We start from the raw sequence: 60,948 nt of genomic DNA on the forward strand, positions 1-60,948 counted from the left end.
TTATTGCTTAGAGATTGGCCGTCACTAACCAATCAAAAATGTGCCCATATTAAAAGACACAGCAACAAAATTCATCATGCCTTTCATATTTTAGCTGTATGAGTGTGAAAGAGGATGGCTGTTTCTGAACAATTAATTCCAATACATCAAACAAGGAAACTGCTCTATTTGTAACTTTTTAGTGTTTGTTTTAATACAGTATACATTATTATTAACACGTTGAGCTTTAAGCTTAAAAGAAAAAAAACAGCAGCAGTAAAATGTGTAAAAGCTCTAACTGCAGATAATCCTCAGAATCTATCCCCTATTTAGTTGTTCCCAAATGAAAATTCGTAAGACATTCATTAGAAGTCTGTATTAAACAGTTACATGCAGCTTCCCTAATGAGAAAAGCAAATTGAATATGTGTAAAATGGTAATCATCTCTTATACTTATAAAACCTTTTAGGCCACTGCTGGGAAAAGTGCTGAGTGAAGAAGAAAAGCAATTCTATTATACACTACCTGTGAATAGTGCTATAGGAGGTGAGGGTATAACAATCATCCACCCACTGTCACAGTTATTGATGTGTTCTTTTTGTTGTTAATAATAAGAATAAAATGAAGGCTAGCTTTTACATTTATTCAGTAATTTACAATGGATACATTGCAGTATAAAAAGAATGAAAAACAAAAGTGTACAAATCTTTTTTACACATTTAAAAGAATATTGATCATGATTAATATCTATAGCATGAAGCAAATTGAGTATTTCAGTATATCACATTATATGGTCATATCAGACTGAAATTTTAAAATGCCAGTAAGGTGAGAAATAAACAGGTCCTTCCTTGCTAAAAGGAAGGTTGAATTGAAAGACCTTCAAGTCAATTGACTGATGGCTGTTAAAAGACTTTCATATGCATATGGGCATGTGTAGAAGGGAGAACAGAAGAAAGAAAGTGGATGGAGAAAATAGCTAAATAAAAAGCTTTTCCAAAGACAAGGGTGGGGGCTTGTTTGCAATTGTTTGATATCCATGAGAGCATGAAATTTTTGTAAAAAAAAAAAAAAAAAAAAAAAAAAAATTTAACAAAAGATCAAAAGCTTAAACAATAGACAATTTTTTTTTTTACCAAGGGTGTCAATATTAGTGGAGGGCACTGTATATCAATCAATCAATCAATCGATCAATCAATGTAATGGGCTCAGTTTAGCATCCAGTCATTTCAGTATAAAACCAGTAGGGGGTGGGGGGATGGTTCCAGCCTGGTTGGAAAAGTCCCTTTTGGCATAGCCCATGACAGAGTACATCCCATCGAGCCATTCCCTATTGGCTTTAATCAGGGAGAATTTTCCCTCCTTCTCGCACCTCAGCTTTTCCCTTTCATAAAGGGCCTCTTGGGCTCTGCTGTATCCACGATAAAGTCTTACGTTCTGTCACGATTGGAGGCGGATGCAAGTGCAGATTAGATTTTATTTTGATACAACCAAAACTCAAAACAGTAGCTATAGAAGTTAAGTTAAGGCAAAGACTAACCGGGAAACAAAAACCATAAACACAGCAAAAGAGCCATTTGCACAGAAAGACAAATGTAAGACAACCAGTGTAATGCAAACTGTGGCTATAAATACTCGTATGAGCTCGTTAACATGAATGAAGTTCAGATGCAAGTGGTCATGTGACATGATGGTGTGGTGCAGTGGCTGCTGGGAACTGTAGTCCAAAGTTCCTTTTCTGCTATTACATGAAAGGTGTCTTGTTTGCCACCCTAGAAGACATGAACTCCATCTAATTTGAAAAAGCATGTTGAGGTTTTACTAATTTTACTAATTTGTTAACAGTAACTGGCTTTATTTATGCATGTTTTCAAGGCCATGGTATTAGCGATGAAAACAGGCCTTGGTTAGACTGGCTTTGATTCAGTACCTAACATAAATTAGCTAGGCAGTGAATGAAATTCTAACTAATGCTAAATGTTGATTATTCACACGATATATTCTGATTAATTTATTTGCAAAGTACATAGCATTAGTCATGTGTATGACCAGAAAAATTAGAGATCATCTAACAGAATTAGGTGAAATTTGTTTTTCACATGACAACACGGCATTACTTTAATTTCATCAGTTAAAACAATTACTTTTTACTTAAGAAAGTAACTTTTAAAATAAAAACAAAAACACAATTTCACATTTTGGTTGTATACTTCCAGGTTTAATTTAGTAAGATTTTGACAAATTATCTGTTTTTTAAATTATACTTTCACAGTATAATTAGGCCTATTCAGGACTTGTTTCCACTCCTGATGATCGTTTTTTCAAAACTGAAAAAATGGCCCACTTCATTAAAGAAAGCATGGTGCAATAGATGCTAAAATAGCTAACATCAGCAAACACATTCATGCTGTACTGTATCATTCCCATGCACTTCAGCATCACCACACATGCTCCTGTGCCTCTCACTCTCTCCTTCATGCTCGCTCTTTCTTACATGCAACTTTTGACAGCACATTCATCACCTTCTCTATTTTTAGTGTTTTAATTAGCTGTGAACTTAAATCTGCTGTCACTGGGCCGCTGCTGCTCACAGTGCTCATGTCAAGAGGCGCTCATGCATGAGACCAGAGTGTGCATGTGTGTAAGATGGGGGCACTTTTTCAGAGCCATGTGTACCTGAAGAAAATGTACATATCTATACATGTACATATAACTTGTTAGGTAAAACCTATTATGAATTCGTAAATACGATTCATCCGTAAATTTGTTATCTAATTTGCCTATCTCTGTTCATCCCATGCTATTCGTTTCTATATCACTCCAGCAAGTCTTGTCTCATTATTATTTCTTTTCTCTTTCCCTGTCATCACTCTCTCAAACACTTAAACTCTGATATGTTTTCTCACATGTGCGCCTCACTGAATGCGAGCTGTGATCAGCAGATGCTGAAGATCTATTGCTCTCTACGAGTAGGAGACATGAACTCAACTCAAGCATCCTGCTGTGCTCATGGGCTAAAGAATACCAGAAAGAAAGAAAGAAAGCAATGAAAGAATGAGTAGAGTTTGTTTATGCAGCTGGCATATGTCTTCTTTATTTGACTTAGGCAACTGGGGAGAATTAGATGCAATATGTCAGTCCTGCTGACAGACCAGTGCTTCAGTATGAGGCACTGAAGTGATGTTGGGTAATGTAGTTAATGGAGCTACTGTGCTCAGTGACATTTAGTCCTTTGAAGATCACCAAGTGAGTGGGAAGTGTACTTCTGTGAGCCAAGCACACAACATAACATGGTTCAAGGGGCAATTGTCTTTGCAGTGGCAACTTCAATTTAGACTGCATTTTTAGCTCGCAATAAATCTGAACTGTAATTAAAATGTGGCTAGTGCTTTACTTCCTTTTAGAACCTAAAGGTAATTCCATGGTTTGAAAATGGAGGTCTAGTACCCTAAAATAAGTGATAGGCTCCAGATTCTGAGCAGGGGATGGATGGATGGATGGATGGATGGATGAGGTCTGAATGGTTTTGGTGGACCATAAATGACACAAAGGATGTGCAGTAGCAGAGAAAAAGCCTGCTTCTTGGCAGCAGCAAATGGGTTAAATAGGTACAGAACAATGTTAATTAAGTGAGCTGCAAGTTTTTGAAAAGCCAGGATAATGAAGTCATATCACAGATACCTCTAGGCCATCCTTTTCTACCACCAGGCCAATTGAGTTTTTTTTCTCTCTCAAATATGTGCACAAACATAGGAGTGTTGAGTCTTCAGGCTGAAAGCATGATTCACTCTGCTGGTATAATTAATCTCTACATTAAGCATAATTGGTTGTAGAGTTAGTTAAGCATGAATTGAGGGGCACGCCATTATCTGATAGCAAAGGGGCTAGAGTGTAAATAAGTCATCTTAGTCTAATTGTTCCAGCAATTGCATGATTGTGTTTCCTTTTGTCATTTAGTGTTAAATCTTATAAACACCATATTTGAAAGATTAGCTACAATACATCAAGCTTAACATAAAGAAAAATCACATCACATATAATGTGAGTTGCTCAATCATATAACTGAGATACCTCAGTGATCAGAACAGCAATTACACAGCATCAAAATGTTAACATCTGGGCTCTTTATGTTCGGAACCATTAAAAATCTTTGTATACTTATTTTTATCCAGTCCAGTCAGTCATTTCTGGTCCAACCAACAGGAATAACGGTTAAGCCATTTGTTGCCCAGCATCTTTTGTTAATGGAACTCAAATAGCTTAATACTGGAGAATTAGCCAGACATAAGGTAAATAATAGAATTATTTAGATATGTCTTGCAACATTTAGATTTCACTTTGGTTGTTGTGGTAACTGTTTTGTAAGACAAATTAAAAGTGAAAAGTAAAAATTTATAGTTACTGGCACTCTAAATAAAACATCTTCATTAAAGTCTGGTTGGAGCTAGTTTATACTCAACATTTTCAATCATACTGAATGCTAGTTACACTTGAGAAAATTGATTTTTCAAATTTAATATGATCATGAAGAAAGTACAGACCCCAGAAATTTGTAACAATTTACACAAGCCAACTCATATCAACAGTTCTAATTAGTTAAGAATTAGCCTAGAGCTAGTTTAGCAGCCATAGCAATTCCTAGGACTGAATTTATATGAAATCTAACACCTGTCACTAAAATTCCCATGATTTTGATTCATGAGTCGCATGATGACTCTAGAAGAGAGCTACAACAGGGTTCTAGGTTAGTTAGTGGTCCTAGAGTAGGACTGCTTAAATCAATCAGACTTTGTAATAATACTCAATTGTTCTTCAGACAATCTGTGTAATAAATGGAGCAAGTGGTGGCTCAGTGGTTTAGGCTTGTAGTTACTGATTAGAAGTTTGTGAGTTCAAGCTGCCACTGTTGGATCGTTGAGCAGGGTCTTTAACCCCCTCTGCTCCAGGGTGCGGAATCATTCCTGGCCCTGCTGTCTGACCTGAACTCTCTAACAAGCTGGGAAAAGAATTTCACAGTACTGTATGTGTATATGTGCCTGGAATGTTGAGAGTTCAGATCCCAGCACTACCAAGCTGCCACTGCTGGGCCCTTGAACAAGGCCCTTAACCCTCAACTGCTCAGTTGTACAAATGATTACTTTAAGTTGATCTGGATAAGGGCATCTGCCAAATGCCATAAATGTAAAATGTAACTGTAAATGTGACAATAAAAGACTTCCAACTATATAACTCCTGAAAACAGTATATCCTACAATATAGCCTGCAAAGCTTTACATATCATAATTCCTTACTTGGTTTTACTCCATAATTGCAGTATACAAACAAACAGGTAAACAACCTGTTTGTTTATCTAAAAAAATACAGGTAGGTGGTGCATTCTACTAATTTATTTATTTATTTTAAAAACAGTGTTACATTACATTGATCTAGCTTCTCTGGGATTTTTCTGTACCATTTTGCATCTACCCTGGATGAAGTGTTTCTCTGTGTGTTCAACCGTATGAATGTGGATCCCACAGAAGTGCTAAGATGATGGACCGGTAACAGAAAACCATTAACCTGGAGCACAGTTTCACAGCACTACTTCACAGGCCCGAATAAAAACAAATTACTGCCAAATTTAATATGAATATCTGTAAAAACAGGGTAGCAAGGATGAAGAATTTAGTCATGCAGAGAAATTCCAATAAAATGTTTAAAAAAATAAATAAATAAATAAAATAAAAACAGTGAAAGAAGTTGGGGGGGGGGTGGAGGGGGGCTGTATGACTTAGAGAGGAAAGGGCATAGAGAAAGAGAGTGAGAGAGAGAGAGTGAGAGAGAGAGAGAGAGAGAGAGAGAGAGAGAGAGAGAGAGGTGAAATGAACCAGAAGATATAGTTTGGAATGTAACTAGTGAAACACAACAGCATCAGTTGAGAATTACACTCCACTACACAAACATTATATATACATTGTTTACAATCCTGATCCACCACTTCTTAGACTAACTAATGAGTCATTTGCAAGTTTCTATTTTACATAAACATGATGTGACATAGAAAGGGCTTTAACAAGTATATTACAAATCAATGCTGTGATGTTGACAACATCTAAAAGTAATGTATATTGGACTGATTCAACAAGCAGCAGACAGAAAATAAAAAAAAGAACAAAACAGCCAATCAAGATTTAAACATGTTGAGATAGGTTTACTGTCATTTCAAAAATACATAATATCTCAAATTTTATGTAGGATGTGTTTTTGTGTATTTTATTTATTTATTTATTTATTTATTTATTTATTTATTTTCTGTATATTTGAAGTTGTGGTGTAACAATTTGGAAAACAAAAGGATATTCTCTCCATTTACAGTACATCCTACTGCGAAAAAATTTCACTGTCACGCATGCACATGCTCTCTAGAGGCAGTAGGCACAAATATGTATTTATAGAGATGGTATTTTGGTAACTTAGGATAATAAGTGGCAGGATATATGTGCAGAGTACCTTTATTGTGCTTTCACCAAATAACATTACAATAATCAGCGACTTGAGTCAAACCACAAGCAGAGGAGGTTTGAGAGGACAAATGCATACTGAAATTCAAAATCACAGGCAATGGGTCTAAAAGGTGGCAAAAGGAAACAAAAAAGTGTGCTGGGGGGGGGGGGGGGGGGGGGGGGGCGGACGGGACGGGACTACGGAACACAAATTGATGGAACTACTGTAGATGATAGGATGAAGTATTTCAGTTAAAGACCCAGTATTCGGTTAATTAATGCATAAGGAACTGCGAACAAACAATAAAAAAGGAACAAAGGAATTAGGCACAAATTCAGTAGTAAAAAGGGGTAGGTTGGTTCCCTTGATTGGTTAGAATTATGGTGGTGGTCCACATCATTTACAGAACCTGGAGATATTGGAGGTTTTTCTTGGGCAGATATTTTACTGACATCTGCCAGAATATGTGAACTTCACCAAATATCATTGAGATAGTCCAGAAAAAAAAAATTGTGTGTATGCCATTCAGGGCCAGATGTTCATATGTTCAGTTTAATGAATGTACACTGTGCCTGGAATAGCCTACTACTGTGTTTAAAACTGTGGTTTAAAATTTGCTGTGAAATGGTGAAAATGGTCGACCACCAAAAGCTTGAAACTAACAAGGAAATGCAAGTTCCATAATGAAGATAATTAATTATCTTAATAATTAATAGTTAATAATTAAAGTGCTTATAAATTTAAGACCAATTACTTTTAATGAAAAGACAGCTGTGTACATATACATAACTATTTTTTTTAAATTGTGCAATTCAATTCTGTTCCATTTTTCTTATGGACAATTGTAGCTTTGGTAGCATTTGGAAAATTGGCACAGAAAGTCCTGTTTAATGTGTTGAATTTCTTTGTTAGGTATGAGAAAATTTATCTATACGTTTGTGACTATCTGGCCAGATCTACATCTACATCTACATCTACAAGCAACTCAACTGACAAGCAATATTAAAATACATAATTTCCCTCAATAGTTCTTTCAACTAAACTCATCACATGTAAAAGATTTCAAGGGTAAACCATGCACCTGACACACTACACAGCTCAGAGCAAAACACGTGGTGCTAATATTTACTTGGCTTTGTGAAGTCAACAAATCCACCCACAAAACTGACCACCACTAATTGCTCAAAGTTTACTACATTGAACACAATATGTAATCAGCCACATTCCCCATATCTCCACCATTTTTAACAGTACTTAAATTGCTTCTTTAGGCTTGTACCCCAGTTTCATGACATGTATCAGCACAAATAATGGCCTTTTCATGTCACCCATTCTCAAATGTCTGAAAATGATCTCCTCAGATGCCTATAGGGGGTAAGGCATGTTGAATGACATCTAATGGAAGAAGGCAGCACTTGACCCGTATTTGAGTATGCCTGCACGATCACTTCTTTTACCCAATAGGCCAGCCTGTCTTTAGACACCTGAGCCCCTTTATGGTGCACACCGGTGGCTGGTCAGTGAGTCACTAGCTGACACTCACTTCCAAATAGCGATCAAGAGCCCTCACTGGACACAAAGCTGGCTGGTGCACATTCTCAGCTGCAAAAGCAAATAGATTAATCAGTTTCATTAATATGTTGAATTGCCAATACCTTTGGCAGGAATGCTGGGTTTGGCCACAGTGAGACATGTTTGAACTCCTGTGTGCTGATTGATAATGTGTGCAATTCATAGACTAATCTAGCTTAATAGACAGCTAGTTGCACATGACAAGTGTCTTAGACTTGCTTATCATAAAATCCAGAGCTGGACTGTTTTGCTGAGGTCAGAGCCATTCAACAGCTTTGAGAAAAAGGTTTAATAGTCTATGCTCATCTAAGAATAACCATCAAATAGCATCCAGGGTTGATGCCATGTGATGCCATGTAAACCCTTAAGGTGGACTCTGACTCTTCAAAATATTGCTTCTGGTGTGAGATAAGGAGTTCACACCCAGTATTTCACACCATTGTGAGAAAAGCTTACACTTGCTTGCAATCGGCATGTAGATGGAGCAACTGCAATCATAAAAGTCTATCTTAACCCTTGCAAATATGGGGCCCCGTGACCAGACCCAAAACTTCAGGGTGTGTGGGCTGATGTGCAACAGTGACGTGATCTGGGACAGCAGGTCTGATGGGTAGCATGTATGGAGGGTCCATCAGAAACATTAACAACAGGTGAAACCATGGCCTTTTTGGACAGAATGGGGCTCTCAACACCACTAGTTGCATAGTCTGTCAGAGATGCTGCAGTTTTATTATGAGTCAGTGCTTCCTGTAATAAAGCCCGTGGCATATTAAACAGAAAGTGGGCAGAAATTAGCCCATCTATTTTTCTGGTGTAATATCAAAGCAATCTATTATTTACATTTTACCTGGTCTTTTTCAATAAAAGTAGTGTTCACATTAAATTTCAAACCTGGCCCAATCATAATCTGGACAATGAAGGGGTTTAATTTTTTAAAAAAAAAAAATCTGTCCTTTCATAACACTTGCATAGAAGAATTCAGTCTATTTGTAATGTTTGCACAGGAAATATCACGATTTCTTGTGTGTACATAACAGTTCTTCAATTCATCTGCACACACACAGCTGAGGGCCATGGTGTTTTTTCCTCAGTTCAACACTTATTTCACCACAAAGAACATGAAGTTTACATATTTGTCTTCTTGAATGATGCATATGTTATTTGAAGTGATTGTCACTTCAGTGGGCAGAATGTTTTCATTGATGTTGAGAAAGAATTAATACTCACTTGCAACTGTTGAGAATCCCTAGCGCATGCGGTTTTCTACGATGGGGGTCACTTCTGAATTATAATAAAAGTGGCTCTCACAATGTAAACTTTGAACGCTTATTCCTCTGTCATGGACAGGGTTCCTTAAATCTGGATTGACTGATAATCCAAAATTCTTAAAATAAAGAATTTTAAAGTTGCTAAAATTCAGATAATAACAACAAGGTGGTAATATGTAAAATTTCATGTAATTCAGTGTTAGTGAATCCAACGTTACACAGGTGGACAAATGAACATGTTACATTTGCAACTGGGACAATGCATTGTTTTCAGAATTGTGAGATCGTTTTCTGTTCACTCTTCAAAGTATTTTCTGAAATAAAATCATTCTAACTGAAAAATAACAAATCTAAAAAGACTGTGATTGCTTAGAATGTTACTTTATTTTAGTTACCATCGTGCTGAACAAATGTAATGAACATTATGAACCACGTAATGAAATTTTGTTATTTAGATTTGTTTACAGCATACTCAAATGTGCCCACGTTCTGTAGAATATGTCAATGGCCCATTGACAGGCACATGACGACTGTAAGACAACATATCCATTGGCTGATGTGTCAGCCTGATATGCAGGCAGTCATACATAGGACATTGCACGTCTACACAACTTCCAGAGCTTGCTTGCCCACCTTAACATTGCTTGCAATTTTCTTGACAATCAGCCAACATGAAGACCAGAAAGATGTCTATGGGAGAAAAGCAAGTCATTTTGAAGCTGAGTAAAGAGAGAAAATCTATCAGAGGCATTGCACAAACATTGGGCATAGCCAGTATAACAAATTGAAATGTCCTGACAAAGAAAGAAACCACTGGTGTACTGAGCAACAGACACTGAATGGGTCAGCCAAGGAAAACAACAGCTGATGACAAACATTGTGAGAGCTGTGAAAAAAACAAAACAGCCACAGGGCAAGGGTGAATGTATCATTCCACATTCGAAGAAAACTTTGGAAGCAGAAATATAGAGGCCATACCACAAGATGCAAACCACTCAGTAGTAAGAATCAGAAGACCAGATTGGAATTTACATTTTGTATTTAGTTCATTTGGCAGACACCCTCATCCAGATAAACTTACATACATCTTATTTATACTGAGCAGTTGAGGGTTAAGGGCCTTGCTCAAGAGTGCAGCAGTGGCAACTAGGTGGTGCTGGGATTTGAACTCATGCCCTTCCAGCCAGAAGTCCAATGTCTTAACCATCATGCTACCACTGCCCCTGGCACCTTACAAGTAAATACAGAGATGAGACACAAAAGTTTTGGAACCAAGCTTAACATCTACCAAAGTGATGGAAAGGCCAATGTGTGGAGAAAGAAAGGAACAGCTTATTAGCCAAAACATACAAGTTCATCTGTGAAACATGGTGGACGTAGTGTCATGGCATGGGCTTGCATGGCTGCTTCTGGAACAGGCTCACTAATCTTTATTGATGATGCAACTCATGATGGCAATCTGCCAATTTACAAGGCAATGCATCCAATTTAATCTGGAGGAGCGTTCTTATGCAGTAAGACGTTGACCCAAAACACACTCACAACACAACAAAGGACTTCATCAGGGGGAAAATGTGGAGGTTTTAGACTGGCCAAGTGAATCATCAGACCTTAACCCAATTTAGCAACATTTCAGCTCCTGGAGAGGAGACTGAATGGAGAAAAACCTTGAAAGAAAAAAAAAATTACAACTGAAAGTGGTAAAATCCTGGAAAAGTATCACATAGGAAGAAATCAACAATTTGGTGATGTCAGTGAAGCTTGATGCTGTTATTGCAAGCAAGAATATGCAAATAATATTAACTGTTATTTACTTTAATTTAGACTTCTCAGTTTCTATATTTCACTTGCCTAAAAATGGGGTTGTCCGATACAAAGGTCCTATGTTTTATGTTGTTTAACACATTTAGATGTAAATAGCAGGAAATAAAAGCTGAAATCCTAAACTCTCGTGTCATATCCATCTTTTGATCTCAAACCCAAATGTCTTTGGTATATAGCACAAACAAATTTATTTATTTACTTATGCTGAGAGCTTAGGGAGCACAAGAGTTGGCTAGAGGAACCAGATAAATTACCAGGATGTACCCAGCAGAATTACCAGCTTTTACCAGTTGACAGTTGAGTACCTGCACATAGCAAGGTTGCCTCAAGACATTAAGTGAGTGGAGAGCTCTTTTTGAATAGGCTCAGGCACAGGTGGAGCTGACTGCCACTGATTATAATTAAGACAATGCTCTCTGGCTCCCGCTAATGGCAGAAGAATATCTCTGGTTGCTCTCTGCCTCCCTCTAGTGATGGCATGGGTATGAGCCGGCTGTTCCCTTACAAATATCAAACTATTTTGGCAAAAAATATTTACCTTCCAGCACAATAACAATTGAAAGTACAAATCCAAGTCAACAAAGGAATGGGTTTAGACAAAGAAAAATGGCCCAGTCATAACCCAGATCTACATATTATCAACGTATAATGTGGAATGATTTGAAGAGGGCTGTGCACAGGAGATCCCCTCTCAATTTGATAATTCTGGAACATTATAAAGTTATGTAATTTGATTACAGTTACTGATGTCAATAAAACTACGTTACTTGCATTACAGATTTATTGTTCAGAAAACAATATTAAATAAAATGCATTTTTAAAATGCTACCGTTGCCCTGTTCACCTGAGCCACCACTCACATTTTTCTGTGCAAAATGCACCCGACCACACTCCATTCACTCCCAGTGTAGCCCCTGCATCAAGGCATGGCTCACAATGACATGTTTAAAGCCCGCTGAGCATTCATCCTATTAAATCACAGTGTACACGATTGTGTAACAAACATCAAGAGAAGCATGGGCTTCAGTGGATGTCTGTTACCTCTGTGTCAGCGTTTTCAAAGGACATTTTCACGCAGGCTGCTCTGTTCACTGGAAAGTGCTTGAGTTAAATGAACAAACAATGAGATATTTGATCATGTGATTATATAAAAATTTATTTCCACCAAGACTGAGGAATAATATAGACACTTTGGTAAACATTTCAAAACATACATTTTAATGAAATCTTATGGAAAAGCCTGGCTTCCTGTGTAGTCTGTGCCTGTACAACTGCCTATGAAGAATGGCCATGCCCTGCCCTGATCTGACACAAACCATTTTTTATTTCCTGAGTTTTGCACAGCAGCACATATTCTGGTCCCTAACATTCTGGGCTCTGATCATTGTCTATCTTCCAGCTTCATTGAGGCCTGGCAGAACATACAGCTTGCCATCCTGCCCTTAGATACAAAAGGTTAGGAAAGATCAACAATTCACAAGTTATTAATTTATAATATTATGACATTTGTTACTCTGCATCCACAGCACCCACACTGCTACACACTAACACAAATAATAGACAGTGAATCCGGTCTAAGTACACATGGCGAAAATAGTAATAAGTCCAACACTAGAACTGCTCAAGTTCTCACCAATGTGAGAATAGTAAAGAAGACAAGTATGACATAACACATGGAGTCACAGCCATGGTCAAAGAGAAGACCTTACTGCTAGTACTCAGCAAGGAAACACAGGAATACTCCATTGGTTCTGAAAGAAATCTTTAGTATGGAACAAAAGAGAGTAGCACTATTTCACTATACAATTTAGGATGAAATAAAATGATTTAGTTAATTTATTTACCTATTTATTTTTTCCCATTATTTCCTCTCCTGTCAATTAATCAACAATTTAGTGATTTGTGTACACGTATTCATTGTTATATTATACATTTATACAGCAATAATCATTAATGCTGTAACTTTTATCATACAGTAGTCTCTGTAATACATAATTAGTCTAAAAGGGGACTGATATTAATCTGAATTCATCATGAAATACATAAGCATTTCTACACTTTGTACATTCTTTCTACACTTTGTACATTCACATTTCTATTCTTTGGTAACACACTATGTCTTCACTAAATATTAATAAATCTTTAAACATTCTGACACTTTGGTTTCAAATTGTCTGTCTGAGGTATAGGTACTTCATGCTGTGAAAATCTCTCTCTATGGGGAAAAAAAAATCCTCCACCATGTGCTTTTCATCTGTAGAAGTACTTCCAAATCTAACAAGGACATTGTCCCTTCTTCCACACAATGGTATTTCTTTTAACTTTCAAATCGCTCACTGTCCTTGAATATGTGTAAAATGCTGCTTCTTTTTCACGTGAAAAGACCTCTGTAGATATTTACAGTGGCTACAGCATCAGATAATGACCGAATTAATCTTCAGCATCCAGACTGCAGTGGTTAAGAAAATATGCCTTGCAGGGAAAATTGAAATTGTATAATGTTTTACTCACAAGCATCCAAATTTCTTCAAGTAAAGAAGCATTGGCTGTAAAAAATATAAAAAGAAAAAAAAGAAAAAAGAACAATAATTAGATTGCATTTAGGTAAACACTACATGCATCGTTGTGACAACCATTTCACTGGATGAATTACACACTTAGTATGTATTATTTAAATGTATGGCTATTATATAAGCCCTGTTCTATATCACAAGCACCCTAGGCAGTGTCTAATAAAGTGCCTAGTAAGTATACACAGTGCTTAAATCCCCCACAAATGCTCCTGAAGCTGAAAGACTTGTGCCAGTGCAACATATACTAACATCTAAAACCACTGCTAAGAATGGTCAACCACCCTTTTAAAAAATTGCTCAGCATTGATTCTTTGGTGGTCCTTCACCCTTGATGGATGGGTAAAGGGACTGACAAACTGTGCACTGGGACAGATGGACTAAATGTAAATAACTGTACACCTGCATAATAAACCTATAACTTAGGTGAACCTGATATAATGGCCAAGGAATGTAGCTACAATATAGTTGTATTTAATAAACTGAAAACTACATGCATACATAAGGTGGGACACCTATAATTTGTTATGTTTATTTCTTATTATAAAGAACAAGTCAGCATTGCTATTATTAAACATTAGTGTGCCCTATGTTCTGTAAAGGCTACTCCCTTCACAGTGAAAATGCTGAAGTATTGTAGTGTGTGATCTTTTTACTGCTATTTGGAATGGGCTTGAATGTCATTTTCAATGTCACTTTAATAAGCTGAAGTAATAGTATACATATAGTATGTACATAGGTTAGCAATCTACAATTAATCTAATGATTAGTAATAGGTATAATTATCAATAATCAGGACAATAATCAGTGGGAAAGTGTGGAGTGGTCAACAAGAGAAAAACCTGAAGCAGGAGCATTCTGAGGGGGGAAATGCTTATGTAAAATGCTTCATTAAACCCTCAATACTCAAATGTCAAAAGCAACATGGGAAAAGAATGGTTAAGCACATAAAATTCTGATTCTGAATACGTGCACCCTAACAGCACATAAAATACCATCACTTGTAAAACTATGTCCAGCTCAGCACCAATGCAAACAGATAATTTCCAGTAATTTGGTGTATACAACTAAAACATCCCAGAGTGCATCATATTATTGCTGAAATTTATTAGAAATGCTTTACATGTAAATAGTGTAATATAGTTTATTAATAAGGTATTGCAAACTTTTTCTGTAAAAATTGTTTACAGTAAGGATCAATAAATAAAACTGGAAAATTGTTTGGAAACTAGGGTTGGGGGGGGGGGGGGGGGGGGGGGGTTTGTACAGTTGACAACAGACACTGATGTGTGAACTGTGTGAAAGTAGAGTTGATCCTATGTATTAAAGTTTAAGGACTTTGTCTAACACCCAGATTTATCACCAACTAAAGTGCCAAGGAGATCAATTATCCGTGAATAATTGAAACCAGAACAGAGGGGTGAGAACATACTGTCAGAATGAGAGCAGCTCTGGCAGTGCTGTGGTTGTAAAATTGCAGAGTAAATTAAACAGGAAGGCATTTCAGTGAAGGCTTTTACCATACGTTTACTCAGAGCATAAGCAGGTGGCTGGAAAACTACATAGTGTGAACTTGGGTAAGGTGGGACACCTATAATTTGTTGTGTTTATTTCTTATTATAAAGAACAAGTCAGCATTGCTATTATTGAACATTAGTGTGCCCTATGTTCTGTAAAGGCTGCTCCCTTCACAGTGAAAAAGCTGAAGTATTGCAGTGTGTAATCTTTTTACTGCTATTTGGAATGGGCTTGAATATCATTTTCAATGTCACTTTAATAAACTGAAGTAATGATATTCTACTGTCATAAACAGATGTATACTTACTGTATGTAAACATGTCCAAATAATCCCACTTTTAGTCATGAATGGGTGGACTAAACAGCAAAAACATACCCATGCCATTGCTAGTTTCACTTATATTTACAGTTCAGTAGTTCCATGTCACTCTGTAAAGAAGGCTAATTTGCAGTACATATGCACAAAGTATGTTACCAGAGGAAGCGATTAAAAACACTAAGCATTTACCAGGTTTCAGATGCTTCGTTTCTCTTAGTTTCAGTTTACTACGACATAAAACTGCAAGTTGCTGCATCCTTTTTATTTAAAAAAAAACAAAGAATTTTAGGAGTGAAATGTCCATTTGTTCTCTTAAAAGTCACAATTAAAAATGTCCCTTTAAGTAAATCCTTTTTATTACTTCACTTTGGAAGTAATGAAACAGCTCACCTCTGAAGTATATTCTTCATGAATTCAGAATGAAGCACGCCTCAGAAAGTGAAGTATAGGTTTTGCTACCTTGAATCTAAAATCTATCTGAAATTCAAGGAAGTTTTAATACAACTTGTATTTAATATGGCACTATGTGCTCCCTGGCATTCACATTAGTTTTGGCAAGAAAACCCTGACCTGAATAATTTAAACAAATATAGACTTTCCTAATTCTAATACATGAGTTTCCAACATTACTAGATTTCATCAAGAAAAAAAAATATATATATATATATATATATATATATATATATATATATATATATATATATATATATATATATATTAGCACAGAGAAGGGGAAATGGTTGTTCATGTTTACTGAGAGAATGACGTATACATTTTTTGGTAACGCTGTAACACTTTACTTTAAGGTCCACAAATAAGCATATTTTAAGATATTAACTAATACTTTCAACATGATGAATTAATACATTCACTAATCATTAGTGCATCATATAAACATCCCTGAGTCATATACAGTAATTAAGTATTAACATCTTGTTAACTCATTGTAATGAGTTGTTACCTAGTTGTTAATGACTTTTACGATTAATAAAGGTTATCTACATTTTGAAGGATGTGTTTAGAAACAATGTAGGGTAAACCAAATTATAGGCTATAAGTTCAGCCATTTTGAGACCTTTTTGTATTTTTATTTTTCAGCACCCCCAAATATAAAGTAAACTCTAACATGAGATATAGTATTATAAAATTAAATGAAATATAAAGTGAGGGAAAATAAGTATTTAGACACTTCAAATTTAAACACCTAATGTCTTTTATCATTATACCTACAAATATGAAAGAAAAAAAAACATATGTTTTCATAAGCATAGAAAAATGTGTTTAAAAATGAGGCCGATAAGTAAAAAAGTATTTGTAAAATATGGTGCACTGACTAGCAAAGATGTATAATATTGTGGCTAATGAAGCACAGGGGTCAGCAATGGGGAAGGCCACACAGCAAATACAGAAGGAACATGTTGGTTTAATACTTGCTCAAATCTTGAATATAATAAGGAAGGTCTGGAAAGCTGTTTAAGTGGAAATCTACAGTGCTACAGTGGCATTCAACAGACAAAGGCTGACTACATGCAAATACATGGATGAAGAAATTGGAAAAAACTCTGAAATTTCTGAATTTTAATCAAGTAAAATAGCATGCATTAGCAAGGTTAATACGCTTTGCTTTAATGAACTTGTCAAGATGTCTTATTTTAACTACAAAGCAACATTGTCTTAGTCTGCACATACAGTCAGCATATTACAATGAAAATGTCACTGATATATGTCTTTGTCTAAAACTAAAAGTGCTTGTCACAATAGAGACAGTTATCATAATGTAGCAGATAGATAAACTAAGGACTGGTACATACCTTGAAGGAACATTTGCATGCTTGGACACACTTTGTTCCAATGTGTAAACTACAAACATGTAAGAGGCCAGCTTGGATTTCAGTTAGAGACTCTACATTCATACTGGCATATTTTGTGTTTAAATGTTCCTTACCTACTCAAGGCCACAGTTCTCAGCTAGAGACAAAAACAAAAGCACTGTAAACAGTGCACTAGAGAGAGGACAAAAATACTATTTAGAAAAATATATATTTAAAGCAGCCAAACAGAATAGGCATTTTAGTACCAAAGGTTCTAGAGAACTGGAGAGCTAAAGATAATGACTGACTTTCCCCCTGATCTCCTGATTATAGGCCTGCTGTGTTACTGTCATTTTCAGCTAAGCACCACTGCATAATTTAAAGCAAAATTATTATATGCTAATTAAGTCATTTTAGCTGTGATACTGCCTGCGGCTTGATGTACTGGGTACTAAACCAAACATATAAAGAGCTAACAGTGAGCATTATTTAGATTGTTCAATAAGTTTAGTAACCTTCCAAGAAGCTTAAGTGTCATGGTTCAAGAAATAAAAATGCAGCAACATTGTACAACATTTACAAATATACAATAATATTACAAATTAGAATTCTAATGTATAATATTACAATAATATATTACAAATAAAAATATTCTCACAACACAGCATTCTGCTAACCTAAAACTGTAAGCTGGGTAAACTTCTGTGTAGTCTCTGTTGTGTTGTGTATTGTAAGACATTAAAAATATAATTTACTGTATATACTGTATAGTATACAGGTTAGTATATTTATCCTGTATACTATATAGAGTATTTTACATTTACAAAATTTTAATGTTCAAATAAATTACTGAGAAGAATGCATGTTATGTGTTTATTTCACTGTTTTGGGAAGCATAAACAGTGGAACATAACAGTGTGGAAATACAAGACAAGATTATCTGTGGACAGGTGTGTTAGGACTTAACCAGCTCAGCAAAGTTAAAATATGATGTCTATTCATGAAAGTGATGTCAGAGTATCAGTTATTTTCTTACAGCAAGTACTAGCAGGGTGGAAAGTAATATTGTGGACAGATAGAAAGCCATAAAATGTAGTAACAAAAATGTATAAAACAATATTGTATATTAATACTGTGTATTTCTCATAGAAATACATAAAAGCACACTAAAACAATGGGAGAGATTTAACCAGGGATAGAAAGGCATCACATATAGGATATAGATAAGAATATAAGGAATGTCCTATATTAGGCCTTTTGCCTTCATATACTATAGACTTTATGACAAAAGCCTTGGAAACCTTCTTTTTGTTTCTTTACAGTAGATGCAGACAGATATTATGAAAAGCAAACTCATTCAATTCAGCTAAAGGCCTTGCTGACTGGAATCCAGTGTGTGGGTAGAAATATGGCAAGTCCTCTGGCGGAGGTCCGACAACCCTGTGTCTGGCAACTCCACTTTTTGAAACTTGTGAAAGTACATAAAGTCTTTTTTTTTTTAGTTGGCTCTTCTTTTACTTAACTATAAAGTTCTAAAATGTTATTCTGCACCTTTTGTGTGTCCAAAAAGAGAAAGATTAACATTAAATGTGTCTTACTCTCCTTTTTAAAATGTGAATGTATGTGTAATTGTGTGCTGCATCTCTGGGGTGTGTCTCGAACACCCCCATGTATGGCACTAAACAGAGAGAGCTATGTGACCCAAAGACCCCTTATGCAAATCAATGAGTGTAAGGGGTCCATGATGCTCTGACAGACGACCTCATTGCTGACCTCATCGCTGAACTGGCCTTGAGCAGAAGTTTCACACAGCACAAACTAACTTAGCCATTATATAACAGCAAAACAACTCACTTGCTAAATCATGTGTGACTATGCTCTTAAAATTTTGCTTTCCCAAGCCACCCAAACAAATCAAGTTAAATCATTAGTAGACTGTAGTAAAATAATTCCCTGATGAAACAAATAATCTGAACTTGCAATATTTGTAATGAAATTTATCATGCAAACAAATATTTGAGAGGAACAAAGGTGCACTAAAATAGTGAAGTAAAATGACAATTCTTTAGATAAAATGTTAAGTCTATTTGTATTGCAAATTAAAAAATATAATTTTTTCTTTTATATATATTTTATAGGATTGTATTATGCAATATGCTGAAAAGCGACGTTACTATGGTGATAGATAGCACTGCAAACAAAGTTATGATGGTGATAGATACTACTGTATAATCATAGATGAGGGAGAAGGGAGAAGAGCAATTTATGAGAAAAGACAGAAAGGTGATTAAAATGGATGTGGGCTTATGCTTCATTTCCTTATAGTCAGAAGAAAAATGGCATCTGTTTTGCCAGAAACAGTTATAATTGAAGTTTAGACCAGATTCCATTAGCAGTGACATAGTCTGGCATTCACTGGCAGGCGAAGGTAGTGAATACAGCATAAAAAGTAGATCCTCTTTTAGCTGAGCTAAATACAAGAATAGTGCTGCCATCTTGAAACTTGACTTTACAAGCTGAGCTCACTGATTTGAATTTTAAGTGTCAGATAAGATTTTCTAGTAAAATGATGGCAGTTTGTGCAGTACATGGTTGTAACCCCATATTTCACAGGGTATTGAAAATGTGCCACTTCCATATTACTTTTATGTACTTCAAATCAATGCCCATAAGTGTCGTCACTTTTTTTTTTACACCTCTGCTCCAGATTTTCAAAACGAATCTGTATTTTTCAGACAGGTTTTCTGCCTCCCGAGCAGGTAAGTCTAATTAGCAGTCTGCATGGAAGTAGAGAGTGTTTTGTATCTCATGGTTTAAAATAAAATACCCATCACTTAAAGGCAATTAATTCCTGTTTATTGAAGCTGCACACAATAAATGAACACACAATAAACTTGTAGGTATCTATACAGGAACAAATGAGTAATTCTTCATTAACATCCGTCTTATTCCTATGAAATACTAAGAACTACTACTTAATTACTCAGCAAGTATGTAATTTTACTCAGTAAGTAAAAGTCTTTATTCTAATATTTTGAGATACTGGATTTTTGATTTCCATGAGCTGTAAACTGTAACCATCAAGATTAAAACAAAACAAAAAAAAAGGCTTGAAATACTTCACTTGATGTGTATAATGTTGTGAATTTTTTATATTTCTGGATTGCTTGAGTTAATTCTGATTGAAAATTTCATGTGAATAGCCTAATAGGAAATATATTTATTGAAAAAAAAATGTTGATGCGTCCAAAACTTATTTCCCCCAATGTAAATGCATTCCAGTTTACTGAAACCCTCCACTGCCATGAACACACAGATCTGCATCTTTACCTAAGATAAAAAAGCTATTTAACAAAAAGCCTGACTAAACCAATAGGATTTCAACCTAAACATTATTCTAGATACTTATAAAGAATCTGCACCATTTGATCGAAGTAGATGTGGAGGATGATAATAGACCAACAGGTCACACAGGTAATGTGGATTGGACCATTCAGAGTTTTAGAGGTCATTAGTAGTATTACAATCAATGCAAAACTACAAGACTGCTAAAACTCTAAACAGCATGGTGTATCAGAACATCATTACTGGTGAAATGTATCCCATCATGGCCACAGTCTATCAATGTTGCATATCAGTGTATGTCATTCCACATGAACCAAACAATTCTCTAACATATTCAGTCTATGGGAGCATGCTTCATTAATTATTCTTGGATTGGTGCAGACATGTGCATGTATATATGTGTGTGTGTGTGTGTGTGTGTGTGTGTGTGTGTGTGTGTGTGTTCAATTAGACAGCACTCCAGAGTCATCACAGTATTGCTCAACATCTTTGCTATCAAAGACACATAAATTGGATGTAGCACCATGTTAATGGGAGAAAATATTGCTTGGTATAATTCATTTGCAAAAATTTAATTGGTATATTAAGGTCGTCTAGTCCCCACCGGCAAGTGCATTGGCCCTGATAAGAGATTTTTCATTAAGTTTTCTTGTTTACAATGCAATCAGTTTAGCTGCCTATTGTCATACAGGAGAGGAGGCGAAGACAGCAGGTGGCTGGTGAGACTTGTGCTTTTATAAGCTCAGCTTGGTCACAGATAAACAAGGCCTTTTATTATAAGGTATTTTCTTATCATTTGTGCATACTAACATACTGATTAAGGAACAAGCAGTGTTGGAGTTTGAAAAGATACAGGTTCTGGTTTCATGTTTTAGAGGAAGTCTTAGCTCTCCCAGGTTGATTGATGTCATGAACTGTATATTAGTATGGTATCTGCCAAAGTTTCTCACTCTTTTCAAGTTTTTTTTTTTTTTTTTAAATTACTGAATTTAAGAGTTCAACAATTTAAGCGCTTAAAAGGAAATAGATGTTTCAGAGTTAGTTTTATTGATTTACCCACAGTAAGGCATCAGAGATTCAGTCTCAGAAAAAAAAGAAACAAGCATAACTATTAGTGTTTCTAACAATGTCTGGTAGGGTTTGCACACAAAATATTCTGTATTTTCTCTAAAGAATTGGCACTCTTGGCCTTTAAGTGAAAGTTGGCTTCAATTTATTTTTCACTAAACCTTAATGTATAGTGTTTTAGAATCACCAGCATGTCAGGCTGTGCTTTGGGATTATTCTGCCATCTTGGTAAAGTTAGTTAAAGCAAAATCTGTTTTATTGTGGTTTTGAGAATTGTCATTCTTAAAAGTGAATCAAATGAAATTTGATTGTGAAAATTTGATTGTGGTATTGTGAAAAAAATGCCAAGCAACAGTATATGGATAAAATTAGTTTTAGTAATGGTAGAGTAATGATCTGGATATGCCAGCTTCTCTTAAATTTCCCAGACATGTTCCAGACCTGCTGTTTAGTTTTACATGCTGCCAGTAGCAAACAAGCTTTTTCTTGTGCTTACTACTTTTCTATATGAGAGAGAAGTGCAGCAGCACAACACACATATTAATACCAAATGAGACATGCCTGGTTTCATTTCAAAATCTGAATTTCCAGTAGTATTTTACTACTTGTGCCCATAAAATCCTCCAAAGAAACTCGTCCTACAATACTGGATTGAGTTATTTATAAGAAAGTGACACACACATACATTCAACCAGGATATGTATAGCCCTGGTTTGGGATTTTTTTTTTTTTTTTGCAGAGCCATGGCAAGATACACTGTTCGAGGACAAATCCTATAAATCACCCATAGGCTGAACAGTCTTTATGAAAAGAAAAAAACCCAGCAGCAGCGCAATGCAGAAAATCATATACAGTGGTGCTTGAAAGTTTGTGAACCCTTTAGGATTTTCTTCATTTCTGCTTAAATATGACATAAAACATGATCAGATTATCACACAAGTCATAAAGGTAGATAAAAGAAAGCCCAATTAAAGGAGACCTATTATGCAAAATTCACTTTTACATAGTATTTGAACATATATGGTGTTTAAACATAAATGTGTATTAGAAGTGTGTACACAACCACCATACAATGGTAAAACTACAACACTCCATTTTTTATATTCCCCATAAATCATAAACCGTGTTTCAAAAGGAGTCATTTTAGTTTTCTCTCAAACATGACGTCACGTTGGAACAGGCCCCGCCCACAACTGGTGACGGAGCAGCTACAGTGATAAGAAGAATGTCTCAGCTTCGTAAGCTTTGTAAGTGTTCTTTTATTGGCTGTAAAATATAAATATTAAGCAGGATTTGCAAAAAAATTTAGGTAACACTTTCTATGAAGCTCATGCTTATAATTAATTATAGCCCCATTTATAACTATTTCTAAGTATGTATTTCTGCTCCATAAACACATTTATAACGACCCATAAAAACCTATACTTTGTTATAAGAACAGTTATAGTTACATTTATATTATTGTTATAATTACTTATAAGTGATGCACTTGCTTTTTCAGTGCCCATGCTCATAATACATTATACACCAATTTATAAGTATTAATTAGTCAGTCTTATCGTTCCATTAATGTATTCATATAAATATAGCCTGCATTTTTATAATGTTAGTATATTATAGTTATAATGACTTATTAGTAATACAGATTTATTTCTAGATCCAATAAATTAATTATTTTATATTGTTGGTGATAGTTGTGTTGCCTTATAAATACTTATTGTGAGTTATAACACAATTACTAACCTTTATAAATGCATCATTGATGATAAAGTGAAAGCATAGGCTACAGTTTCCATAATGCAAATGTTAAGAAATCATGAAGATGTGCTTATTATGCATTATAAATGCCTTTAGAATTGTTTATTTGTAAATGCAACTACTGAACAATAATGGTTTTAATAAAGTAATTAAAAAACAGAAATCATATTTATGCAAACAATTTCACTTATTTTTTTAAATGTTACATACCATCAAAACATTGTAACATTGTAATTTTTGAAGTATACTGTCAAATCGGAATATGCATTTCCATACATATGGCTGAGGAGCTATAGCTTTTAACAAGTCAATCTTTCTAGTTTTCAAGAAATGCCTGAGGTGAACAAGTTCATTAAGAACAAGTGTCTGACACACTGTGTCTCAGAAGGTGCTGCCACTGTCAGTTTTCAGTTTTCATCTGGGAGATTGTCTATTTGAAGGCACTGTTGATTCCAGCAGGACATCTCTCAGTAAATGAGGAGAGCTTAAGTATAGCTGTTATTATAACGAAGTATATGTCTTTACGTTTCGTGATAAATGTGTCTATAGAGCAGTAGTATTTGCTTAGAAATAATTATAAATGGGGCTATAATTCATTATAAGCATGGGCTTCATAGAAAGTGTTACCAAATTTTAGTCTAAAGTATGGATCATTACCAACTATTCATGATGCAGCTTTATATCCAGAAGATCCAGCAAGTATGACACTTTATAGTTTGTGAATGTTTGTAAATCGCCTTTATGAATGTGCTTGTTAGCAAATTCCACGGTTAATGTAGCTAAAGGTACCACTGTCTCTGATTGTATTCACGGAGACCAAAACTATGTCATGACCAGAAAACATTTACTGTCTGTATAATTCATAACTGCAACTTTATTATGCACAATACAGTAAGGTGCAGTGGCGCCTGCAGCCGTACAGCTGTACGCACTGTGCGTACCCTGAGAGGGCGCTAATTAATGCAGTTTTTATTTTTTACATATTTTTTTTAATTGATTAATAATCTGTCTGTGTACACTCTGTGCCATAGTGAGAAAGCAAGAGAGAATGAGTTTGTGTTGTAAAGTGTGTATGTGCTTGCATCATGCATGGTGGGGGATGGGTGAAAAGAAATCTATTGGCTACTTTAGTTTTGTTTAATTGGTGCTTTTTCCACAAGCATAAAATGACATTTCAGAAAGTTAATGTTTAAAACAAGGTTCAAAATGAATAAACGCTCTCTAAAATAGCTAAACTTGATTGAGACATTTGCAAAAAGGCTTAAAACTAATGAGGCAAAAATTGCTCCTCTGCCCATGGTGGAGACCGCAGTCTCGTTGGCACGGTTCGGGAACCCCAGGCCCAGTCTCTTTCATTGGATGGTTTGGATCCAGCTGCTAGCTGCCAGCTGCTCAACCTCCTCACATGGAACCGCTACCCTCCAACACCAACCTTCTGTTAGTCCTTGCAGCCCACAGGTACCTGTTAGCTGTTACCCGGTTACAATAACTGACGTATCACATATCAGCCACTGATTCTGTTAATCCCTGATGAGTTTTTCAACGAGACTTTATATCCAAGGTTGAGATACAGCTATTAATGACAGTGCGTTAATGATGCAGCTTCAAAATAAAAGGGAAGATGCAACGTTCGGAAAGATGTGGGATCAAAAGTTGTGAGTTGGCTGCCAAACTTCATTTCAATCCCCCAGTCCCTCACATAGTAACAATGCAGACAAAGCTGTCAAACACACCAACAACAACCACAGAGGAATACTGGTGACAGAATCTGTTTCTTCCCTTCATAGATTACCTCTCATCTGAAGTGAAAGACCGAGATTGCCTGGCACTCCCACGACTGAAAGGCCTGTATTTGTTGCCGGACAAACTGTCAGAATTGTCGGACACAGTGTGGCAGGAGATTAAAAAATGAGTACAGGGTATTAATGCCCAATCTAGATGGTGCTGATGTTGAACTGGAGGTGTGGAGGCAATTTAATGGTACAGCACGCAGCAGCAGTGGCATTTGTGAGGTTTTAAAGAACACGACGGAATTTTTCCCAAATTTACAGCGTGCACTGAAAGTGCTTCTAACTATGCCTGCATCCACAGCCTCTGCAGAGCAGTCTTTTAGTGTATTGAGGTGCCTGAAGAGATATTTACACAACACAATGACAGACTACAGGCTTACTTGACTTGCCCTTATGAACATTCATCCTGAAATTAAAATCAACAGCGAGGAAGTGCTTAAACAATTCGATGCAACCGGGAGGAGGAGAGTAAACTTCAAATAGGTAAGCAAGGTTTCAGAAGTACAGGTTTCAGTACCTCTTCTGGAAAGAAGGCAGGGAGCAGCAGTTTATTTGCATTTAAAGAGACGCACATGAAAACAGCGTTTTTTGCTTTCACCCAAAAAGGGGCATTTACAGCAGGGATGCACCGAAATGAAAATTCTTGGGTGAAGCCAAATATAATGAAAAACTTGGCCGAATACCGAACACGTTTTTCCGCGTTTTTTCCATTTATTTTGCCATCTTTTTTTTACTGTTTTGTCTAGCTTTTCAAAGAAAAAATCAATTACAAAAACTACAATATCAAAATATTTATTTAACACTGAACATTTTTTTTTTCATTCCAGCAGGCATAGGCTACCAACAAGGCACAATATAACTTTAAATAAATAAATTAGTAAAATAAAAATATTTTTATTTGGTCATCTTTGAGCCCCCCTTGAACAGCCTATGTTAGGCCTATAACTGACTGCTGAAAGAATGTAACACTCTGTAGCCTACAACAAAAAAGTGCATTGACAAGAGTGCAAAAAAGTGGATGGACCCACAACAAATGAATAATTGTCCTAGACATATGCCTACTTCTTTAACGGCCATTCTTACATCTTTCTCTGACACTTAAAATGCTTCCACACTGCCGACATGTTTGCTGCAATTAAAGCTTCGCACGTCTCACTCTGGTTGCTAGGCTATTTGGTCGCGTCATCAAACACGTCATTGTTCGGTCAAATTTATTCGGCCTTTTCACTTATGTGGCCGAACACCGAAAGTGCTTTTTTTGCTATTTTCGGCCGAATATTTTCGGTTGCCGAACATTCGGTGCATCCCTAATTTACAGCATGGTATAATAAATGATCTGTGGGGTATTTTGAGCTGAAACTTCACAGATACATTCTGGGGACACCTGAGACTTTTTACATCTTCTTAAAAGAGCCACAATAGGTTTCCTTTAAAGAAATGAGACAAAATATTATACTTTGTCATTGATTTATTGAGGAAAATGATCCAATATTACATATCTGTAAGTGGCAAACATATGTGAACCTTTGCTTTCAGCATCTGGTGTGACCCCCATGTGCAACACTAACTGCAACTAAACATTTCGGGTAACCATTGATCAGTTCTGCACATTGGCTTGAAGGAATTTCAACTTCAACTCTGGGATTTTGGTGGGTTTCCTTATATGAGTTGCTAGCTTCAGGTACTTCCACAACATTTCTATTGAATTAACATCAGGACATTGACTTGGCCATTCCAAAACCAAAACCATTAACCATTCTTTGGTAGAATGATTTGTGTGCTGGTATAATTCAGAATTCATTCTTCCATCAATGATGGCAAGTCGTCCTGACCCAGATGCAGCAAAACAGGCCCAAACCATGATACTACCACCACCATGTTTCATAGATGGGATATGATTCTCATAATGGAATGCAGTATTTTCCTTTCCCCAAATAGAACGCTTCTAATTTAAACCAATAAGTTATATTTTGGCCTCATCTATCCACAAAACATTTATTCAATAGCTTTCTGGCTTGTCCATGTGGTCTTTGAACTGCAGAGGGGCAGCAATGTTCATTTACAGAGCCAGTTTTCTCCTTGCAACCAAGCCATGTACAGCATTGTTGTTCAGCCTTCTCCCGATGGTCGAATCATGAACATTAGCCAACGTGAGAGAGGCCTTTAGTTGCTTAGGAGTTACCCTGGTTTCCTTTGTGACCTGGCAGACTATTGCAAGTCTTGCTCTTGTAGTGATTTCTGTTGGTCGACCACTCCTGCGGAGGGTAACAATGGTCTTGAATTTCCATATTTATGCGGAAATATAGAAAATTCTAAAGGGTTCACAAACTTTCAAGCACCACTAGGTCATGAGCTTTAGTTAATGTTCACATCAAACATCAGAATAGGAAAAACATGATCTCAGTGACTTTGACCGTGATATGGTTGGTGGTTCCAGGTAGGCTGGTTGGAGTATTTCAGAAACTTCTGATCTCATGGGTTCAAAATCATGCAAAAAACAAAAATCATCCAGTGAGTGACAGTTCTGCAGGAAAAAAAAATGCCTTGTTGATGAGAAAGGTCAGAGGAGAATGACGAGGCTGGTTTAAGTAAGATGAGGAGGATACAGTAACTCAAACCACTACTCTTCACAACCGTGGTTAGCAGAAAAGCATCTCAGAATGCAAAACATGTCAAACCTTGAGGATAGTGGACTACAAAAATTGGTCCACACTAGGTTCCACCCCAGTCCACCAAGAACAGGAATCTGAGGCTCAGGTGAATTCATTGGGGACAAACCTTGTAGGTATAAATTTAAGGCCTTTGGATAACACCGATCGCTCTGTGGAAGTCATTTAGAAATCACTATGGAAAACCATAAGGAAATGTTTGGTAGTTAAGGAAGCCAAAAAAAAAAAAAAAAAAAAAGACAAAGGCAATACTGCCATCCAGTGGACAATTATATGCTTGCTATGCTCATATTTATGGTGATCCTTTCAGTCTAAGGGATTTGATATCAAACAGGAGCCTTTCAATTAGTAACCCTGCAAAAAAAAGTATCCCACTTTAACACTGAATGAACATTTGATAAAGTCAGAGACTGAGGCTTAATCTTAAACGTCTTCTTATGGGGTATGTAGTGAACTACATGCTGCTGTCCTGGCTTTAGTCCTGTGGATCTACTGCTCTAAACACAGATCCCTGCGTTCAAAACGTCTCATGAAGAGCTGGATCATGTATTCTGGGAATTTGAAACCTTGAAAGGGGGTTGACAAAATAATGAAAACCTCTACCAATATTAAAGTATCTAATAAGGAGTAAGATAAGCCTTTGTCTACAGAATGCCATGAATCATGTTTCAGTGAAACACTGAATGGACTATTCATCAAGAAGAAAATCTTTGAGTTCTCTGACTGATGAAGGACTTGGATATTTACTTTGAAATCTGCGTTCAAAAACTTTCCATAAATGTTCAATGACATTAAATATGGTGAAAGGAGAAGACGTTGAAAGCAATTGTCATCATTCTGGTCATCATATTCTGGGCCGATTCTAGACATTAGGAGGCCCTAGGCAAAACTTGATTTTTTTTAAGTCAGTTTATTAAATTTAATTAGAAATTACTCATAAAGCCACAATGACTGGAAATTTTAAGGCAGCCAGGATTTATTTTTACAGTAATTTGTTCAGTAATTTATTTACTGTAACACCCCTACCCACTATTTGGGATAACGAACAGTTTTTCCTACTCTGTACAGTAAAAGGGGGGGGTACAAGACAACACTACATTGCTAACAAATCATTACAGATGAACACTTCCTGCACACCACTTCAGTAAATGAACACCAGTGCTTTTATCATTTTTTCCTAGCTGGGTATGGACAGGATTTCCCCCTCCTATTGAACCAATATATACTATAGATATAGTCATATGTATTGCAGTGCAATACCTTAAATATGCACTATATACACAAATCAACTGCTAGAGAAGTGAAAGAGACAAAATACAAAGCAGAAAGAATAGTTAATTTCTTCATAAAAAATTATATGCTTGTTTTTCAATAAATATAACAACAGTATTTATGAGTTGAAAACTAAAATGAAGTATTATGTTAAAGCAGTAATGTAAACATCAGCAGAATTTAGAAGATATACAGACAGTTGAGGTACCTTTTTAATGCTCTAGTGTGTTTGCTCTTTGACTTTGAATACAAACTTCTTTACTTTTACTTTAGTAGTTTGCTAGTCAGTTCCCGACGTAATGTCATTCCATCAATCCATCCATTTTCAATACTGCTTATCCTTCAGGGTCACGAGGAACCTGGAGCCTATCCCAAGGAGAATTGGGCACAAGGCGGGGTACACCTTGGACAGGGTGCCAATCCATCGCAGGGCACAATCACATACGCACTCACACACCCATTCATACACTACAGACACTTTGGACATGCCAATCAGCCTACCATGCATGTCTTTGGACTTGGGGAGGAAACCGGGGTACCCGGAGGAAACCCCCACAGGACAGGGAGAACATGTAAATTCTGCACACACAGGGCCACGGCGGGACTCGAACCCCTAACCCTGGAGGTGTGAGGTGAATGAGCACCATGTGCCACTGCAATGTCCTTGTACGTGCAAATTCAAAGTGTCGGACAGTCTCGACGCATTGACAGTGCTCGTGCTTTTTGGAATAAACCCGCAAATGGTCTGTCCTGAAATGACGCTGATCAACAGAACAAGGCCCAATTTATTTTTAGAATATATTACAATCACTCCAAAATAGATGATGACAACTCACATACCTGCATCACGAGGTACCCTTTCTTTGCGTGCCTGTTTAACCTTTCGCTCAGCAGCCCCTGAAGGATGTGTTTGTTTCTGTAGTCACTGACTTAAAGTCAGTTAGCTGCAGAAAATTTGAATTTTTGTATTTTGTTCATCGTACTCTATCTCTTCATAGATTCAGAGGGTGAGACCCACTTTGAAATGGTGACATTAATTGGTGTCACTACAGGTGAGTGACAATTCATCTATATCCAATGGACAAAGAGCCTAGTCTTCTGCTGCCGTCTTGATTGGTGGACTAGTATATGGTGATGTGAGGGTCTAGGCAATTGCTGAAGGTGTGAGGCGAACATTCTAACCACTAAGCCACCGTGTGCCCTGGACGGACACACACACACACACACACACTTTTTAATTAATGGCATTGATATGAAACAACAGGTTTAAAAATATATATATATACTTTTTTTGTAAGTGAAATAAATTAGTGTTTTAATCCTGACAGCATTAAAACATTAAAATTATATACACATTATAAATATTATTTGAAGCCGATCAGTTAAGGGTTTCATTAGTTATTTTTCTTATACATAAATTTATGCATACTCAGAAACATACGTATGATACAAACTTTTTTCTAAATTTACAAGCTTTTCATGAATACCAAAGTTCTTGTCCTTGTTCATGCTCCTATGACTGATTCACAAATAAATTCATTAGTATTCAGCTTCATAAATGAGGCCCACTGTTGGCAAAGACTGCATTTAACTAGGTGGAATTATAACATGAAAATGCAGTGTAAATGCGTCCTTGATGTCCAATTGGATTATTTAATGTATTCTGAATTGAAACAAAAGCCTTCAGTTCTACTCCAACACTCCATTCTATCTTCACAAAACTTGACTTAGGTGATAATTGGACATTACCTGACAAGAGCTATCAAAGAGTTTTTAAATGTTATTTTTAAAGTGTGCCTGTAACATAAATCAATGATTAAGATAGCATACAAGACATCACAGCTTTTAACATCATGTGACCTCTAGATGTCATTATAGTCAAACAGGAAGTGAAGTCTTCCGGCATGTATGAAATATATTTTGAAATACTTTACATGCACTTCTTTGAAAACCCCTAATGAGTAATAAATGAAAAGAAAATCCTTTTTTAAAAAATAAAATAAAATTATTCCTTCATGAGTAATTAGATACACATAGGAAGTCACAGGAAATGTTCATGAGGCCCAAATTGTTCTAGTGAGAAGAGCATTTCAATTGAACCCGGACATTAAACCAAGTTCTTCAGAACTGGCTACAATCCTGGCAAAGATTTGCTCACAAGATATTTGCAAGTTAGATTCTGTTGCATTCACACATGTAATGAGGGAACTTGCTATGGGTAAAGCATGAAGGGCTTCCACAAAACTGCACACTGCTTGAAGTGTGGGAATAATATCAGTTGTCCTTTCTTTCCTCTCCACTTCTATTCTTTTTACCTTTCCTCTCCACTCATTTCTCCTCTCCCTTTATCGACTACACTACTCTTCTCTCTCTCTTGTACTCTTGCTTATTACATTATCCTTACATTCAGCCTGCATCTCTCTATTGCATGGTGTTAGAGAGATTTATGAAATAATCTCCCTCTCCTCACATGCACAAACATGAGCAAACATTTCTCTCATAGTCTCAAAGCAATAAAAATGGCTGGTGGTATTTCTGTTTTAATAAATCCCCTGGCGACTGTGAAACTGCTTATAAGAAGCAAAAATTACATGCAATCTGTTTGATTTTTTCTCTACCACTTTCTCAGGAAACAACAAAAATTGGTTCACTGAGTAGATTTCTCCCTTCGGATGGCTGTACTTTAAAAAAAAAAAATAATAATAATAAAAATAAATAAATAAAATAAAAACCCTATTTAAAAGATACAGTGTGTAGACACTGGGAAACAGGGCACATAATTGTTTTTTGTCAGACAATCTGTAAGTGTAATTCATAGTAATTCACATTTAGAGCTGTCAGAGTTGTGAAATTTAGAAAACACGTCACAGTCCAGCTCAGATCTGTCCTACAGCATTGTGCCTGAAAGTAGTATGGCCAAAGACCCGTACCAAATTTCCAATACAACTTAAAACAAAGACACAAGCACCATAACAGTGCAAAAAATGTCTTTGAACCGGATGGCTTGTGATAAATCAGTCTCAAAGACACACTGAGTCCCATGAACATCTCAAAGTACAGAGGAGACTTTGTTGTTGTGTGTAGGGCTTGGGAATCAACGTCATGTCCTTCCGGTATTTTGATAGTTAGTTCTTTGCTCACACGCTACAAACACACAGACAGACAGACAGACAGACAGAGAGACAGACAGAGAGAGAGAGAGAGAGAGAGAGAGAGAGAGAGAGAGATATTGCTGTTTATTTATTTTATTTGGTTACTTGTGTGGGCAAGTATCTGTTCTTTTGAGGAATTAAACAATCTGTACAGGATTTCACAAAGGATTTTTTTTGGTGATTGTTGCAGCCAAAAATGATTTTGCTGTGTTTTTTTTTTTTTTTTGTGCTTTTTTTTTTTTTTCCGAAAACTACTTGACTTGCCAAAATTGCAATTGCACAAAGTTGTTTTGCACAGTCTTTCGCACGGATGTTTGTTGGTAAATGAGGCATTTTAGCTGTACTCATGAATCAAAGAGGGCACGTTGTGATGACTTCACATGACGCATCTTGGCCAAAATCTTCGGAAAATTTCAGAATATTGTGGGGTTTGCTTGATTTTGTACTAATTTCTGCGATTGCAAAATCACAAAATCCTGGAGGGACTGATTTTAAAAAATTCCAAGTCACATAAAACCTATATACTGTAGAGTTAACTAATGAATGGGTACAAGAAGCCAAAATGTGATAACACATTTGTTCAAACCAATGTATGTAGCTAAGGTTAGAATTCTCCAAATCAATTTATTTAATGTTTGCACTGAATATTATATATCTGGCACTTCACCTCCCTAGTGTTGACTCCACACAGGAAATCATTCAAATTACAGTAGATTTTTATTTATTTGTTTGTTTTTACCACAGCTGTCATTGTTGCAGCTGTAACAGTTACTCTAATTGAGTAAAAGCTTCCCACCATAATGACTTGAACAATCAGAACACTCAGTTTGTATGAAAACTCATCAGCTAGCTAGGCTGGCTATTTGCTTTGACTGACTAACCCTGACAAAATGGTGGATCACACATAAGACACTGTGTCATGATATTACATTCCTAAACCTAATTACTTGCCTCTCACAGCCTTCAGATTAATCCCTGTGGTGGAGAATGTAGCACAACCCATGTTATAAAATGTTCTTCCACATGTAGCTCACAGTAATATTTAAGAAATTAAAAAATTTTGCTTCGTCAAAATAGAAACAATACAAAAGTTCAAAGTAAAACATGGGGTAGTAGAGGTTGGAAAATATTCTTTTTCTTTTTTCCCTCTGTTCTTTCTAATTTTGTCTGCACATACAGTAAGCAAGCTGCATTTATTTCAGAGTGGTCATTTGATGTGTGAGTAATGTCTGACTACGATCTCATGTACAAAAACAGACAACCAGACAGTTTTCCAGTTCTCTCTCCCTCGCTCTTCTCTCTTTAATGCCATTCAATGGATTGTGTGCTTGGGTTAAAATTGTGATTTCTTTAAGTTCTTAATGAGCCCCTGTGGGAGATTTAATGCACCAAGAGCAGATTCACTTGGCCTGTAGTACTTCATTCTGGAAAAGTGCTCTTTTAAAACATGGTTTAAAAGAAGGAACCATTCATTACATTAAATTTAAATTCACTTAATTAGTAGCTAACCTAGTATCCATTTGTTACAGAGGCAAAACTGAGACCAATATTTTGTGTATTTGGCAATTTTCTTTCACATATTTAATTGAAACATCTGTTCTACTATCCATACAGCACTAAAACATTATGCACTGTTATGTTTAATTTTTCATACAGGTTGAAAAACAGAAAGTGTGATCTTTAAACAATTAGTATAGTCTGACATATGCGGAATACAATGTCAGTTTTGACATAAAACCCTGGAGAAAGATAAGATTTATTATTAAGTTGGACTTATTGTTCCTACACCATAAACCAATCTAGTAGAGGAAAGAGAGGAGGAGGAGGGAAAAAAATAGTATTATTAAACCAAGCCTTCTGAATTCATGCCAAAGGTTTGATACTGCCTTTTAAATATTTGTCAAGAACACCTAGAAAAAAACAATTCTGTGATGACACCGTGTTGGCTATTTGCAAGTATTTTCCTGCGCTTCAGCGTGTATGTATGTGCATACATGTATGGGGTATTGTATGTCACTAGCATTTTTTCTGACATTTCTGGAGCAGCTTGGTACCTATGGTGCCTTGGTGTCATGCATTCATACCAAAACCACAGCCTAACGTTCTGTACCCGAGTCAACACAGCATGTGCACCTGACCCTATGTTACCCACATTTTAAGATTGGAAATGCAGTAGAGATAAAAGCTTCACATTTTACTCAGGACACGGAGTAAACTTTGATAGGAAATATTGCTATTTGGAAAGTCTAGTATTGCGAAATAAATCAGCATGTGATTTATGGGGAAGTTTCTCAATGCCACTTTTGTTAACGCTGAACAATCCAGAAAGGTCTTAGATCATTAGTTAGCTTAGTCCAAGCTGCAACTGTATCCAAGGATTCATAGTTGAACTATTTTTCATTTTGCTGATTGAGTAGGACCGGACCAACATGGCTGAGCTCAGGTCATCACTGATAACAGTATTCATACTCACTTTTAGGAGCTTTGAAGGGGCGACCCAGCCTGGATCCTGCAGGATTGTGTGTGACCCTTTCCAAGGCCAGAGCAGCACACATGAGGTGGGTGCTAATGGCCTGGTCATACCCCTCTCTTCTTCTGGACAGGGTCCTATGGGTCCTGCAGGGCCACCAGGAAAAGCAGGACCTCCTGGACTGCCTGGACCTAAAGGACAGGGATCTCTTGCAAAGGGACCACTGGCCTTTTACGTAGCACTGAAGGAAGACTTCGGGAAAGACGACATTCTGAAGTTTAGTACGGTGATGACAAATCTGGGTGGACGCTATGATTCCTTGACTGGAACTTTCACATGCAATTTAGCTGGCGTGTACCACTTCAGTTACCACATAGTGAAGAATGGACTCAGCCTCAGAGCCGACCTGGTGCTTAATGACCACAAGGTAACTAACACTCCTGTTCTGTTCCCTACTTAGCAATGGGTGTCATGCTTTGATTATATTTTATTTTTTAATCCCAGCTTCTCCCCACTGAGTTACTAGAATGATAATTAATATCACTAAACATACACACTAACCCATTCAAGTGTGAGTGAGAAAAAAAAATCCAACATGACATGGACTAAAACTGTATCTTCATTTATTGTATATAAAAGAATGTAAAAAAAAATTTACATTAAAAATGCAAATTTCTTGTGAATATGAGACATGTCTCTTAATCGAAAACCACTAAACAACACATGAACAAAACTTCACAATGAAAACTAAGAGAAATGCCAATTAAAGTGAATGAGTACTCATTGAATAACTGTGTGTGTGTGTGTGTGTTTGTGTAGATTGTGGCGAGTGCAGTGGCAGTAGACGCTCTCCACACTGACACGGCCAGTAACAGTGCAGTGTTGCAATTGAGAGATGGCGATCGGGTGTATGTCCGCCTGAACAAGAGCGACAGCACACTTAAGGACACGCAGAACCTATTCAGCACCTTTTCTGGCCATTTGCTGTACGAGATCTGAGACCCATGCTGTCTTTATCACTGAATCTGAAGCACATGCTATGCCTCTACCCAATTATCTCTGCTAGAAAATATCAGTGTCACTTTGTATGCGTAACAATTTTTTTCACTGAATAAAAGGAAAGCTCTGTTACCATGTTCAAAGACTTTTTTGTTGCCATGGTAGAATCAATTCTGCAATTAAGCTACAAGGCTGAGACCTTGGCAACACATTTCACAGGACGAGAATAGGAATCACACAGAGACAACTGGAACAGAAAATACACATACCTTCACATACACAATTGCTTTAAAAAAAAAAAAGTTTCAAGGTTAAGTCATTGATCACTGGCCTCTTACATTATAGATGAAAATATAAAAGCACATAAATCTTGGGTAAACACATTAAGCACAGACACTGAAAAATTCACTTACACAACGATAGTCAATAGATGACTTCCTCAAGACAAACCACCACAGCTACTGTTGCATTTTGCTCCAAACTACTCTACATATAGATTGCCTCTTAAGTGTCATCACTCTATGTAGATAACAGCGGTTAAGTATGTGTGTACTCTTCTCTGAATTAATGAGCTCCTCTGAGATTCATGGCTTCACACTGAAATAGGGCTTGAACTTGTGTTAATGGAAAAAAGCTTATTCCTGATAGCCACCCACCTCTTGACACATGGCTGTTATCTTGCATTCCATGCTCAGCCATTTCACTTTGCTAATATTGATCATAATGAAAATCACTCTCGGAGCATGAACTAGCCAACAGTGCCCAGGATTTTGTTTACTGAAAGGGAGTTTTTCATCAGAATACTTTCTTCAATTACAAACAGAATAAAATTGTCATCATTATTTGTCATTTTTACTGCAAAACAGGCTCGGGTAAACTGCTGAAGAATGCTATCCATGGCTCTTCCTGTGTACACTTCACTTTCATATTAGAACCTCACAAGTGGTCTTAATTTACTATCTATATGCACTGCCATTTCTTTTACTGTTTGTTGCCATATTATAATGTCAGGAATTGAGGCGGGAGGTGAATGCAAGTGCAGGCTTTTATTTAAACTAAGGGAAACAAAGAAATAACGAAAAACAATCTATAAGCATGAACCTGGACTCTAGACGAATAACAAATCACAACATGGGTGATGCATGACAAAAGCTAGACAAAGGGTATGTCTCAACCAGCTCCCTAGTTCAGTAGATATGAATCAGTATATCGTGTACACAAGTTGAGGCACTGGTAAGGACCCTGGCTACACATTGAGAACTGAATTTCCAGCACCATGACTACATACTCGTGTTATACAAAATTTAAAACACAAAAATATTTAAGTTTTATATGTCATATAAATTTGTTAGCTTAAATCACTTGTATTTCTGTCATAATATGTCAAGCAGGATCATAGGCAAGCTAGTGGATTTAAAAAATAAAAATAAAAAAAGTAATCATTAAAGACTTAAAAGTTGTTAGACTCAAACAAACCGTGTATAGAACATCAAATAAATATGCACAATGAAGTTCCTCACAACTATATTGGATGCATTTCTTTGTAAATTGGCAGACAAAATGTTCATATAAACTTTTGAATTGATTCTGCTGCTACCATCATGAGTTACATCAATAAAGATTTGTGAGCCTGTTCTACAAGCTCAAGCAAGAACACTCCCTCCACCATGTTTCACAGATGAGCTATGTTTTTGATCATGAGTAGATCATTTCTTTCTCTACGCTTTGGCCTTTAAGTTTTTATTTGGTTCATATTAATTATTAGGTATTGTTCTTATGTATGTGGAATAGATGTCAATATATTTCATGTGAAATAGCTTTATCAGGGCCCCTAGGGGGACAATTTTTCAAAGCTTTTGCATTCTCTCACAAAGATACCTATGTAACGCATGGTGTGAATTTGGGGAAAATCTGAGAACATCAAAAATTTCACCCAAAAAATAAAAACAGTAAGGCAGGTGCCTTACTGTTTTGTTTTTTTTTGCGGGGGGGGGGGGGGGGTAATTTTTACTTTCTCCAACTTTCCCCATATTTGGATAGTGCATTAGGGAGGTCAAGACTAAGAGAAGAGTGCAGGTTTGGTCTTCCTATCAGACTTAGTTTTGCAGTATACTTGAACTGGAAGAGGGTCATGACATGTCGCTGTCCCAGGTTAAAACGGAGGATGGTGTAAACGCATGGTGTGGATTTGGGGAAACTCTGAGAACATCAAAAGTTCCCCCAAAAAATAAGAACGTAAGGGGTTTTTTTTTGTGGGGTGTTTTTGCAGGGGGGGTGAAAATTTTGACTTTCCCCAAATTAGGATAGGGCATTAGGGAGGTCAAGACTGAGACAAGAGTGCAAGTTTGGAATTCCTATCACACTCCAAAGCTGGGATCCTCCGTTTTCACAGGACGTTGGTCCTCACAATGTTTCCATCATCAACTACGTTTATTTTCCTTGGCTGATCTGTTCCATGTTTGGTTGCAAGTACACCAATGGTTTCTATCTTTTTTACAGGACATTCCAAATTGTTGCATTGGCTATGCCCAATAATTGTGCAATTAATCCTTCAATTCATATTCGAGCTAAATGTCGCTAGATGACGTAATACGCTAATTAGCATATTCATTACATCATCACGTCCTATTTGCATACTGCCTAGTGTGAGCTGTTTACATTTGCTTCTCTCCTACTCTCTGTGCTCACATACTGTATTTTAATTCCCAATAAAGCTGTTCTCATTTACTTATTTTTCTGTTGTTAGACAATGGGACGAGTATGAAATAGTGACTGAAATATGCCCATTAGGACATGCTAAGCAGCAGTCACTTCCAAGCTGCTGCTCTGCACTGCTATCAGCCTGATTTTATAACCGCGACGTCGTGTGACAAAATCATCATACACATAACTTAAAGACAACGGCTGTGTTGTGATTTCAGCTATGTTTACCTGTAAAATGATCGCTTAGGGAGAAAGTTAGAAGCGAATGAATGTGCTGCTCCGAGAGAGAGAGAGAGAGAGAGAGAGAGAGATGAACCTGGCCACGCTCTTCTGTGGAAAGTTGCCAAGGTTTGCCCAAAAGATCGTTAGATTTGTCGCTATGGGCTTTTTTGAAAGAAGAAAAAGTCGCTAAAGGGGTTTGAGAAGTCGACCGGAGTTGTCTCTGTCACAATGAGTGAGTGAATAGCAAGTGTGGGTCGCTGCAGGTTGGAGTAATGGGCGTGTCGGAAGGTATTTTCAATTGGTCGCGAAAGCTGTCTGTTCCACTGAAAGGCCGTAAGCTTAAACGCTATTGGGCAACAGTTTATTAACAGGAAGTGACGAGAAGAAGTAGAGAACGGGTGTGGTGTGTACCTTGTAGTCACTATCCCTAAATTTATTTACTTTCTTTGTCTGCAAGAATGATAAGATAATCACTGAAAATATTAAATATACATTTATCTTCGGAACTTCTTTCTGTCAACTGAGACGGCATGGTCGCGGGTTACTGACGTCATCACCAGTTTGTTTTGGTATTGGTGTACCAGCAGTTAGTTCGGGGTACTGTTGATGGGGATCATAAATAAGTTACAATTATTATTTGAATGATAATGTTGTGGAAAAATCTCTCCAACCAAAGTAAAAAAAAAAACAACTTCCAGATACCAGGGGTTATGGATGTCAAAAGAAATTATACTTTATTTAAAGCAAATAATGTGAGACTTCTGCAGACAGCCTAAATTATGCAAAAGAATGTAGTTTTTGATTATACTTCTAGCTGTTGATTATGTTTCTAGTATATATATATCGATTATGCCTGTTAACTCATTGATTATTAGATTATACATATTGATATATTCTATAATACTAATATCTTAAAAGAAGACTGTTAAATTCAGAAGTTCAAAATTTGTGCATTTTGTCTGAGAAGTAATAACGCCATGGAAACACTGGAAGTGTTGATCAGAAAACATTGCAACATTAAGCACATAATTATTAAAAGGTAGACTGCTGCTTCTAGATGATAAAGAACTATTTAGTAACCTTCTATTAACTGGCATTAAAGAATTAACAAACACACACAATTTTGACCAAAAAAACATTTATTAATTTATCAATGGCAGTAGTATGGCCCATGTGTCCACAAGTCATTTTGAACAATTTTAGACAAATCCAACATTTACACACACTCACTGAAATTCAGTCCATAGAACAGATTTTCAACTTTGAACGCTTTGATGAAAATACAATCTGTGCTTCTTCTTACTGTAACATGTGTCTGCTAAAAACAATAAAATAATTCTCAAGCAGCAGAACTAAAGCAATAAATGAATTATGATTGTATTGTAATTTCACACCACTTACCTCCATCTTCCTCCAGTCTAAAGCAAACGACGTATCTATTTGGTTAACGCTGATTGGCCAACGCAGTTCCAAGCAAGACGGTCCTTTCACCAATGAAAAACCTTTAGACACGCCCCTACCTTTAGATACGCCCATTTTCTCCGACCTGCAGCTATCCCTATCTCGCGGTGGAGGAGCGGTTGCAGAGGTGGGTCGTGTTTTAAGTGAAAGGATTTTATTTGCGTTCAATCGAAAATAAACACACTAAAGTTATTAGAGATTTCGTATTTATTAACTTTTTATAATTCAAGCACTTTTTAAGCACCACTAGATCAAATATGTACTAAAAAAAGTACTTACATTTAAAAAAGCTAAATTCAAGCACCTTGTACGAACCCTGTTTGAATGACACAGCCAGAGCCTAGACCTGAATCCAGCTAAAAATCTGTGCGGTGGCCTGAAGCCGACTGTGCACAGGAGATGCCCTCACGCTTTGATGGATCTAGAATGTTTTTGTAAGAAAGTGTGGGAAAATATTGCCAAGTCAAGATGTGCCATGCTCATAGACTCTTACCCAAAAATACTGCTGTAATAAAATCAAAAGGCACTTCAACAAGGTATTAGTTTAGGCATGTGCACATTTATGCAACAAGGTTATTGTAAGTTTTTTATTTTCCTTAAAAAAAAAATTCTGATTGTTTTCTTTTTTTTATTTATTTACTTGCTGTAATTTCACACTGAGGGTGGAAAAAGTTCTGGCATGATTTACCTGATGATTAAAACCTGTCATTTTAACAGAAGTGTGTAGACTTTTTATATTCATTGTATAGTGTGGTAGATCTCAGTTCAAATTTTGACTTCCAAAGTGATATTGGGTTCAAAAACATGAAAGACCATTGCTCTAAATAATCCAAGGCTTTAAAAAAACAGGTTTAAAAAAATTGCCGTTATTTAACAAAGAAAAACAATCATTGAGGTTTTCTTTAAGGAAATGAGAGGAGTCTTCAGAGTCTGCCTTGTGTAACAGACAGGAGGTTTTCTGCCACAAGAGAGTCTTCAAGACACAAGACTAAGTTTTACTGTTTCTTGGTAAGATGACAGTCTGCATGTATTCACTTCAAGAGATAGAAAATGGGAGGCTGGTGAAGGAACTAGTTTATAGCTGCTATAATATAAGTGACAGCAGGAACTAACTTGCCTTGCAGATGTTCCACAACATTAAAACCGATAAAAAGCACAATGAGTCATTCATTAATAAATTAGAAGCTATAAGTGTTGACAAATTGCTGTGGTATAAAAGGAATAAAACACTCCAAGGCTGCATCCCAGCACGCCATTGCTAATTTTCTTACAGCATGCCCATGCCTTCATGACACAATCTTAGAATTAACTATATACTTTAAAGTATTATTTTATCCTTTCCTTTCACTTAATTTCATCCAAGCATATTTTATTTTACAATCTTAGTAAAGTTTTAGTTTTAAAAAAAAGAAAGAAAAATTTACAACCATTTCACACAAAAGCATACTAACAAAGCATTGACAACAGTAGTTTATAAAAAAAAAAAAATAGTGGAATGAGTTTGGTTTGATGAGTTTCTGATATGTGCCTCATGCAAAGTAATGCTGTATGTTCATATCTGGCATGAGACACTAAATGTAGACCTAATGTAGAGAAACTGTTACAAACCAGCAGTCTCCATTATTCTTTCTTAAACTTACTGTCACTTCTTTCTTGAGCCACAAAAGCACCTCCCTGTATTCTGATAAAATATTATATCAAATGGTTTGAAGAACCCATCAGACCCTTGGTAATACTCAGAACCACCATGACCGGGTTCTACTGGACAGTAGCAATATACCAGCACCGACAGACCCCTAGAGAGACAACCTGTACAAATGGAAAGATGTGCCTCTGAAAGCTTTACATTCATTACATTAATTCTATTTTAATAATTAAAAGCAAGTCTGTTATAGAAGAAACTAAGAAATTGCTTGTAGTGTTCTGTAGAAATTCAGTTTCAGAAATGGAATTCAACCGTTTTAGAGGCAGGTGACCTCAGCTACACTTTTATTTCCCTTTCTGTTTTTGAGGCCCATTAAAATGTGGGTGCTGCTGGTGCATATTAGGACCTAACAATCCTCATGAAATATTGCTTCATAACAAAATAGTGAAATAATCATAAAAGGAACAATAATAATAGGCGTAGACAGTGCTTTGACAGTGAGATCCAGTCTATAGTAGTACACACAACAGCAAACCCATCAAATATAAAATGCACATACAAACATACTCTGCACACTTAATCTGAAAGGAACAGTCCTTTTTTCTGTCATAGACTCCAGATAGCAATACATAAGGCTTTCGCGTTTGTTTCAGTGGCTAGTGTTCACAACATCCAGAGTATTCGTATTTCTCCTTATCCTGCCCCTTTGTCTCCAAATGATCAGGTAATTTCTCCTGTTTTCATCTGCACCCATTTCAATGCCCTCCCCTCTGTGATTTGCTTGTGCATACATCAGCAAGCGTTTTGAACTTAGGTCCAAGAGAATCGAGGAAATCCAGTGACTCCTGTTCACCAAGGGTACTACAGCACCCAATAGACCCTGCAGGAGAGCCCATTCCCTCATACCCATAAGGCCTCAGGATATCGTCTGCAAATCGCGCATCTGCATCCTCCCGAAAGTAGACCAGTTTCTGCCACAAAGAAATGGAGTAGGCGGAATGAAGTGAAATGAAATCAGATGAAAGAGTCACTAATTCAGGACAAAGCAGTTCTTTAAGTGGCACAAAAGCTGCAGAAGATGTTTAAAGATAGCAGGAGAAAGTGTTCAATGAAAAAGAAAAGTAATGCAAAACCTGCAAGGTGATCGTCCCCATCATCCCCCCTCCCCCCTCTTTTGCATCAGGGCATAATGTCTGCTATGTGATAATTAAGTTACCTAATGCAACCCCAGAGCACAATAACCACCAAGCAATAAATAGATATAGAGCTAAAGAACATATATAAGTGATAGTGGTTATCTACGTGTATTAGAGCGTTTGTAAGATGCTAAAAAGTCACCAACTCCACTTACTTTATCAAGCTGAAGCCCATTTTCCCTCCACCCATCCATTGTTGACATGGTGGAATATTTCTTATAGGAGTTGCCATAAATGCCTGTGTTGTACTGTCCAGAGGACAATGTGTTGGTGTTCATGAAGCCTTGCATGTTGTTGTGGTACATGCTGCCTCCAAATGTTTGCTTCTGTCCAAAATTTGCTCCAGATGAGCTCAGCATGGTCTGCTGCTCCAGAAGGGTTCCTCCTTTATAGCTGTCCAATATATCTGCCCCAGTGCCAGGCATCATCAGCAGTGCCTCTTTCTGTTCATGGTATGCAATTTTATATTATTATAATATAACTATACATTACATTATGCAGAAACATTCATTAAAGAATTATATACACTATGTGGCTAAAAGTTTGTAGACACCAGACCATCACATCCATATGTGTTTGTTGAACATCCCATTACAGATTCAGTCCCCCTTTGCTGTTATAATAAGCTCCACTCTTCAGGGAAGGCTTTCCACTAGACTTTGGAACATGGCTGTGGGGATTTGTGTTCATTCAGCCACATGAGCATTAGTGAGGTCAGGCACTGATGTAGGGTGAGGAGGTCTGGGGTGCAGTCAGCGTTCTAGTTCATCCCAAATGTGTTCAGTGGGGTTGAGGTCAGGGCTTTGTGCAGGCCACTGGAGTTCTTCCACTCCAACCTTGTCAAACCATATCCTCACGGAGCTCATTGTGCACATTTGTCATGCTGGAACAGGTTTGGGCCTCTTAGTTCCAATGAAAGGAAATTGTAACACTACAGCATCCAAAGATATCCTATATTGTGGCAAAAGTTTTTGGAAGTACTATATATGGGTGTGGTGTTATGGTGTCCACATATTTTAGGCCTTATATAGTGTGTTTAAGTGTACTGTTAAGGATTTGCTCAGGCATTACATCTGTAAACAATAAAACTCTGGTCTCAGGCTGTATTTAGCCCAAGCATCTATGCTTAACAAACCATTTATAACGTTGCTATCTCCTGGCAGTAGGACATAAAATGTATTCTCACCACTTCCTCCCCTGGAGCTTCAAAGTTGGATTTGAGCAGCATTCCACCAGAGCCAGGTACATCATCATCAGTCAAAGCCAGTTTCTCTCCCTTTGTGCTGCACGCTAATATGCATAGCAGACCTGTCCCAAGGAGAAATGCCATTATTCAATTACCATATTAAAAATTAATAATAATGTGCCAGCCCATCCACATTATTTGTAGAGCTTTCATATTTTTATTTGTGTATTGTATATAATCCTAGAAATAAACTAGAATATGACAAGCATAAAATCTAAATAAGAGAATACTTTAGTCCTTAACACTTCAGAATGCAGTTTAACAAGCAAACTGTCCTGCTTGAGACAATGGGATATCAAGTGACAAGCAAGATAGGTACAGATTTATATAAAAGATATGCAACTATAAAACCAAAAAATTTTGATGCTTGAAGGCTGTGATGAGCAGTTATATGAGAAGTTGTCATTAAAGACCTGTGCCATGCTGCCTGCATCAATACAGTAATGTCAATGTGTCAGTGTGTTGGTAAGTGTTTGTAACCTATGGCATGGCCAGAAAGGGGCACTTACAGAGCAGTAGAAGCAGCAGCAGTCCCAGAAGCATGGCGAGGACACCCCACACTCCCAGTGTGGTGGTAAAACGTTGAGGTGCACACACTCCCTCCATCGTACAATCACATACTCGCACTGACACAGTTTGCTCTTCCCCAAAATCCTGAAGGTCCTTCACTTGTATTGGGACTTGGTACATACCATTGGGCAAGTCCACAGCTGGCTCCAGCATTACTGAGGTATCTAAAGAACAAAAAGGTGCTGTCTTAGAGAAGAGTACATTAAAAGAAGTTTGTGGGCTGACTTTCATGGTACAGTTTTAACTAGCTGCCCCAAAAATATTTCACCACACAAACAGATTTCAATTTACAACTATTACAATTTTACGATTCTTAGAATGAACCCAACAGACTCCTACAGAGATCTCCTTGTTCTCTTGACATACCTGTGGGACTTTTTAGCCTCCATTGTTCAGCATTCACACTGCCCAGTTTAAAGTTGAATGGAGCAGAGTATGGCTTCTGGTCAAGGTCTTTAGCCTCAATGAGTATGGAGCCCCGTCTACCATCTCTATTGCACAGGACGTGGTCTGATTTATTGATTATTGGCATATTATCATTCACATCCTCAATGAGGATCAACACCGTACCAGTACCAGTCTTCTGACCTAGGAGTGGAGTGGGAAAGGGGTATTCAGTGTGTGGTGCAATAGCATTTGTTTTATTACCAGCATAAAGATTTATGACCTATTCTTAGGCTGTTCATGTATGGCTGAGAATGGTATTCTGATGGGGGACTTACTGTTGGAGCAAAATGCTGAAATAGTGTTTACTATAGTGAATACTGTACTTTCACACCCACATAAATATGGACATACCACATATCCAATCCATAGGCTGTGAAGATATGGTCTCATATAGCTTATTTTCTTCTTGTTGTTTTAATTAATACTACTATTCTAAGGGCAAATAAACATGAGTAAAAAGTCCTGATGCGTTCAAGTTGTTTCTTGTTCTCCAAGTGGTCTGAACAAGTAGAACCAAACCAAACACTTTAATCAGAGTTTCTAATTGATCACCCAATATTGGTGTAAGACATAAAAAACTTTCAGAACCAACCATGCCCTATATCGGAGGTGTCCAATCTTATCCTCAAATGGCCAGTGTGGGTGCAGGATTTCATTCCAATACAGCAGGAGCCACACCTGATTCCACCGGTTTAATCACTTGATCTTGGCTTTCAACAATAGACTCAGGTGTGGCTTCTGGTTAGAGTGAAAACCTGCACCCACACTGGCCCTTTTCAGATATGATTGGACACCCCTGCCCTATATTGTCCATTTTAGCAATTAAGACTGAAACATACTGTATTTTGTAAACACCCTTTTAAGACTCCACTATTGTGAATGGCCTGAAACTTGACACTATCTACAATAGAATGTAGTTGTGTTTCACCAAGCATCATTAATTCTGTTACACATGTACTCACTCTTATCCACTGCTTTGACAGTGATGTTATATGTATTATTATATACAAGTGGTGATTCTCGGTCAATGGTCATTGCTGTCTTCAGCTCGCCAGTGCTGTCCATCACATTGATCCAGGAACCTCGGTCAGTCAACTTGTAGTATCTGTCAGAGGAAGACAGTTTTGGATTATTTTTTCCTTTTCATGTTCAGTGTCTGGACTGCACAGTGGTTCATAACATCACTGGTATTGCAAAAATTATTTCATTGTACCTGGACCATGCACCAACAGGCACAAGAATCCAACAATCATATATCAGTAAGTACTGATATAATCAGTATTTACTGGTATCAGTACTATCAATCCATTAATCAAGAGCAGAGAGAAATTGATTCTTTTGGTTCGTTTACTACTGGGATTGCATATAATTTAACCAACCAAAAGGCAAAAAAAAAAAAAATTGGCTAAATAAAACATAAACGAACTTTTGCCAAGTGTGGACAGAAATCAACACAATAGAGAACACAGAGCAGGCACTCAATAAATTACTAGATTAGTATACAACTTAAACCAGAGTGAGACCAACTCACTCAGTCTCAGATCAGTTATTTTCTTCCATGCATGAGTTACATGTCTGTGTTCTCATCTGCACAAATGAACTGCATGAAGGGGGAAAATTCACACAGGACTGATTCAAATTGACTAAACACCGCATACGTGAAAGCACCCTAAGAATCACACAAGTGCACTCCACAAGTGCCCTTACTTTATGTCCTTGCTGCTTTTGGTCTCTGGATCAGTGGCTGTGTAGGTTCCGATTAGAGTCCCATTAGGTACATTCTCTTTAACTTTGAGCTGGAGTATAGGTACAGAGAATTCTGGTCCTTCATCCACATTGTCTACACTGATCTCCACGGGCACTTTCTGCCAGGTTGAGCTGCTTCCTACTAGAGGAGCCTCATTACGTGCCATCACCTCCAGGTTCACTATCTGCTGCTTCTCATAATCCAGAGGCTGATTGCAAGAGAAAAGCAGAGAACATAATTAAATTTAAGACAGAACATAGTGAAATTTATGCTAGAGCAAGTATAATAAAAATCTGTATTTATGTCTCATTTGTGATTTCTACAAAATATGTGCTGTTTGTTGTTCTATGTATGTGTTGAATTTATATGCCTTAATTGACACACTAAGGAGATTTTTTTTTTTTTAAATCAGTTGTTATGAGCTCAAAGGGAACTCAACATGTATTAGCTTGCTGGTCTGAAGGTAGGGTGTGGCTGAGCCTAAGAAACACACAAACATGTCTGACAAGGCAGCGCCCAGCCAGTCTCTCTCGCACCCTGCTCACCAATTGCAGTCCCAACACTGTAAATCTACTATAATTAATACATGCAGAGCCTTACATAAGTGACTGCACCACAGAAACTGGAGTTTCAGGGGGAAATGCCATACATTCAAAAGCAAACAAACTACAGCTAAATACATCTATAAGCTGGGTTGAAAAATGACTTTAAAAGGACTCATGCCAAGTACATATACAGTTGCAATCAAAATTATTCAACACCCATTGCAAATCAGGTTTATTGTCAAAATTTACAGACTTTCATCTGTTTGCAATGAACAAATCAAACAAAAGCAATTGAAATAGTTCAACACAACAAATGCTTCAAGGGCTTTCCCCAAATTCAACTGAAAATGCAACTTATAATGTCTTCTCCAGTCTAAAGAAACTACATATGAACATACTGTTAAACAGTTTTAAGTTTAGTGATGATAGATCAATCTAACCCTTGTCAAGTACATGCTGAAAGCTTATTGGCTGATGGAAGTTGTAATTAGAAATCCACATTACAGCTTAGTACACAGGTGCAGAACACCACTTTCACTTCAAGTTTGAATCCATGCAACCAATAAATCATGAGTTACAGCTGTTTATGTAAACCAAGCTCTGGCATGCTAGGATGTATTGGCATTTGGTGGGCATATTGTTTAGAAGCGTCAACACGCATGTTTTTGATAATTACTGACATTTATCAAGTCCAGTGAATATTTTGCCACCAATTTTGTGAAAGAATCAGAAGTTGATGCTGTGCTATAGCGCCACCATCAGGCTGATCAGGCTCTTCAAACTTGCCAGAGTACTGGGAGAGACTACTACCTTTCAACCAAAATTATGACCAAGTTCATTGTCTGTACAATGAACCTCCTCCTCTAAAACAACTAGTGCAGATGCAACTGTAGGGTACAGTTGCATCTGCGCTAGTTGTTTTAGAGGAGGAGGAGGAGAAAACCAAGTCAAAGCAATACTTGACCACCCTCTGCTTACAGAAATATAGTTCAAGCCTACCCTCTATTGTCTTACCTTTGTGACATAAAGGAGTCCTTCATTTGTGGCCGGATCCGTTTTGATCAAGAAGTTGCCACTCTCATTGCCCTTGGTGATTTCATACACTGCTTTCCAGTTAGGGGTGTTCTTCAAGTCCTTGTCATTCACAGGGATCCTGAGGACCAGCACATCTGCTTTGTTCTCCATCACCTGGCCTTTGTACTATAGCACAAACACAGCAAACAATACTGTAGGAGGTATACTTAATATATATTTTATTGTTTAACATGTATATAATTAATATAGATTTTATTGTTTCGCATGTTTCACTTTGTATTAATTTGGTAGTGTTGCTTGGTATTGTATGTTTGTGCTTTGAGTTTGTGCCCTCTATAGGTGAAGAGAGGGAAAGGATAGACTGAGCCATGCCTGAAGTAAGGTAGGGTCATGGTGGAGCACACGGTCAGTCAGTACGTTTACATGGACAACAACAATCTGATATTAATTCCGATTAAGACAATACTCTAAGAAACTAGCATGTAAACAGCGATTATTGATGACCTTAATCCGACTAAAGTCATTCTCAAAGTACAAATTGAAGACATGGAGTATTCCTGTTGTAGTCACATTATCGAAGTGTATTACGGACATGTACACACCTTAATCACACTATTAACGCCATGTGGGAGTTTTCACCGTATTCTGCGACAGGACACGTACACACACGGAGTTGCTAAACCGTTTGACGGCAAACAAGAGAGCACGGCTGCGTCCGAAACGACGTACTTACCTACTATATAGTAGGAGAAATACAGGCATTTCAGTTACTATATAGTACACGGATTCGGACGCAGCCCACGGCTTCAAGCAGTCGTCTATTTGCACGTATAGCATGAAAATAAATAAAAGCACTTGAAGCTTTCGTAAAATTAAAAATGTAACACCCAAAACTGTATACGGTACCATAATGAAGACGAACTATATGTTCATACGTGAAATTCTGGAGGGAACGTCGGACGGCGTGGGGACGTAATGACGCGTGACGTTAATCGATCTATGTTCTATAACATGTAAAACAGGAACATGAAAGGAATATTCTAAAAACGACTCATGTAAACACCTTAATCATAATATTGTCTTTTTCAGAATAAGGTCAATAATTATAATATTGCTGTCCATGTAAACGTAGTCATTGACTATGACCGTGTACAGGCTAACACGGAGATGGGCAACAAACTTGATGGCTTTCAAAAAAGTGTTTTAAATTTCTATGCCTTTATTTTGTTTCTAGTTTATGTTAATAAAGTTTTCTTTCATTAAAAGAATGCCTTGGGACCTCACTTATTACGAGTTAAATGGAACTACCTACAGTGAAGAATTTGGTATTATCCCCATCGAACCTGTTTTTTGCCAGTAGAAATACCACAGATGAGAGTTGGAAGCCCTTGTCTTCCGCGAGCTTTTGTTTAAAATATAAGGCTGAGTTGAGGGAATTTAAACAATAGATTAACCTTTGCTCTACAGAAACCCTTTGTTTTAGCTGGACCTGAGGAAATGCCTATATTACATGCAAGTAGACTGTTCTGTTGTTTATTGTACACTAATGGTCATTCCAAAATCACACACATGCAATAATTATACAGCATGATTCAATTTAAGAGCCCATATGATGAAAGACCCAATGGTTTCCATACAGGCCTAAACATTTTTAATGGTGTTTCTTATTTCACTTATGAATAGGACAGCCAATCTGAACAGAGGTTGTTCGGTCTTAAAGACCCAAAGCAAAATATCTAATATATAAATGCAATTGACAATGTTCGGAATATGGCCTAAATGTTCAGAATAAGGTTTTTCCTTATTCCATAATACCACACAAACCATAAAAAAAGTTAAGCAAATTTAGAGCGGAAAATTAAAAACAAGAGAATTGTACAACGTCAACCCTTTGAGTTCAAAAATCTTTAATGCAGTTGTACATTGTAAAATGAAAAAGTGATTTTACAGCTAAGACTGACTGGAAAGGAAAATGATAGCTGAACTTACCACTGCTTGAGTAAAGGTAGGAGGATTATCATTGATATCATTCAGAGACACCACAGCCTTCCCTGTGCTGAAAAGACCAATAGAAGCTCCATCCATGTCTCTGCACTGTACTTCAAGAATGTACTTCTCTGTTGTCTGAAGGAAAATTCACAATTGTAATCATTTATAGATGTGACTTCAAATACGGTCCTTCAAACAGACTATATTTCAAGAGACATTTTGTTCTAGAGGCATTCAAAACACAGGCAAGTACATGCACACGCACAATTTTTTTTAAAATTGTGTACTCTCCACATTTTTTTTGTATATTTCCAATGCAATTGAAATGCTTTAACATAGTGTACTGTCCTTTCTCTGTGTAAAATATATTGTGTCTTGATTTTTTTTTTTGTCCTGTTTTGAGGTCTTTTTTACATCCATAATTTCATAATCTATAAGGTAATATTTTTAGTGCTGAAGATGTTCTAATGATACTCATTTTAGAAGCTAATAAAATATTTAGGGTGATTTTCAAGATCTTCATCTGCATAGTGCCTTGGTATTTTGGAGCATAATTCATGAGCAGCTTCCAAATTCGTGTGTAGCATATCTGTCACTTGTGCATTTTTTTTTACAATCATTTAATTATTTTTAATATTATTTAAACATTGTTTGGATTATTCTTATATGGGAATTATGCCCTGTTGTATGCTTGTAAAGATGTTATTCTACATATCACCCCACAACACAACAACCACACACAAATGGACAATTGTAGCCAGAACACACACACACACACGTATTTTAATTTTATAGGCAATACCTCTCTGTCCAATGTGTTGGTACTGGCAGAGATAACTCCACTGTAGGGGTCAATACGGAACAGGTTCGTGCCATTCAGTAGAGTGTACTTGATCTTGGTGTGAGGGGTGTTCGGTTCGTCCTTATCTGTTGCATTCACTCGACCTACAACAGTGCCTTAACATGGATCATAAAATAAAATTAATTCTTGAACGTGATAGACCATATAATCTACCAGATTTCATTTTCATACACCTAGTTAAGATTTTTGTCAATAAATCAGTATGAAAGTTCTCTAGCTGGTGTATTCATTTTGCATTGAGTCTCTTTGCTCCAACTCTTCATGTAAAAAGCTGTCAAGGTGCCTTACAGTGGCTCCTTGTGTCTTAAGGACATGTCCTCTTGTCTGTGGTAATGATCAGTTTCTTTCAAACTGTAAAAATTGTGCTGGACCCTGATCATTAGAAACATACAGACGACTTCTGTTACCATGTGACCTTTTACAGATTTTACAGGTTCTTTCTTTATCTTTTACTTACCCATGGGGCATTGCTCCTGCACAGCAAAATCCATAGGGCCAGAGAACTGTGGAGGATTGTCATTCTCATCCTCTATGAGCACGGTGACTGGCAGAGGTGCGTCAGTCTCTTGTTTGGTGTGTGTGTTGTAGGCATAGGCTGTAAACTGTGGGAGGAGACCAGAGTCTAAGAGACTTCAGGATACACCAGACTTTTCCTGACGTGTCATAGGATATGTTCTTTTATTTGCGTACATATCATTCTCCCATGTTTTTATGTCAAGAAGGGTATAGGAGGAAAATATGGTTTACTTACTACAAACTTAGGGTACTGCTCACGGTCAATGGTGGAATGGACTTTTAACATGCCATTCTGTGCGACAACTGAGAACAGACCCACAGGATTATCCGTAACACCAGGTCCCTTAATCACGTAATAAACTGAGTAATTTGCTGAGGAGTCTGATGCAATCTAGGAAGAAAGAGAAACACAACATGAGAAATACATCCAAATACAGTACACTGCCAAAAAAGACAGTGAAATGGGAAGGTGCAATGAAGGTTGAGGGTCCAGCAGAATAAGAGAAGAGAAATGCATAAATCACACTGCTATGGGCTTATTTATACAAGACAACCAGCAGGGAGGTGATAATGAAAAACTAAGGGCTTTACCATCTCCATTTCTTTGGGGAAAGGACCCCTATCATTTTCCTTGATACTGAAAGGCGGAGGACTCCATCTTCTTTTGGAGCGTTTGAGAACTGCATTGTTGGACACCTACAATCAAAATCAACAGAGAAACAAATTCGTCCACATTCCATCTGTTTGAGCAAGTGGTTCCTGGTGATTAATTACATCTTGATTAATCAGCATACTGTGTAATACTGCACATTACCTGACCAGTGGGGGAAAGGCTGACATCCACAAACCATCTGTGACCCTTGCTGTTCTGAACAGTTATCCAGAAAGTCTTGCCATCCCCTGGTACTGTGGTTATAAGGACAACCTGGATGGTGCCATCCATTTGTACTGTGAAAGCTGGGTCACTGGAGGTCAAACCCAGAGGCCCAACTCCACAACCATCCAAATTGACTATGGAAAGAACACAAAGTGATTATGAGAAATTCTTAAAAGAAAAATTGAAGCTAACATAACTAGAGAACATCACTGCAATTACTGAATGAAAAAAATATTTTGTCAGCTATTGCAAGTGATGTTTAATGTGATGTACTAAATAAGCAATCAGAAAACACTGCACCTTGAGAAACAACATAACCAGGCTCCAGCATCTCAGGAACCTGTGCTTGGATATGCTTCTGGACACATGACTCCACGCAATAATACATCAGCTGAGAAAAACAAAGAGAAAGGTGTAGGCTCAGGTTCATCTTTAATCTGAATTCACACTGTGAGCTAGAGCACAAATTGTGCAGCATCCAAAAACGTTTTATTGACAGCAGGACATTCCGTCTCCCATTTACAGCTATCAATGTATCTGTGCCTTCTTAAATCAGCATTTACCACTATTGCCAATACTGTGTAAAAACCTATTAGCAAAAGCTGAAAGGGTTTTTCATGCAAAGGAGTGATTATCTTCACTTGTCCATCTCATTATTTCTGGTTCTGAATCCTTAGTTAATGTTGTGGTTTGATTAGTGATGTGATGAGTAAGTGTTTTTATGTTGAAATCATAACAGGAAAAAGCTTTTTAAAAGAAAGGGATTTTTCCCTTTCCCAGCATTAACACCACATGCTAATTGCATGACATACTTCACATGGGCCCTGTATACAAGCTGCTCTTTGGCTTAACAGTTGCAGGAAATGACAGATTTCCAGTTCACCTCAAGTACTGTCTATGCATTAGTCATTTTCATGGGAAGACATCTGAACAACTAATCCAAAAAACACTCCCCCCCAACAGCTGTTTGTCTGCTTGTACAATGGCAGAAGTTTGACTACATGCTAAGCTACTACACTTACTAATTATGATGGGTAGTGTACAGTTGAAATCAAAAATCAAACAAATCAAACAAAAGCAATTGAAATAGTTCAACACAATGAATGCTTCAAGTGCTTTCCCCAAATTCAATTGAAAATGCAACTAATGATTTTTCCAGTTTCAAAATTATTCAACCCCTTCATGGCAAGCATATTTAGTACTTAGTAGAGCACTCTTTTGCTGTTATGACCTGCTGCAAACAAGATGCATAGGCAGACACCAGCCTCTGGCAGCGTTCCTGAGGAATCTTAGCCAATTCCTCATAAGCAATGGCCTCCAGTTCAGTAATATTTTTGGGATTGCGAGCTGCAACTTCCTTCTTCCAATCCCACCAGAGATTTTCTATGGGTTTCAAGTCAGGTGACTGTGATGGCCCTGTAGTATCTTCCAGCACTTCTTCTACAACCAAGCCTTGGTGGAATTTGAGGTATACTTGGGATCATTGTCCTGTTGCAAGGTAAAATGATGCCAAAGCTTCAGCTTCCTCACAGACAGCATGAAGTTTTCTCATAGGATTTCCTGATACTTCTATCTGAATCCATCTTGCCTTCCACACGCTGCACGTTTCCAGTGCCAGAGGGTGCGAAGCAGCCCCAGAGCATCACCAAGCCACCACCATGCTTAACTGTGGACAGAGTGTTCTTTCTTCATCCTTCTTCCTCCAGACATACCAATACTGTAAGTCTTGGAGTTCTGGCATGGAAAACTTCTGCGTTAATACGTGCCATACTGTGCTCACTGAAACCTCAGTGCCTGTTGCCACCAAGTCTTGCTGCTGGTCTTTTGCTGTCACTCGAGGGTTTTTCACAACCTGCCTTCTCAGAAATCTGGTTGCAGCCATTGATAGCAACAGTATCTACTTGGCTGTAATATATTCATAAATCTACCAAAGCTTAACAAAGAAGGCAAACAAAGTGATACTGTGGCACTAAAATGACTCCGTGAATGCCATGCTTGTGAAATTTATTCCAAAGTTTCTACCTGACACACCTTATGGGTTTATTTATATACCAGACACTATAAAACATCAAATCAAGTTCAAACCCTCACACCACTGTACTAAATTGTATGTCAAGGTAGTACACTACATTTCATTGTTTGTATCACGCCACTTGCATGTGTTTACTACATAAAATTCCAATTCTACTAATGTTGTGCAACACTGAAACCGCTACTACACTTACTACAGGCTGTCAATCTGTGCGTTGCATGGCAACACAAAGGCAAGGCTCAAGCCAGCTGTGACTTCTTTGGGAACTATTATCACGAATGGAGGAAAAATAAATAAAATATTTGACCATATTGTGTCCACCATATCAGTTGCTTGATGTTATCTTTAGAGAACTGTCGTATAAAAACAATATGAAAGTGTGCTTCATATATATATATATATATATATATATATATATATATATATATATATATATATATATATATATATATATATATATATAATATTCAGTTCATTCTTGCTACTGTGATGTTGCTTAAAAATATTCTGGAGCATTATACTGACATCTTAGTAACCACACAGACTCTCTCTCAGCCTCTTTAAGAGAAGTTAAGTCCTGTGTACATGTGTGTAATCTGTGTCATGGCAACACTTGTTAATGGTATAAAATATGCCAGTGTTGGTCAGTATCAGCCCCAGTAACCAAACCTCAATATCAGATCAGTGCATCGCTATCAAAAACCAGTAGCGCCCACTTCAATTGGGCTTTCACCTAACCAGATGCAAATCTGGAACATCATGCTTAATATTCACTGAATTTTTGTGTTTTAAAAGGTTTGCTTTCAGTTTACTGTAAAACAGGATATATCCCTACAGGACTGTCCAACTTGTTGAATCTGTACAGCACTTTTTTTGAACAACATGTGTTGTAATTAAATGTGCTTGATAAATAAATTGAATTGATCCATTTACATTTGCGAACACACCTGTCATGTTTCCAATATTCCTGCCAACTGTCAAGCCAAATAACTGACCAGAACACACAGAAAAGTGCTCATATGTGCCTGTGTTTCAACATCTGGTACATTTTGCTTCATTTGCAATACCCCTATTCAAGCTGTAATGTCTGTTAATTGAAATCTGAGGTGTTGCTTTGATGTATATTTCATTCTGAGCTAGAACATACTAGGTTTATTATGTTGCCTAATGTGACAATAAAAAGGCACAACAGTCCAAAGAGGCACCCCTAGTTACTTATTAACCCAAATGGGAGTGACCAGGTAAGGTTATGGAGTTGTTGCTTTGTTTTGTTTTTATGTGAAACAGACATTACTAAACAGTTAATAGCGTCGAGCTAACAATACAAACATATAAATAAATTATATATATATATATATATATATATATATATATATATATATATATATATATATATGTAAATACATACATATATATATATTTATTTATTTATTGTTATTATTTATTTATTTTGTGTGTGTGTGTGAAGATTTAGCTGGTTTTCCCTTAAAGACATAGCACACTTCTACTCTTCACTCCATGTTTTTTGTGGTAAATTGATATAAAGCCGCTAGTAGTTCATCGCCCGCAGGTAACTTTAACGGAATGGCTAACTTTACAAAAGGCTTTTCCACATCTTATATTAGCGAAAAAACAACATACTTTTCTGAAATAAACTTACCAAAAGGAACAGGACGTGACAGAAAACGCTGACCCGAGACATGTTCAACACCGACTAGTTTCTGTAGTCCGGAAAAGAATGGCGCAGCGAGGCGAGGTGAAATGTCTTCTCTCTGGGCAGTGAGGAGTGGAGTAGGCGTGGAGACCAGCCTCTCTCCCCCTCTTTCTCTCCCTCCCTCTCACTCTCTCTCTCACTGTGTGTGTATGGGTGTTACTGGGCGTTGGCACTGTAATAAAGTAGACTCACCATTTGCACTTTCAAAAAGTCTGTTTTGTACACTATATGGCCAAAAGTTTGTGGACACCTGACCTTCAAGTTACACAGTATGTGTTTCTTCCCCAAAACTATTGCACAATTAACTGTGTTTAATGTCTTTGTATGATGTAACACTACAATTTCTCTTCACTGGAGGAGTGGAAGAATTTCAGTGTCTTGCACAGAGCCCTGACGTCAACCCCAATTAACACCTTTGGGAGGAACTGGACCGTGCCAGGTGTCCTCGCATGACATCTGTACCTAACCTCACTAGTGCTCTAGTTCTCTGGTCACCAACCCTTTTCCTGAAGACTTTAGCTCTAACCACAATTGTGCCGACCTGACCATCTAATCGTTGTCTTAAGAAGTTCTTGATCAACTAAGACAGGTGTGTTAGATTTTAGTTGGAGATGAAACCTGCAGGAAGGTAGAGCTAGAGGAAGAGTGGTGGGGACCACATGCTCTAGTGCAGGGGTCTTCGATTTTATCTGTAAAAGGCTGGTGGGGCTGCTGGCTTTCTTTAAAGCCAAATTTATGGTACACTTGACTAAGAGGCTAAGTTGAACTGTTTAAACCATTAAGTGAAATCAGGTATGGGTCCTGCTTGGTTGGAATGGAAACCTACTGCCACACTGTCCCATTGTGGATAAGATTGCAGTCTCCTGCTCTAGTGACTGAAAATACACAATCTAGTGGAAAGCCTTCCCAGAAGAGTGGGAATCTGAGCTCATGAAAGCTGACTTTTTAGAGATCCGTGGTTCTCACAGGACAGCGACGTTTCAAACATATGATGATCTTATAGAATATGATGCATTGCTGTAGATTCAACTACCAAACAGTATATAAAATAGTTCAAATCAGCTCAAACTTAAACATATACAGCAATTTTTGTAACATATGCATTAATGCAGCGGTAATATCAATCCAAAAACATCATATATAATAGTAAAACACTGACAGAGACCATTTCACTGCACAGTGAGCATGTTTACTTTCGAAACTTTAAATTAAATTTGCTGATAATACTTAGATACATTTACTTGAGTAATTTTTTGAAAGCAGGAATTTTACTAGGGGAGTATTAGGGGAGTATTTTAATAGTGTGGTATTAGTACTTTTACTTAAGAAAAAGATCTGACTACTGCTGCCACCACTGAGTTCGGTCTGGATCTGGGCATGCATTTCAGACAGTTATAGGAATCTAATCAAGATCAGTGACAGGATGCATGCTGTGTTTTGGGGAAAAAGTCATAGTGTGGTGGGAAAAGGCTGGGAGTGTTCAGATTTTATGATATGAGTAATTAATAGCAGATCTCTAACGTCGTGTGATGAGAACTGAACTTACACAGTGTTACACAGAGTCATCACCAAAATAAGCTATTTTTCTTAAGCATTTTGATTACACATTGAAAAGAAGGATCATCAGTGTTTAAATTAAAGATCCAGATTTACTTAAGACAGTCTACATGAAGTGCTGAACGGAGCCATGGTGTACTGGAAGAATGTCTCTAGCATCTCCGACAAGAGGAAGGAGAGAGGTGATACAAGCATTATTGCTAAAATAAACTATTTCTGAAAATAAGTATCACATATCACTGTTTGCCAGAGCAGAGGGTGTGGAAATATGGTGGGCATTTGACACAGTGTCACATTTGGTTAGTGTGCTGGAATGGGGTCTGACAGTGAAGCTGTGGAATTTGGTAAATCACTGTGAGTAACACACCCCTCTCCAGAGCTCTTGCACGCCTAGTTTAAGTGTGTAAAGGACAATGAGCTGTAAAGTAGTGTAGACAAACACATCATCAAGAACACGCCAGAACATCAAGACAAGACAAGAACATCATCATCTCCTGTTAATCAGTATTAATTAAATTACTATCCACAATTTGCTGATTAAATACATGGAGGAGTTTAGCATTTTGTTATTTCTCCTGTGTGTTTACCTACTAAATATTATAACATAATACTGATGATTACTTATTGAATATTAAACCCATCATATGATATATATTATCACATGAAAATGACTTAGATCAGGACAGCATAATGCATTAAATGAATCAGGGATAATAAATAACAGAAATACAGGTCTGGGCGTGTCTTGCTAGGCTTCAAACACACCTGGTTACACCCAAAAACAGAATGTCCCATGGTTAGTAATATGTTTTATTCCACTTGGCATGTTGTGTCTGAATCACTAGGTGACAATGTGCATACGTGTGTGGAAAAGTGACAGTGAGAGGAAGTGTTGCATAATACAGTAGGTTTACACTGTTATGCTTTTTTTGTATGTGATTATCTGTCTTCTCAAATGTACGGGCAAATATCTGATATGATTTATTATTAAATAAAAAGAACTTGTTGCATTGTTCCCTATAAACCACACTGAGTTGCCATATAAGCCACAGAAGGTTAACAGAGATGTTGTAAATGAGTTGTTTAATAACAGGGTTTCACACTCTGTGGTTTCCTACTGTTCAAGCACTGATTTGTGCTAGTAATTCTAGAGCCAAGACCTCAACACACTCTCTGTTAAACATTCTCTCTCTCAGCCCCCTTTCTGAGCTCAGGTAACTGTGGTGGCTCGCATCACCAACTCGATTAATGCCCCTTTCTATCCTCTCTCTCCTGCTCATTGTGTTGTATGAGAGGACTGGGCACAAAGTCAAAACTGATTCAGATGTAGTGTGCACTTTAATCTCCCACCTCTCTCAGTCAGGCTAAAACAGAAGCGGTTAGAGTGAGGCCCTGCAGATAAACTGGTTCTGTTGGTCAAAAGTGGTGAGATAAGTGGTCTCAAATTCCACGTTTATGTAGGACAGGTTAAATGGACATTTATTAGAAAAAACCTTGGTTCAGTTATCATACACATCAACACACATTTTTTGCACAATATGTTACTTTGGGTGTGGCAACATGCTATCAATTATCTGTGGATCTGTGGATCTGTCTGTCTGTGTGTCTGTGTGTCTGTCTCTGTGTGTCTGTGTGTCTGTGTGTGTGTGTGTGTGTGTGTGTGTCAGAGGGAGAGAGAGAGCAGGAACAGGTGTGATCACAGACAGGTACCCTACAAGTTTATGACAAACAACACACAATCTGATATTTGTCATCTGATATAATTACATGATCATGAAAATACTGTCACATTCACAAACATAAAACACATTTTCTTTGACTCATAGTTTCACTGAGTGATGAATCACTGCCAAGAATTACAGGCCTATGAGACACTGAGAGTTTGTGTCAGATCAGAATTCTGATTAAATAAATGCACCTGGACCATTGGTTTTATTCATTGCTATTTTTATTGGTTTTATTTAAGGTGAGCATGAACACAGTACTCATTCATTACTTGGCTTATAAAAACAATCAAATTAAACAAACAAATAAATCAATAGATAAATATGAAAATCAAGTGAAACAATGTCTTTGTATTTATGTTGCATCCAGAAAGTATATTCACTAAAGAGATGTATCATTGGTATACCTTTTATTTTTACATTTTATCATATTAGTTTGTAACACTTCACTTTACCATTCAACTTGAATGCCTTAGTTTTATTACAGCACATTATTTTCCATCACCATTCACTGTTTTTTATTTTTATTAATGGATTAGTTTTATTTTCCTTGTGTCATGTTTTATCAGTATGGCTTTTGTATCATTGTACAAGCTTGTATGGTATCTGTCCTTTATTATGATGGTGTTTTAGTGCCATGTAAAAAAATAAACAAATGAATTAAGATTTATTAAGTTGTAATAGCTTGAGAATAAAGTCAAAATTATGAGAATAAACTTGTAGTAATTCGAGAATAAAGTCTTAATATTTGGAGAATAAAGTTGTCATTTTGTTGTGAATGTCTTTGAAGTGATGTAGTGTACAAGCAGGTTTGCACCAGTGAACTTAGATTAGTTTAACGGTGGACCACCGCTGTACAGTTGGACTGGACATTCGGTGTACATCTGAGATTCATGCTTCTATTTCTCAAGAAATAATAATGAGTCTTTATTGGTCACATATACATTATAGCACAGTGAAATTCTTTTCTTTGCATACCCCAGCATGTCAGGA

The 60,948-nt window shown here is 37.0% G+C and overlaps 2 protein-coding genes across 2 annotated transcripts; one reads left to right on the top strand and one right to left on the bottom strand.

Annotated features, from left to right (window-relative positions):
- The first annotated feature begins 34,712 nt into the window (after positions 1 to 34,712).
- Positions 34,713 to 36,004, top strand: si:dkey-5n18.1 (uncharacterized protein LOC570444 homolog). Its single transcript, XM_053614126.1, has 2 exons — positions 34,713 to 35,295; positions 35,688 to 36,004. The coding sequence occupies exons 1-2, from the start codon at positions 34,828 to 34,830 to the stop codon at positions 35,865 to 35,867; spliced, it is 648 nt and encodes a 215-aa protein (XP_053470101.1). The 5' UTR covers positions 34,713 to 34,827; the 3' UTR covers positions 35,868 to 36,004.
- Positions 36,005 to 39,913: 3,909 nt separating this feature from the next.
- Positions 39,914 to 56,781, bottom strand: dsc2l (desmocollin 2 like). The gene is made up of 16 exons (XM_053614337.1): positions 56,621 to 56,781; positions 53,229 to 53,319; positions 52,866 to 53,062; positions 52,643 to 52,747; positions 52,287 to 52,442; positions 51,993 to 52,137; positions 51,476 to 51,630; positions 50,674 to 50,808; positions 48,664 to 48,849; positions 47,065 to 47,312; positions 46,320 to 46,462; positions 45,277 to 45,498; positions 44,850 to 45,074; positions 44,281 to 44,402; positions 43,250 to 43,537; positions 39,914 to 42,869 (listed from the first exon to the last, which is right to left on the bottom strand). Exons 1-16 carry the CDS (start codon positions 56,660 to 56,662, stop codon positions 42,654 to 42,656), a joined length of 2,676 nt encoding a protein of 891 aa, XP_053470312.1. The 5' UTR covers positions 56,663 to 56,781; the 3' UTR covers positions 39,914 to 42,653.
- Positions 56,782 to 60,948: the final 4,167 nt, after the last annotated feature.

The sequence above is a fragment of the Ictalurus furcatus genome, chromosome 25, assembly GCF_023375685.1.
Source record: "Ictalurus furcatus strain D&B chromosome 25, Billie_1.0, whole genome shotgun sequence".
In the NCBI taxonomy this organism is placed as follows: Eukaryota; Metazoa; Chordata; class Actinopteri; order Siluriformes; family Ictaluridae; genus Ictalurus; species Ictalurus furcatus.

Coding starts and splice junctions, on each gene's coding strand:
- si:dkey-5n18.1 (XM_053614126.1), top strand. CDS start 34,828: ATGGCTGAGCTCAGGTCATCACTGATAACAGTATTCATACTCACTTTT. Junction 35,296..35,687: donor TGGTGCTTAATGACCACAAG/GTAACTAACACT, acceptor GTGTTTGTGTAG/ATTGTGGCGAGTGCAGTGGC.
- dsc2l (XM_053614337.1), bottom strand. CDS start 56,662: ATGTCTCGGGTCAGCGTTTTCTGTCACGTCCTGTTCCTTTTG. Junction 47,313..48,663: donor GACTCCTTTATGTCACAAAG/GTAAGACAATAG, acceptor TCTTGCAATCAG/CCTCTGGATTATGAGAAGCA. Junction 46,463..47,064: donor AAAAGCAGCAAGGACATAAA/GTAAGGGCACTT, acceptor TTCCTCTGACAG/ATACTACAAGTTGACTGACC.